This window comes from Petromyzon marinus, unplaced genomic scaffold, assembly GCF_048934315.1.
Source record: "Petromyzon marinus isolate PM22_M1 ecotype Great Lakes invasive population unplaced genomic scaffold, UKy_Petmar_22M1.pri1.0 PM_G_Scaffold_2, whole genome shotgun sequence".
Taxonomy (NCBI): Eukaryota; Metazoa; Chordata; class Hyperoartia; order Petromyzontiformes; family Petromyzontidae; genus Petromyzon; species Petromyzon marinus.
This window is the reverse complement of record NW_027422761.1, coordinates 5,720,230-5,792,318: the sequence shown is the minus strand read 5'-3', so window position 1 is coordinate 5,792,318 and position 72,089 is coordinate 5,720,230. Positions and strand designations below refer to the sequence as shown.

Below are 72,089 nucleotides of genomic sequence, written 5' to 3'. Positions count from 1 at the left end.
GTGGCACGCTCCAGTCTCAGCAGCAGCGTCTCCAACTCCTCCTCTGACTGAGCAGCTATTATCAAGTCATCAGCATACATAACGTGGTTGAGCAATAGGGAGCCATCCCTTGACCGCACCCGGGCATCGATTAGCCTCCCATTATATCTGTACCATATGGAGATTCCCCCGGTACAGCTATTGAAGGCTTCACGAACTACGTGGTCAAAATAGGTGTTAAATAATGTGGGAGCCAGAGGACATCCCTGTCGCACCCCAAGGTGTACAGGGAATGGCTCTGACTCCCGGCCACGTAGTTTTACCCGGGCCCGCTCACCATCATGAAGGTCCTTAATGATCGTGAGCAGAGGGTCAGGTACTCCAAAAGCACGAAGAACGACCCAGAGCCCAGGCCTACTGATGGTATCATAGGCCTTGACCAGGTCAATAAAGCAGAGATGTAGGTCTTGTTGGAATTCCCTACACCTCTGCTGTAGCAGACGGACAGAAAATATGGCATCTGTGCAGGACCGCCCTTTCCTGAAACCGCATTGGGGCTCCGAAAGCCTCTCCTCAGCGTGCCTGGCAAGGCGATGCTGAATAATCCTTGCCAGGACCTTTCCCGGCACACTGAGGAGTGAGATGCCCCTGTAGTTGTTACAGTCTGTGCGGTCCCCCTTCTTAAAAAGGGGGACCACCAGGGCATCCTTCCAATCCTGCGGAACCCGTCCAGTGGTCCAGACTGTTGTTATGATGTCATATAGGGCAGTCTGTGCACAAACGCCACCCTCCCTCAGCATTTCGCCTGAGAGATCATCTCTGCCCGCTGCCTTTCCTGGTCTCAGACTCCAGATCGCCTTCAATACTTCCTCAGCAGATGGCACCTCAGCCAGCCACTCACAGGGGGTGACTTCATCCAATATTTGAGGCACCGCAGCCTCAGCAGGGTCATCCTCACTTTGTGCCACGATGTTTTCCTGGCTGAGGGATTTTCCCTCCCCCAGGACCTCACAGAAATGCTCAGCAAATCTGCGAACCTGTTCCTGGGGGTCGGAAATTGGATCACCGTTTTTTCCCCTAATGATGGTAATAGGTGTGGCACTGCAGGTTACTTTTTTGATGGAGTTAAATAGAGATTTGTGATCACGGGCCACTGAGGCAGACTCCATCTCATCAGCAACCCGCGACCACCACCCATCCTTGCAGCGCCTCACGGCTCTCCGAACCTCCGAGCGAAGGCTGCGGTAAGCCTCCTCATTCTCTGACGTGGGATTCTGTAGCCGATGACAGTGGGCCTGTCGCTTTTTCTCAACCATCCTGAACAACTCCTCTGTCATCCAGGGTGTCTGGGGAGGTCTGGACCGCGTACTCAAAGCAGCCATTGCAGCTGCATGAGTCACAGTCCTAAACCTCGCCCATTTACCCTCGACATCAGGAGGAGTCGGGGACGATGCCAATCCCAGCCGCAAGCGATGATGAAATTCTCGCTTGCAACTTTCATCAGATAACTGAGACCAGGCCACTTTAGGTTGGAATGGGGTCCTGGGTGTACACCCACCACCGGAGTGGAAGAATGGCAGGCGCATCTTACAGATGACTAGTCGATGGTCAGAGGGCAGATCAGCTCCACGGTAGGTCCTGGTGTCAAGGACATGGGCTCGCATTCGCTGGTCCGTCACTATGTAGTCCAGCAGATGTTCTTGCTTGGACCCGGCATGCATCCATGATGTTGTGTGGATGCGCCGATGCCGGAACAGCGTGTTGGTAATTACAAGCCCATGGGCTGCACAAAAATCTAGCAGCCTCCTACCGTTGTTATTGAGCTGATCTGGCCCATGCCCTCCAATCACTCCAGACCAGGTGCCAGTATCATGACCAACTCGGGCATTGAAGTCACCCAACATGATGACTCTATCCCGAGGGGCCACTTTAGCCAGCACCTATGACAGGAGGTCATAGAAGGCATCTGACTCATCGGCTTTGCCTGCATCCCTCCATGGATGTTCATCTTCGGTGGGGGCATAAGTAACCACGACCACCATTCCTCGCCTCCGGTTGATGGGAAGGCGAGCCCAAAGTAGCCTGGGGCTTACAGCTTCCCACACCTCACCGCCACGCTCCCACGCCCCCTTCATTCTTTTGTTCAAAAGAAGACCCACACCCTGTTGTTTGGCAGTCTGCTGCCCCGAGTAGAGGACTGTCCACCCCTCATGGTGGCAGGAGCCAGAGCCGGTCCACCGGACCTCCTGAATGCCGCATAGATCCAGGCGGTACCGGTCCAGCTCCCGACAGAGGAGTGGCAGCCTCTCCTCTGCAGTGAGCGTTCGAACATTCCACGTGGCCACCCGTAGTGGCTTTTCGTTGTTTCTGGAGTAGCCCCGAGGGTAGGTATTCAATCTCCTGGCTCCGCCAATTGGGGTTTGGCCAGGAGACGTCATAGACGCCTGGCCCCCCGGGGCCTCCGGCACAAGAGACACACACAGACACACAAACACAACACAAATGTCTCCCCGTGTAGTCTCCCTGACGGGCTGCGTGAGGCTTACACACACAGACACACACACACAGAGACACACACACAGAGACTCACACAGATACACAGACACACACACAGAGACACACACACAGACACACACAGAGACACACACACAGACACACACACAGACACACACACACAGACACAACACAAATGTCTCCCCGTGTAGTCTCCCTGACGGGCTGCGTGAGGCTTACAGAGACACACAGAGAGACACACACAGAGACACACACACAGAGACACACACAGAGACACACACACACAGAGACACACACACACAGAGACTCACACAGAGACTCACACAGATACACACACAGATACACACACAGATACACACACAGAGACACACACAGACACACACACACAGACACACACACACAGAGACAACACAAATGTCTCCCCGTGTTGTCTCCCTGATGGGCTGCGTGAGGCTGACAGAGCCCGCGCGTCTTTGTGGGCCTCAGGCTGTGAGCGAGAGGTCGGCTCCACTCTCTCACTCACCGCCCTCGATGTTGTGTCGCCCGCTCTCGTTCACGTTTTTGTTTTATTATAGTCGTAGTAGTTGTTGTTGTTACAGTATTAGTTATTATAGCAGTTCATGTTTTTATTACTAGTGTAATTGTTTATATTATTGCTGTTGTAAGTCGTTGATGTTATTATTGTTTATATTATTGTTGTTGTAAGTTGTTGATGTTATTATTAGTGTTATAGTTACGATTGTAGATGTTGTTATTTTAGTAGTAGTTATACTTATGATTATAGATGTTGTGGTGGTGGTTGCTGGTCTCCTCAGAACACACAGCCGCCTTCTCCCGCCAAAACGCGACACTTTGGTGGTGGAGGGAGAGGGTCGTGTGGGCAAAACCAACACGGGCAGCGGGCGAGGGAGGGGTGAATGTAACCGGCGAACTTAAATTGTTTTAATTTAGGGGGGTACACAGCAAACTCCACCTTTCACTAACGCTAGCGAGCCCCTCTTGCTTCTTGTCGCTATGGATGAAATAATTAAACATCAAACAAATTCGCTACATTTATTCAGCGCGTCTTGAGTTTTTATGCTTTTCATCCCCCTCCCCCTCTTCCGGGCTATGCTTGGTATAGTCTGAAACGCAGCAGCGCCTTATCTAGTCTATGCTATTTACCATGGGCCTTAATCGGGCTATGAAATAAAGTTCAATGTCACGTGCAATGGAGCTGACCAATTAAAAAAAACACCCACAAAATATCAACACCACGTGACTCGTGGTGGGAGGGGGGTTGCCATCTTGGTAAGGGAGAAGCCACCACACACCCCCCTACCCAAGATGACCGCCCAAACGTTGTTTGACTGGTTGTTGGGGAGAACCTCTGATAGCCAATAGCGACTATTAGGCGACTATTCACACTCGACTATTGCGGAGCTGTAGAAGCTTTTACCCCGTCGTGGTCTTTGCGCAGGCAAAGTGAGTTCTCAGGCCCGTACGGGCGTACAGCCGTTTCAATACGGGCAAACAACAATACAAATCCGTGTCGATTTGTTTGTGTTTCTTCCTTGTGATGGGACTTTGTAGGATTAACGTTGAGATTTATAAGGGGCACGGGGTGATCAGTAAGGTCTGAATTGGTCTGTAATAAGGTAGGGCACTGATAAGGGGTTGACAGCTGTGTAGTGTATAGTGTAGTATAATGTATAGGATGAACGTTGAGATTTATAAGGGGCACGGGGTGATCGACAAGGTCTGAATTGGTCTGTAATAAGGCAGAGCGCCGATAAGGGGTTGACAGCTGTGTAGTGTATAGTGTAGTATAATGTATAGGATGAACGTTGAGATTTATAAGGGCCACGGGGTGATCAGTAAGGTCTGAGTTGGTCTGTAATAAGGTAGGGCACTGATAAGTGGTTGAGAGTTATGCTACTGACACTAACGGTGTGACTATGCATACGTAGTCGTTCAGAGTGTTCAACGTCGGCCTGGGTGCTGCGGTCGTCCAGGCGGGCACCGTTCTGGCCCATGTATAGGATGAACGTTGAGATTTATAAGGGCCACGGGGTGATCAGTAAGGTCTGAGTTGGTCTGTAATAAGGTAGGGCACTGATAAGTGGTTGAGAGTTATGCTACTGACACTAACGGTGTGACTATGCATACGTAGTCGTTCAGAGTGTTCAACGTCGGCCTGGGTGCTGCGGTCGTCCAGGCGGGCACCGTTCTGGCCCACGCAGTGGCCGCGTGTCGCGGGAAGGCCGGCGAGGCGACCACAGATGTCTCGTGGCCACGGTGAAGCGGAGGAGCGAGCCGGGCGAATCATGGATGGACGCGCTGCGTTGCAAGAATTCCGATTTTATCCGGCGAGCGGCGGGGCGAATTTTCAAAACATTTTCAGTCAGGGTAAATATGACACTTTGGCCGCACGTCCCTGATGGCAGCACCGCATTGACACGGGCAACGCCGCTTCCGTACGCCAGAATTCACACGGGCTCAGTCGTCAGGAGGAGGACCACGTTCGCCACTGCGGTCGACGAGGGGAGCTCACGTTGTTCCCGTTAAGAAACACGATGGGAGTCTGCGGCTTCGCGCGGATTTCTGCCAATTGAACAAGGTCTCCGTGGCAGATGCACACCCGCTCCCACGGTTGGACGATTCATTGGATGCCCTGTCGGCTGTGTGGGTTTTCTACCACACTTGACTTGTCGTCGGGGTGTTGGCAGTTGCCTCTTGATGAGAGCTCTAAACCAAATCCTGTGTTCTGAACACCTCGGGCTCTAAATTTTGATTTAAAGCTTTCGTGACTGCAGTGATTCATATTCTTAGCTCTTTCGGTAAAGTCACGTTGAAGGGAAACAATAAAATAATAAAATATATATAAAAAATAAAAATTCTCACGACGTTTCGACCATAACGCAAACGGTCATCATCAGTTTGTGTTATGGTCGAAACGTCGTGAGAATTTTTATTGTTTTATATATTTTATTATTTTATTGTTTCCCTTCAACGTGGTGACTTTACCGAAAGAGCTAAGAACACCTCGGGCTCTGTTCCAGTTTAATTGTCTCCCGATGGGACTCCACTCGGCTCCTGTCACGTTCCAGCGACTCACGCAGCTGGACCTAGCAGGCCTCCAATGGGACTCGCGCCTCGTTTATTTGGACGACGTGATCGTCTTCGGACGCACGTTCCAGGAGCAGCTGCAGCGGCCGCGATCGGTGTTTGTTCAAAGTTCGGGCGGCCAATCTTACGTTTAAACCACAGTCAAGTGTCACCTCCTGCAGACATCGGTTCGCTACTTGGGACGCGTCGTCAGCGAGTCCGGGGATAGCCACGGACCCCAACAAAACTGCGTGCGTGCGCAACATGGCCAACCCCCACGTCGGTGGGTGACGTTTGCAGATTTGTCGTATTACCGCCGCTTTGTGCCCAAATTTTGCAAAAATTGCAAACCGCTCCACGCTCTCACCGCGAAAAGGCCAAAGATTTCGGTGGGGGGGGGGGGGGGTGGAGGAGGAGGAAACCTCGTTTGTCGCGCCGGGGGACGGCCTCGTGACTGCTTTGTGATGTCATACACCAACGTGCATTGAGGCGCTTGTAAGGACTGCTTTGATACGTCATACACCAACGTGCATTGAGGCCCTTGTAAGGACTGCTTTGTGACGTCATACACCAACGTGCATTGAGGCCCTTGTAAGGACTGCTTTGTGACGTCATACACCAACGTGCATTGAGGCCCTTGTAAGGACTGCTTTGTGACGTCATACACCAACGTGCATTGAGGCCCTTGTAAGGACTGCTTTGTGACGTCATACACCAACGTGCATTGAGGCCCTTGTAAGGACTGCTTTGTGACGTCATACACCAATGTGCATTGAGGCCCTTGTAAGGACTGCTTTGTGACGTCATACACCAACGTGCATTGAGGCCCTTGTAAGGACTGCTTTGTGACGTCATACACCAACGTGCACTGAGGCCCTTATAAGGACTGCTTTGTGACATCATACACAAACACACCACATCCGGGGGCTCGCTCTAATGAGTTGAAAAACATTCCAAGGGGCAATTCAGTGGCCCTGTATCTACACAAGTTTTTTGGGACGACCTCCGGAGGGAGAATACTAGCGGGGGGGGGGGGGGTGATGACATTAAACGCCAGGAGGTCCGTGGAGCCAGAAGCAAAGATGACCCAAGGCTGGCCCCATGAATCCTCAGGAGGCGTGAAAGTGGCAGGAGCTTTGAGCTTTTGATGCGTCTAAGAGAATTAATGAAGCAAGGTAGAAATTCCTACATAACAGGTACCGTGTACAAACTTCACATTCGTCAGTCCTGCACAGATTCCGAGTAGTACTCGCAATCAGCCTTAAGTTGAGATTTGCAGAAGCAAAAGCTCTGATCAATTAAGAGTTCAGTTATTGCTCAAGCAGATGAAGTATCACTGAAAGTTTTATTTTATTTTTTTTCTTAATATTTCGAGTCACTTGCAGAGTCAAGGACCTCAAGAAGGTGTACTGCACTAAGCTAAGAGTTTGTGATAAAGTTAAGACTCGTGACAAATGGAGACTTGAGTCGCACACCGATAACAAGTGCGCATTAACTTATTGTCCAAGGGATAGGCTGACCGGGTGTTCAACTCCCCCCACTCGCCTCGGCACTCTCGCAGGCCAATGGCAATTTCTGGTTCGGACTGCAGAAGGTTGGAATCGCACCACCAGGAGCAGGCAACAAGCAGCAGTGGTAGTGGTGGATGGATGAATTTTTATTATGAACGGGTGTTGATTTACCTTGCATCAACACCATCCTCAACATCACTAACAACATTCAAAACATCATCAACATCAAAATCATTAACACCATCTTCAACATCATCAACATCGTCTCTCTCTCTCTCTGTCTCTTTGTGTCTCTCTGTGCATATCTCCCCGTCTCTTTCCCCATGCCTCTCCCTATCCATCTCTCTGTGTGGCCATGTATCTCTCTGTCTCTCTGTGTCTCCGCTGTCTCTGTGTCTCTGTATTTCTCCCCGTCTCTTTCCCCATGCCTCTCCCTATCCGTCTCTCTGTGTGGCCATGTATCTCTCTGTCTCTCTGTGTCTCCGCTGTCTCTGTGTCTCTCTCTCTATTTCTCCCCATCTCTTTCCCCATGTCTCTCCGTCTCCAACTCTCTCTCTCTGTCTCTCCATGTCTCTCTCTGTCTCCCTGTCTGTGTCTATCTCGCTTTCGGTTTGAGCGGTCGATGTCCCGCAGAGGGCGGTGGAAATGATAAAACATTTTTTTTTTTACAATGAACATTAAGTAAATACAATTAAACATCCCGGCATCGAGTTGCAGTTTGTAAAATTAACTCTCAAATTACAATTCTCGCTACGCATCATCACACGGCGGATATACGCACAATCGTCGTGTTCGGCAAAGGAATGACAAATCCTCTTCAAGTCAAAATATTAAAATATGATCGCCCGTGAAGAACCAACGGTGAACGAGCAGTTAACAATGAACACCGGCAAAGTGGCTCAGTGGAAAAGGGGGCCAGATTCAATCCCTGGTTGACGCAGCCCATCATCATCACAACTAAAGTGAGCACCACTCTGCAGGGAAGTGAACCTGCAGTGTGCCACAGCTACCGCGCTCCTTTCCTCTCGCACATCCAGCCCTCTCACTCTCTCCTTCATTTCTACCCCACACCTCTCCCTCCCTCCCCCCCGCTCACCCTCTCCTTACAGCACCCCGTGTCCCTCTCACTCTCTCCCTCCCTCCCTCTCCTGGCCTCCCTCAGGGCTCCTAATCGGAACGAATCTCCCCAACAATCTCAACAGACCCCTCTGCCTCTCTCCCTCTCCACCTCCTCTCCCGCCCTCCCTCTCTCCACCTCCTCTCCCACCCTCCCTCTCTCCACCTCCTCTCCCGCCCTCCCTCTCTCCACCTCCTCTCCCACCCTCCCTCTCTCCACCTCCTCTCCCGCCCTCCCTCTCTCCACCTCCTCTCCCGCCCTCCCTCCCGCTCTCTCCCTGTCGGTTCCTAATCGGCACGACCCTTCCCGGCAGCCCCACGGCGCCCACGGCCGCGGCGATCTGCCGCAGCGTCCGTCTCTGCTCCGCCGCCGCCCCCGTCTGCGGCCGCCCCCCCTCCACGTCCCGGCGGCCTCCCTCTCTCGCTCTCCCCACCTCTCGCCTCGTCGCCTCCACCGCCCTCTCCACCAGTCTGTCGACCGTCCTCTCGTTCTCCCTCGCGGCAATATCAAACCGAGCTTGCTGCGCCTCGGTCCTTGGCCGCGAGTCGCCGACCCTCTGATCCACTCGCCTCCTCGCGTCTGCCTGTCTGTCCCACGCAGCCCTCTCCGCCTCCAGCCTCTCTCTCCCCGCCTCCTCCCTGTTGAGCGTCCTCTCTTCGCCAATGGCTCGTCTCACCCACGCCGTCAGCAGCCTGGCTCTCTCCGCGTTGGGCATCGCCATCTCCACGTCCTCCCCGCGGGGCACCGACCGGTTCACCAGCCTCCTCACGGGCATCTCTCTCCGCCACTGGTCCCTGTCTGCGATGAGCCCCTGTCGGGCCCGCACGCCCGCAGCAGCCGGCTCTCTCCTCGGCTCCCTCTCGACCCCCCTCTCTCCCCTTCGCCTCGCTTCCTCCTCCCTGCCGCATCCTCTCCTCGCTCCCCCTCCCCTCTCCATGGCGCTCCTCTGGATGCCGCTTCGGCCCACACACGCTTCCCGTACCGTCACAAACATCGCCATCATCGTCAAAACACACGTACACACACAGATACACACGCAGATACATACACACACACACAGACACACACAGATACACACGCAGACAAACACATATAACAATAACCGCCATTCACCACTAAGTGGCGGTGATGTCACCACGACGCTTGTGCCAGGCAATGTGCACCCTGAGGCCACGTGAAGTGTCGAACGCCCGCTGGCAGGAGGTCACGGGGCAGACCCAGGTGCCACGGGTCGACTGACTGAGATGACTGGCTGATGCACCACCTGTGCCCCCTACTGTGTCAACCCGCTGTGCTTTAGCCACCCGGCGCTCAGCTCGTTGTTGTGAGCGTCGCTCCTCCGCCCTCCGTTGTTGTTGGAGGGCGACTGCCTCCAACTGCCCAGTAGCGTCCTTCACGAGCCTCCTCCACAGAGGCCGATCTTGACACCGCTGGTACCGGTCATCGGCAAGTCCACTCAGCTGTACCACATCACTCCATCTCTTCTCTAGCCCGTGCCGCGCCCGCTTAGCCCCCTCAATCCGGCCGAACAGAAGCTGTTTCGGCATGCAGTGGCTGGGCATGCGGGCTACATGACCCAGCCATCGCAGCCTTGCCCGCCGGAGGAGCTCACCGATGGGACCTTGCCCAGATCTTTCAAGGATTTGTGAGCTCCTCACACAATCCAGTCTGGTTAAACCCAGGATGGATCGCAGGCAGGCCAGCCTAAATGTTTCTAACCGGCGAAGGTGTTCCATTAGGGGGGTCCACGTTTCGCAAGCGTAGAGAAGGGAGGGAATGACCGTGGCCGAGAAGACCTGAAGCTTAGTGCGGAGCGACAGACCAGGTAGCTTCCACACAGTGTTACGCAACCGATGAAAAGATATTGCCGCTCGACTGATTCGGAGTGAGACCTCTGCTGTTAAACTGGAGCCAGTCATAAGCACACTGCCCAGGTATGGGAAACTCTCCACTCTCTCCACAACTGCCCCATCACCGATTGGGAGTTGTGGGGGTGATAGTGTCCGATGGTACAAAATACCCAGGCAGGTGCTTAGTTTTGGTGGGGCTGATGGTAAGGCCCCACCTCTTAGTGGCACGCTCCAGTCCCAGCAGCAGCGTCTCCAACTCCTCCTCTGACTGAGCAGCTATTACCAAATCATCAGCATACATAACGTGGTTGAGCAATAGGGAGCCATCCCTTGACCGCACCCGGGCATCGATCAGCCTTCCATTATATCTGTACCATATGGAGATTCCCCCGGTACAGCTATTGAAGGCTTCACGAACTACGTGGTCAAAATAGATGTTAAATAATGTGGGAGCCAGAGGACACCCCTGTCGCACCCCAAGGTGTACAAAGAATGGCTCTGACTCCCGGCCACGTAGTTTTACCCGGGCCCGCTCACCATCATGAAGGTCCTTAATGATCGTGAGCAGAGGGTCAGGTACTCCAAAAGCACGAAGCACAACCCAGAGCCCAGGCCTACTGATGGTATCATAGGCCTTGACCAGGTCAATAAAGCAGAGATGTCGGTCTTGTTGGAATTCTCTACACCTCTGCTGTAGCAGACGGACAGAAAATATGGCATCTGTGCAGGACCGCCCTATCCTGAAACCGCATTGGGGCTCCGCAAGCCTCTCCTCAGCGTGCCTGGCAAGGCGATGCTGAATAATCCTTGCCAGGACCTTTCCCGGCACACACACACACAAAGACACACACACAGACACACACTCACAGACACACACACAGACACACACAGACAACGCTAACCGCTACGCTGCAATGCGTTACGCTTCCACGTGCGAAGATCACGTGACAGATTTGACGTCACAGCACCAACTTACCCGCTTGAGGCTGAGTCGACCTAGGGGAGGGCCCAGGAGTGCTGCTGCTGCTGGTGGTGGTGGCCGTGAGCGGGAATCGAACTCGGCTCGCGCGCTCAACGACTGCGCGTGTTGGGGGAGGGGCGCACCTCTGGTTGGCTGTCCCGGTCACGTGACGCACTTTAACCAATCCGTGCAACGTACATATTTGGGGAGGGGCGCACCGTCTGGTTGGCTGTCCCGATCACGTGACGCACTTTAACCAATCCGTGCAACGTACATTTGTGGGGTGCGCACCTCTGGTTGGCTGTCCCGGTCACGTGACGCACGTTAACCAATCCGTGCAACTTACATTTTTTGTGAGGGGCGCACCCTCTGGTTGGCTGTCCCGGTCACGTGACGCGCTTTAACCAATCCGTGCAACGTACACGTTTGGTGAGGGGCGCACGCTCTGGGTTGGCTGCTTGGTCCCGGTCACGTGACGCACTTCAACCAATCCGTGCAGCGTTAGCAGCAGTAACGACAGAGCTGGGTGTTTGTATTATGGCTGTTACACATTTCACTTTTGTAGAGTGGCAATGTCGTTAGTGCAAGGCAGAGTTGGTAGTTAATTGTAGTGTAATTATTTTTTACAATTTTGTACAAGTAACATGATAAAGCGTTATCTTTCAGCTAACCAGAGTTTTGATGAGTGTTAAGAGATTCACATTTGTATGCAGCCTCTGGCAAAGAGGCATCTGTGGGGGGCTAATGCCCCCCTCCCCACTATGTGGGGGGGGCTGATCTCCCCCTCTCCCCTCCCCATTACTTGAGGGGGGGCTGATCTCCCCCTCCCCACTACGTGTGGGGGGGGGGGCTGATCTCCCCCCTCCCCACTACGAGGAGGGGGGGGGCTGATCTCCCCCTCCCCACTACGTGTGGGGGGGGGGCTGATCTCCCCCTCCCCGCGAGCGGGTGGGGTGTGACGTCAGTGCCCCCCACTCACGGCTGTTTAAGAGTTAATGATTTATACTAAGCCGTCGTGTCAACAAGGCTGTGCCACAACACGTATTGAGTACAATTCTTAAAGATTGTGTGTCTTGTGTGTGTGCGTTGTTCCTCAAGGCTGGGATTTAGAATGAAACCGTGCGAATTTTCACCGTGTTCATAGTGTCATCTTCATTGGAAGCTTCCTTCATTAACAGAACTTCCCAGCTTGTTGAGAGAAACATCAAATAGTCCACTCAACACAAATACAGTTGTGTAACTTTAATAACGCACGTTGATATTTAGCGCCTGCTAATGATGCCAGGGCTGGGCACACAGGAAGGAGTTTGTGCAACAGCGTTGTGTAACAGTCTGAATGTGTACATCATAGCCTGTCAAAGACTTGGTGGTGGTGATGGTGGTGAGGGTGGTGGTGGTGAGGGTGGTGAGGGTGGTGGTGGTGATGGTGGTGTAGGTGATGATGGTGGTGGTGATGATGATGGTGGTGAGGGTGGTGGTGGTGGTGAGGGTGGTGGTGATGGTGGTGAGGGTGGTGGTGGTGAGGGTGGTGGTGGTGAGGGTGGTGGTGGTGGTGATGGTGGTGAGGGTGATGGTGAGGGTGGTGGTGATGGTGGTGGTGATGGTGGTGAGGGTGGTGAGGGTGGTGGTGGTGAGGGTGGTGGTGGTGATGGTGGTGATGGTGGTGATGGTGGTGAGGGTGATGGTGGTGGTGATGGTGGTGGTGGTGAGGGTGGTGGTGATGGTGGTGAGGGTGGTGGTGATGGTGGTGGTGAGGGTGGTGGTGATGGTGGTGGTGATGGTGGTGGTGGTGAGGGTGGTGGTAGTGATGGTGGTGATGGTGGTGAGGGTGGTGGTGATGGTGATGGTGGTGATGGTGGTGGTGAGGGTGATGGTGAGGGTGATGGTGGTGATGGTGGTGGTGGTGATGGTGGTGGTGGTGATGGTGGTGGTGAGGGTGGTGGTGATGGTGGTGGTGGTGATGGTGGTGGTGAGGGTGGTAGTAGTGATGATGGTGGTGGTGGTGATGGTGGTGGTGATGGTGGTGGTGAGGGTGGTGGTGGTGATGGTGGTGAGGGTGGTGAGGATGGTGGTGATGGTGGTGGTGGTGAGGGTGGTGGTGATGGTGATGATGATGGTGGTGGTGGTGGTGAGGGTGGTGGTGATGGTGGTGATGGTGATGATGATGGTGGTGGTGGTGATGGTGGTGAGGGTGATGGTGGTGGTGATGATGGTGGTGGTGATGATGATGGTGATGGTGGTGATGATGATGGTGATGATGATGGTGGTGGTGGTGATGGTGGTGATGGTGGTGCTGGCAAGGGGGTTGACAGGCCTCATCAACATCTGGGTCTATGCAGGAGGACCATAAACCCCTCACGCAGACTCTGGGTCATCCTCGCCGCGGCTACAGTCAAAACCACCCAACACAAAGGTGATCACTGCATCATCATCATCATAATTACAACAATAATAATAACAATAATAATAACAATAATAGGGGTGGGGGGGTTCCCTTTTTTTTCTGGCAACAAAACTGAAACCTTTTTACAAGGATTCATGTCGCTACATTAACCACAATACCTGCAGTCAAAATGTAAACAAAACACAAACACTATGATAATATTTACGTGGCATTGTCCTTCAAACTGATTGGTCCACACCTGATGATGATTGCTTCTTGTGTTGCAGTCGAAACGTCGTGAGAATTTTATTGTTTTATATTTTTATTATTTTATTGTTTCCCTTCTACGTGGTGTACACAAACAGTGTGATTAACATGGTGTACACACACAGTGTGATTAACATGGTGTACACACACAGTGTGATTAACATAGGTGTACACACACAGTGTGATTAACATGGTGTACACACAGTGTGATTAACATAGGTGTACACACACACAGTGTGATTAACATAGGGGTACACACACAGTGTGATTAACATAGTGTATACACACAGTGTGATTAACATAGGTGTACACACACAGTGTTGTATACGGCCCTTTTTCCACAATTAATATCCATAAGAATATTTACGGATGCATACACCTAGATTTCTTTTTCCTTTCTTTCGTGACAAACAATATATATATTTTTTTAATGAATCAAACCAGTAAGCCAGAAACACGAAAAACCAGATGTCGGTCATAAACAGACCATTAAAGAATAAAGAAATAATAAAACTCTCAAGGCGAGGATGTAACAGCTATCGGCGAAAATCTCCAGATGAACAAGAGTTTGATGGGCCCCTTAGGAAAGGTCCCTCCGAGGTCAGAACACCAAGAGAGCAGACACCAGACGCCAACAGGGTAAATCGTATACATATTCTTTTCCTTATTTTCCAGTAAAACAACAAAAAAATTAAAAGGCAACAACAAGAATAAGATAAAATTAGCGATCCTAACGCTCACTCCAATTAAGAACAGGCCACCAGACACAACAGTGAATTATTATCCAATGATTAATTCGCTATCAAATGATTTTCACCTTTAATACTTTTACTGTTAAAACAAAGCTTGGAGCAAGAATACCGAGTCACATCAAAGGTTATCGAGAAGGAATGAGACAACGGGCAAACTTGCGAAAGAGTTTAAACAATATTCCAAGCAACCCCGACCACATTTGTCTCTCTCACAGCGGGGAGAAGCAGGAATTGCACCTTATCACAAGGGGCCATCTGGAAAAGCCAGCCGGGTTTGATGAGGAGACACACCCACCCCACACACGGCAACCAGGCAAAGAAAGTTTTAAAGAAAATTGCAAAATAATATTAATAATAACAACGTGTTAACCTTACACGATATTCCATTATAGAACCTTACAGAACCAAGGGATATGGATTCCAACAATCAAGAAACGGACCTCTTAAACTCAGGATGATAATTATTTTTCTTTTTAATAATTCCATCATAACAATTCGAACCTCGGTAAAACCGAGAGGTGTCGGGAGGACGCAGTTACAAACACGAGTCTTGGCGAACATGGGACCAAATGGTATTTGAGCAATATAAGTCAAAAGTATAAAGAGGTGCTCCCGGCCACCTTTGTCTTTCCCTGCAGAACGTGATAAAATGCATACGCTCGGAAGAGCATCTTCACTTGGAAATAAATCAAATACTATGAATCACAAGCAGGATCATAACTGTGTATGATAAGATACCAACTGTGATGTGAAATGTTAAACTTAAAAAAAATCTTAACCATTTCTTTGTGCGTCGGAACGCGTACGGAAAAGGGGGGGGGAACCCGCCCCTCTCTCTGGGTGGAGGGATCAGACAACCAGACGCCACCAAGATGAATCGAGGTGTCTGTTGTCTTGATGTTTATGGCTTGAGGAAAGACCCGAACAGGACCGTGTCATAAATGACACACACACAAACATACACACTGACACACGAACCCCCCCCACCACCGACACACGAACCCCCCCACCGACATACGATCAGATCAAAGATAGCTCCACCTCGTGAGGGGGAGCCGAGAAGGGGAGAGATTTTTGGCATAAAAAGGAGCCGTTTCAGCATTGAAACCAGCTCGTCAGCCCTCGGGGCCAACTCATCAGCCCTCGGGGGCAGCTCAACAGAAGAAGACTCATCTCAACTCAGCTCAACAGAAGAAGACTCATCTCAACTCAGCTCAACAGAAGAAGACTCATCTCAACTCAACTCAGCAGAAGAAAAACTTGACCTGTCGCTCGCGAGCGCAGCGTCAGCTACTACAGCAGCGGAAAGAGCGCGCGCCGGCGTAGCTCATCCAGCAGTGGAGGAAACTGCTGTCAGCGAATCAGCACGGGCGCGTTCGCGCATCTTCAAGGAGAAAGAGCGCGGCCAGCAACGCCAAGCAAGAGCGTGCAGCAGCTCAGCCAGCAGTGGAGAGAAACTGCTATCAGCGAACCAGCACGGGCGCGTTCGCGCGTCTTCAAGGAGAGGAAGCGCGCGCCACCAGCGTGCCATCAGCACCAGCCATCAGCACCAGCGCGCCGCTGCGGGCGTGCTTCTAACGCCGTCTACCAGACGGTCATCTCAGCTACAACAACGCATCTACTCGTTCACCAACGTCCGTCGAGTCCGAACCAACTACTGAAAGAAGAATCAACTGATACGTATGATACACTGCCCCCCACTACACACAAACCAGACGTCTGCTTGACGCAAAGAATCGATTCCGAACATTGGCCTACTCTTTCACCACTCACACCATTCAACACACACACACACGGGTCATTAACAAAGCCTAAAAACCTCAAGCCATTGAACCATCCGTGATTGTGGAAACATCGCAACGACCGAGTGAATAATCTATCGTTTTTAAGAGTGTTCATAATTTTCTCTGTAATGTTGTGCTGGGGCTGTACTTCTAACCGCATAAATTACCAACTGACCCATTAACAAGGATTCATTCTTGGTACCTCACCACGGAGCGCCGCTCGCGGGGTTGAAGAGCGGGTTCAACCGGTTCCCTGTCAGGGGTCTGGCCACAATCAATTAAAAGATTGGCCCGAGATAAGGATCTCAAAAGGAAACATCGCCACCCATTGAGTCGCGTTGAGAAGTTGATTAGGAATACTTGAGTCGTTCGTTAATATTTGTCTTTCTGCATAATCTTGCCGGTATCCACGAATGAAATAACGAATTCAGACGCATATTTGTGCCTCCAAGAATAATACTGGTTGGAGTGCCCTGTCAACGAGTAGCATTGCATAATAATCAGTCATCCTATTGTTAACAACGTGACAATAATTGCATTAAGGGCCGCGCATGATCAGTGACCGAATGCTGTTTTGTGTGACAATTCAAGTAACGAAGCATTGCGGCCATCGAGTGGTGTCGATAAGGCAATTAGAAGTATTCCAGTCGAACGCTTTAAATTCATAATCGTTATGAATCAATGAACGAACATCAACGTGGTACTGTGCTGACGATTTCAAGCATAATAACTTCGCATATCAGAATGTATTAAGGATTGGGTACGAATCAAAGACCAAGTGCCGTGTTGTGTAACAATTCAAGCATACGAGTTTGCATATTATAAAGTTAAGGTTTGATAGAATAGTTCGCATGTTTTTAATCTCTCTCCCTCAACAACCGATCGATTGCGTTACGCGTCGGGAATTAACCACAGGTGCCGCTATCGAGGTGAAACAACGCAATCGTGATGGTATCGTGTTAACGCTGTGTTGAAATTCCAAAATCCCGAGATTGAGTTTTTCATATTATCCAAAAATTAAAGTTAGCTAGAAATAAAATTGATTAAAGCAGAAGGTTTGTGTGTGATTCTTCCTGAAATTCTGCATAATATTGTTCTGCGTATGAGATCTGAATCCTGGGGACCTATCATAAGCACACAATCACCACACATAATCCATAACACACATAATTCGTAATGTTCAATCGAGAGTAATCGTATCCTTATCGATAATACGGAATTAAAGAGCAGAGTCGAATCGACTCTCTCTCATTCACGCTCACAACGCCTGCGTCACTGCATACGATTAATTGCGTCATTCCAATTCATAACACAATCCTCGTCACCGAGGCTCGACCTGATAATCCATAACGACCGGCATTATCCTAACCACGCCCACTCGCATAAATTAATACGATTATCTCTCGAATCAGCATAATTTATGCGCATAATTACACCAATTAACATAATTTCGGATAAATTATGCAAATCTCAAATTTCATTTAATTTTCATTATTTTCATCAATTTTCATAACACCTATATATACAACATATTGGGGGCGTCGTCCGGGATCTCTCGCAGACAGTTTATGCTTGAATTAAGGAACAAATCACTGTTGTATTAACCAAGGTTTTATGATCTAACGTTGCCCTGTGACTGTAACGGGTGTAAAGCAAACAAAAAAACGCACTCTGAAGGGAAATTCCAGAGTAGCAGGGTATAACAAAGACAATTGAAGTAAGATTATTTGCTCGAGTCAAACTGACCATATCCTGTGATACAATTGTTTATACGTACTCTGAAGGGAATACCAGAGTCACAGGAGTCGAACTGATGCATTCTGGATACAACTGTTTTGATATGCACTCTGAAGTGAAATTCCAGAGATGCTCGTATTAAGAGTAATTTTTGAGTGGATTGCGGGATATTGGGAACTTGTACCAAAACGGTCAGGCCGATCTGCTACAGAGCAAACAAATCAGGGAGACACATGGAAGGGGAGCTGTATTGATGACATTGGGACACTGCTTATGAACTGGATAAAATGGGAGAAAAGCGAACACGATGTAAAAACATCAGGAATAGCTACGCTGAACTCAGACCCTCTCGCACAGACAGACAAACAGAGATTATGGGATGAGGAAAATTTCGGAAAAGAAACAGGTGGGACTGATAACCCCGAAGTCAGAGTGAGACAGAATATCAAAACTAAATCACCAGGAGATTATGTACTAATAACGCGAGAAAGGGCGGAGCCGAAGCTCCGAGGCAACTCTCCAGGAAAACGCACACCACGCACAGACGGCCGACACAAACATCGCGACAGGCACGACGCACCAGACAAATATAAATCAAACACCCCACAAAAACCACCTAAGTATGAGCCATGGGGAAAACAGGAGTCACCGAGCAAAGTTGACCCACGTTACAGGCGCAAAATACACTACAAAAATCATGTTAAGCAACGCCACCGTGATGTTAATGACTCATCCGAATCTGACTCGGATGACGATGATCAACTTTCCGAATACTCGTTCAGTAGTAACACTCTGAACTTGATGGACAAAGCTCTCGTCAGAATTCCCTATTTTGATCCACACAATAAGAACAGGGACATTCACACTCACATCGCAACGGTAGAAGCAGAAGCAATGATCAGGGGTCTGAGGAAAACGGATGAAAAAGCGAGTTTGCTGAAACGCAGCTTGCATGGACAGTCCATATCATGGGTAAAGTCGCTACCATACGAGGTTCGGAACGATTTTAAAAAGCTGAGCCTGGCAGTGATTCGGAAGTTTGGAGAATATTTAACACTGTCTGAGGGATTTAACTCTGCAAAATCTATGACCCAGTGTGCAGACGAGGATCCTCGGGATTACCTCATGCGATTTAAAAGAGCGTACTATGCGGGCGATGTGGATCAGTATCACGAAGGTGACAAAAGGTTCAAAATTATGTTTTTTGGATCTTTGAGTCCGGAGATTACAGAAATTGTGGGAATGGTCTTGAATCCAGAGACAGCCTCCTTAGACCACATAGTGGATCGGGCACACATGGCTTGGCTGTACCGGGCTAAAAACAATGATTTCACAGCACACAGTGAACGGGACAAGGCAACCAGCCTATCAGACGAAAATAAAAAACATGTGAGGCATTTGATGCACGCAGGCCCACAGTGCAGAAAACAAAAAGCACCCACGGATTACCAACATAATTACATACACGGGTGGTCAAATAACAATTACACGAGACAATGGCACGCAGACCAGGAGCGATCGCAGCATGCAGGGACGCGTATTTGCGAGAATCGCAACGTGTGGAGACCACGAGCAAAGTCAGACCAGTGCTCAATTCCACGGCACACAGACCGAGAGCGTTCGCAGCGTGCAGAGACGCGTATTTGCGACAATCGCCACGGGTGGAAGCAAAGAGCAGGACCATATCTTCACCCAATGCAGCGGCACACAGCCGGCCAAAATTACCCACACAGATGGCGAGATAACAATTACGGTCGACAGTGGCACATAGAGAATGGGCGGCCACGACACACAAAGACACATAATCGCGAGAATCACGGCGTGTATAGGCCAAGAGCAGAATCACCCCGATTCCCCATTCCACGATACACAAGGGGCACACATGGCTTGGCTGTAACAAAGAGGGTGACATGGGCACGTGACAAATCGCTCACACTGGTTGAGAGGAAAATGACAGGGAAAGAGGTGTCCGCTGATCTGAAAAAAAAATCACAGCCCTTGGAAAAAATCAAGCAGGCTGGAGGTTACAAACAGAACCAAGAGGGGAACCATGATTGTGGAAAACTAAATGCGCCATGCACACGCTTTGATGTGGTGGGGAACGCGAGAGTTGCTCCCGTGGTGAACACACCTATTGAACAAGGAAAATTAACCATGAAGCGTGATCTAACAGGAAATGATAACCAACAGGATCGGGAGGAGAAACATGCTTGTTTGGTAAATGGAAACGCGATCAATTGTGTCGCAAAATTGCGTGAGAATACTGTAAAAGTGCCAGGGAAACGCGTTACGGAGACAAAAATCCATGACGGATCGGGGAATGTGTGGAAATCCAGCACACGCAAAAACATGGAATCGAATCGAGGCATGGAATCGAATCGTGGTACGGAGTCAGCAAATCTGCACATGGCTGCGGAGAAGGCAAATGACCCCAACAGTCGAGCACGGAAACTCGTGTTGTGTACTAATCCTGGTGGCGCTCGACATGGCTTCACGCCACATAAACCCACAGGGAAGGCGAGGGATAAAAAAAATTACCGATACGAACCAAGGAACCGTGCTCATTTGGCTAAAGCCATACCGACGATGAACCAAAACGACGATGTGATGATGTTGCATGGAAAGGTCACAGGTTACTCGAAAATACCTGGTCATGAGAAAAATTATTCTGTACTTTTGACCAAACGTGGCAGTAAGGTTGCCAATAACTTGGTAAACATTAAACAAAGAGATGCCAGGAGGGAAACGGTGTACCACCGGGCTCGAAACCGCTATCCAGTGTTTCCCAGGAACTGAAACAAAAATCAAAGCAATAATTGATAAGACCCGATGTAACATGTTGCCTTAATTTTTCTCTTTTTCCTGTTCTTTTATTTTCTTATTTCAAATGTAATCATGCTAAGTTGTGACACGTACGCGCGCGTTGTAAGGAAAAATCACAAACTTGAAGACAATCGATAGTTCATGGTGGAAAAAGGCATTTTTCTTTAATATTAAAAATAACCGGTGGCAGACCACCGATCATTTTTAAAAGGGCGGAATGTTGTATACGGCCCTTTTTCCACAATTAATATCCATAAGAATATTTACGGATGCATACACCTAAATTTCTTTTTCCTTTCTTTCGTGACAAACAATATATATATTTTTTTAATGAATCAAACCAGTAAGCCAGAAACACGAAAAACCAGATGTCGGTCATAAACAGACCATTAAAGAATAAAGAAATAATAAAACTCTCAAGGCGAGGATGTAACAGCTATCGGCGAAAATCTCCAGATGAACAAGAGTTTGATGGGCCCCTTAGGAAAGGTCCCTCCGAGGTCAGAACACCAAGAGAGCAGACACCAGACGCCAACAGGGTAAATCGTATACATATTCTTTTCCTTATTTTCCAGTAAAACAACAAAAAAATTAAAAGGCAACAACAAGAATAAGATAAAATTAGCGATCCTAACGCTCACTCCAATTAAGAACAGGCCACCAGACACAACAGTGAATTATTATCCAATGATTAATTCGCTATCAAATGATTTTCACCTTTAATACTTTTACTGTTAAAACAAAGCTTGGAGCAAGAATACCGAGTCACATCAAAGGTTATCGAGAAGGAATGAGACAACGGGCAAACTTGCGAAAGAGTTTAAACAATATTCCAAGCAACCCCGACCACATTTGTCTCTCTCACAGCGGGGAGAAGCAGGAATTGCACCTTATCACAAGGGGCCATCTGGAAAAGCCAGCCGGGTTTGATGAGGAGACACACTCACCCCACACACGGCAACCAGGCAAAGAAAGTTTTAAAGAAAATTGCAAAATAATATTAATAATAACAACGTGTTAACCTTACACGATATTCCATTATAGAACCTTACAGAACCAAGGGATATGGATTCCAACAATCAAGAAACGGACCTCTTAAACTCAGGATGATAATTATTTTTCTTTTTAATAATTCCATCATAACAATTCGAACCTCGGTAAAACCGAGAGGTGTCGGGAGGACGCAGTTACAAACACGAGTCTTGGCGAACATGGGACCAAATGGTATTTGAGCAATATAAGTCAAAAGTATAAAGAGGTGCTCCCGGCCACCTTTGTCTTTCCCTGCAGAACGTGATAAAATGCATACGCTCGGAAGAGCATCTTCACTTGGAAATAAATCAAATACTATGAATCACAAGCAGGATCATAACTGTGTATGATAAGATACCAACTGTGATGTGAAATGTTAAACTTAAAAAAAATCTTAACCATTTCTTTGTGCGTCGGAACGCGTACGGAAAAGGGGGGGGGAACCCGCCCCTCTCTCTGGGTGGAGGGATCAGACAACCAGACGCCACCAAGATGAATCGAGGTGTCTGTTGTCTTGATGTTTATGGCTTGAGGAAAGACCCGAACAGGACCGTGTCATAAATGACACACACACAAACATACACACTGACACACGAACCCCCCCCACCACCGACACACGAACCCCCCCACCGACATACGATCAGATCAAAGATAGCTCCACCTCGTGAGGGGGAGCCGAGAAGGGGAGAGATTTTTGGCATAAAAAGGAGCCGTTTCAGCATTGAAACCAGCTCGTCAGCCCTCGGGGCCAACTCATCAGCCCTCGGGGGCAGCTCAACAGAAGAAGACTCATCTCAACTCAGCTCAACAGAAGAAGACTCATCTCAACTCAGCTCAACAGAAGAAGACTCATCTCAACTCAACTCAGCAGAAGAAAAACTTGACCTGTCGCTCGCGAGCGCAGCGTCAGCTACTACAGCAGCGGAAAGAGCGCGCGCCGGCGTAGCTCATCCAGCAGTGGAGGAAACTGCTGTCAGCGAATCAGCACGGGCGCGTTCGCGCATCTTCAAGGAGAAAGAGCGCGGCCAGCAACGCCAAGCAAGAGCGTGCAGCAGCTCAGCCAGCAGTGGAGAGAAACTGCTATCAGCGAACCAGCACGGGCGCGTTCGCGCGTCTTCAAGGAGAGGAAGCGCGCGCCACCAGCGTGCCATCAGCACCAGCCATCAGCACCAGCGCGCCGCTGCGGGCGTGCTTCTAACGCCGTCTACCAGACGGTCATCTCAGCTACAACAACGCATCTACTCGTTCACCAACGTCCGTCGAGTCCGAACCAACTACTGAAAGAAGAATCAACTGATACGTATGATACACTGCCCCCCACTACACACAAACCAGACGTCTGCTTGACGCAAAGAATCGATTCCGAACATTGGCCTACTCTTTCACCACTCACACCATTCAACACACACACACACGGGTCATTAACAAAGCCTAAAAACCTCAAGCCATTGAACCATCCGTGATTGTGGAAACATCGCAACGACCGAGTGAATAATCTATCGTTTTTAAGAGTGTTCATAATTTTCTCTGTAATGTTGTGCTGGGGCTGTACTTCTAACCGCATAAATTACCAACTGACCCATTAACAAGGATTCATTCTTGGTACCTCACCACGGAGCGCCGCTCGCGGGGTTGAAGAGCGGGTTCAACCGGTTCCCTGTCAGGGGTCTGGCCACAATCAATTAAAAGATTGGCCCGAGATAAGGATCTCAAAAGGAAACATCGCCACCCATTGAGTCGCGTTGAGAAGTTGATTAGGAATACTTGAGTCGTTCGTTAATATTTGTCTTTCTGCATAATCTTGCCGGTATCCACGAATGAAATAACGAATTCAGACGCATATTTGTGCCTCCAAGAATAATACTGGTTGGAGTGCCCTGTCAACGAGTAGCATTGCATAATAATCAGTCATCCTATTGTTAACAACGTGACAATAATTGCATTAAGGGCCGCGCATGATCAGTGACCGAATGCTGTTTTGTGTGACAATTCAAGTAACGAAGCATTGCGGCCATCGAGTGGTGTCGATAAGGCAATTAGAAGTATTCCAGTCGAACGCTTTAAATTCATAATCGTTATGAATCAATGAACGAACATCAACGTGGTACTGTGCTGACGATTTCAAGCATAATAACTTCGCATATCAGAATGTATTAAGGATTGGGTACGAATCAAAGACCAAGTGCCGTGTTGTGTAACAATTCAAGCATACGAGTTTGCATATTATAAAGTTAAGGTTTGATAGAATAGTTCGCATGTTTTTAATCTCTCTCTCTCAACAACCGATCGATTGCGTTACGCGTCGGGAATTAACCACAGGTGCCGCTATCGAGGTGAAACAACGCAATCGTGATGGTATCGTGTTAACGCTGTGTTGAAATTCCAAAATCCCGAGATTGAGTTTTTCATATTATCCAAAAATTAAAGTTAGCTAGAAATAAAATTGATTAAAGCAGAAGGTTTGTGTGTGATTCTTCCTGAAATTCTGCATAATATTGTTCTGCGTATGAGATCTGAATCCTGGGGACCTATCATAAGCACACAATCACCACACATAATCCATAACACACATAATTCGTAATGTTCAATCGAGAGTAATCGTATCCTTATCGATAATACGGAATTAAAGAGCAGAGTCGAATCGACTCTCTCTCATTCACGCTCACAACGCCTGCGTCACTGCATACGATTAATTGCGTCATTCCAATTCATAACACAATCCTCGTCACCGAGGCTCGACCTGATAATCCATAACGACCGGCATTATCCTAACCACGCCCACTCGCATAAATTAATACGATTATCTCTCGAATCAGCATAATTTATGCGCATAATTACACCAATTAACATAATTTCGGATAAATTATGCAAATCTCAAATTTCATTTAATTTTCATTATTTTCATCAATTTTCATAACACCTATATATACAACATATTGGGGGCGTCGTCCGGGATCTCTCGCAGACAGTTTATGCTTGAATTAAGGAACAAATCACTGTTGTATTAACCAAGGTTTTATGATCTAACGTTGCCCTGTGACTGTAACGGGTGTAAAGCAAACAAAAAAACGCACTCTGAAGGGAAATTCCAGAGTAGCAGGGTATAACAAAGACAATTGAAGTAAGATTATTTGCTCGAGTCAAACTGACCATATCCTGTGATACAATTGTTTATACGTACTCTGAAGGGAATACCAGAGTCACAGGAGTCGAACTGATGCATTCTGGATACAACTGTTTTGATATGCACTCTGAAGTGAAATTCCAGAGATGCTCGTATTAAGAGTAATTTTTGAGTGGATTGCGGGATATTGGGAACTTGTACCAAAACGGTCAGGCCGATCTGCTACAGAGCAAACAAATCAGGGAGACACATGGAAGGGGAGCTGTATTGATGACATTGGGACACTGCTTATGAACTGGATAAAATGGGAGAAAAGCGAACACGATGTAAAAACATCAGGAATAGCTACGCTGAACTCAGACCCTCTCGCACAGACAGACAAACAGAGATTATGGGATGAGGAAAATTTCGGAAAAGAAACAGGTGGGACTGATAACCCCGAAGTCAGAGTGAGACAGAATATCAAAACTAAATCACCAGGAGATTATGTACTAATAACGCGAGAAAGGGCGGAGCCGAAGCTCCGAGGCAACTCTCCAGGAAAACGCACACCACGCACAGACGGCCGACACAAACATCGCGACAGGCACGACGCACCAGACAAATATAAATCAAACACCCCACAAAAACCACCTAAGTATGAGCCATGGGGAAAACAGGAGTCACCGAGCAAAGTTGACCCACGTTACAGGCGCAAAATACACTACAAAAATCATGTTAAGCAACGCCACCGTGATGTTAATGACTCATCCGAATCTGACTCGGATGACGATGATCAACTTTCCGAATACTCGTTCAGTAGTAACACTCTGAACTTGATGGACAAAGCTCTCGTCAGAATTCCCTATTTTGATCCACACAATAAGAACAGGGACATTCACACTCACATCGCAACGGTAGAAGCAGAAGCAATGATCAGGGGTCTGAGGAAAACGGATGAAAAAGCGAGTTTGCTGAAACGCAGCTTGCATGGACAGTCCATATCATGGGTAAAGTCGCTACCATACGAGGTTCGGAACGATTTTAAAAAGCTGAGCCTGGCAGTGATTCGGAAGTTTGGAGAATATTTAACACTGTCTGAGGGATTTAACTCTGCAAAATCTATGACCCAGTGTGCAGACGAGGATCCTCGGGATTACCTCATGCGATTTAAAAGAGCGTACTATGCGGGCGATGTGGATCAGTATCACGAAGGTGACAAAAGGTTCAAAATTATGTTTTTTGGATCTTTGAGTCCGGAGATTACAGAAATTGTGGGAATGGTCTTGAATCCAGAGACAGCCTCCTTAGACCACATAGTGGATCGGGCACACATGGCTTGGCTGTACCGGGCTAAAAACAATGATTTCACAGCACACAGTGAACGGGACAAGGCAACCAGCCTATCAGACGAAAATAAAAAAACATGTGAGGCATTTGATGCACGCAGGCCCACAGTGCAGAAAACAAAAAGCACCCACGGATTACCAACATAATTACATACACGGGTGGTCAAATAACAATTACACGAGACAATGGCACGCAGACCAGGAGCGATCGCAGCATGCAGGGACGCGTATTTGCGAGAATCGCAACGTGTGGAGACCACGAGCAAAGTCAGACCAGTGCTCAATTCCACGGCACACAGACCGAGAGCGTTCGCAGCGTGCAGAGACGCGTATTTGCGACAATCGCCACGGGTGGAAGCAAAGAGCAGGACCATATCTTCACCCAATGCAGCGGCACACAGCCGGCCAAAATTACCCACACAGATGGCGAGATAACAATTACGGTCGACAGTGGCACATAGAGAATGGGCGGCCACGACACACAAAGACACATAATCGCGAGAATCACGGCGTGTATAGGCCAAGAGCAGAATCACGCCGATTCCCCATTCCACGATACACAAGGGGCACACATGGCTTGGCTGTAACAAAGAGGGTGACATGGGCACGTGACAAATCGCTCACACTGGTTGAGAGGAAAATGACAGGGAAAGAGGTGTCCGCTGATCTGAAAAAAAAATCACAGCCCTTGGAAAAAATCAAGCAGGCTGGAGGTTACAAACAGAACCAAGAGGGGAACCATGATTGTGGAAAACTAAATGCGCCATGCACACGCTTTGATGTGGTGGGGAACGCGAGAGTCGCTCCCGTGGTGAACACACCTATTGAACAAGGAAAATTAACCATGAAGCGTGATCTAACAGGAAATGATAACCAACAGGATCGGGAGGAGAAACATGCTTGTTTGGTAAATGGAAACGCGATCAATTGTGTCGCAAAATTGCGTGAGAATACTGTAAAAGTGCCAGGGAAACGCGTTACGGAGACAAAAATCCATGACGGATCGGGGAATGTGTGGAAATCCAGCACACGCAAAAACATGGAATCGAATCGAGGCATGGAATCGAATCGTGGTACGGAGTCAGCAAATCTGCACATGGCTGCGGAGAAGGCAAATGACCCCAACAGTCGAGCACGGAAACTCGTGTTGTGTACTAATCCTGGTGGCGCTCGACATGGCTTCACGCCACATAAACCCACAGGGAAGGCGAGGGATAAAAAAAATTACCGATACGAACCAAGGAACCGTGCTCATTTGGCTAAAGCCATACCGACGATGAACCAAAACGACGATGTGATGATGTTGCATGGAAAGGTCACAGGTTACTCGAAAATACCTGGTCATGAGAAAAATTATTCTGTACTTTTGACCAAACGTGGCAGTAAGGTTGCCAATAACTTGGTAAACATTAAACAAAGAGATGCCAGGAGGGAAACGGTGTACCACCGGGCTCGAAACCGCTATCCAGTGTTTCCCAGGAACTGAAACAAAAATCAAAGCAATAATTGATAAGACCCGATGTAACATGTTGCCTTAATTTTTCTCTTTTTCCTGTTCTTTTATTTTCTTATTTCAAATGTAATCATGCTAAGTTGTGACACGTACGCGCGCGTTGTAAGGAAAAATCACAAACTTGAAGACAATCGATAGTTCATGGTGGAAAAAGGCATTTTTCTTTAATATTAAAAATAACCGGTGGCAGACCACCGATCATTTTTAAAAGGGCGGAATGTTGTATACGGCCCTTTTTCCACAATTAATATCCATAAGAATATTTACGGATGCATACACCTAAATTTCTTTTTCCTTTCTTTCGTGACAAACAATATATTTTTTTTTTTAATGAATCAAACCAGTAAGCCAGAAACACGAAAAACCAGATGTCGGTCATAAACAGACCATTAAAGAATAAAGAAATAATAAAACTCTCAAGGCGAGGATGTAACAGCTATCGGCGAAAATCTCCAGATGAACAAGAGTTTGATGGGCCCCTTAGGAAAGGTCCCTCCGAGGTCAGAACACCAAGAGAGCAGACGCCAACAGGGTAAATCGTATACATATTCTTTTCCTTATTTTCCAGTAAAACAACAAAAAAATTAAAAGGCAACAACAAGAATAAGATAAAATTAGCGATCCTAACGCTCACTCCAATTAAGAACAGGCCACCAGACACAACAGTGAATTATTATCCAATGATTAATTCGCTATCAAATGATTTTCACCTTTAATACTTTTACTGTTAAAACAAAGCTTGGAGCAAGAATACCGAGTCACATCAAAGGTTATCGAGAAGGAATGAGACAACGGGCAAACTTGCGAAAGAGTTTAAACAATATTCCAAGCAACCCCGACCACATTTGTCTCTCTCACAGCGGGGAGAAGCAGGAATTGCACCTTATCACAAGGGGCCATCTGGAAAAGCCAGCCGGGTTTGATGAGGAGACACACCCACCCCACACACGGCAACCAGGCAAAGAAAGTTTTAAAGAAAATTGCAAAATAATATTAATAATAACAACGTGTTAACCTTACACGATATTCCATTATAGAACCTTACAGAACCAAGGGATATGGATTCCAACAATCAAGAAACGGACCTCTTAAACTCAGGATGATAATTATTTTTCTTTTTAATAATTCCATCATAACAATTCGAACCTCGGTAAAACCGAGAGGTGTCGGGAGGACGCAGTTACAAACACGAGTCTTGGCGAACATGGGACCAAATGGTATTTGAGCAATATAAGTCAAAAGTATAAAGAGGTGCTCCCGGCCACCTTTGTCTTTCCCTGCAGAACGTGATAAAATGCATACGCTCGGAAGAGCATCTTCACTTGGAAATAAATCAAATACTATGAATCACAAGCAGGATCATAACTGTGTATGATAAGATACCAACTGTGATGTGAAATGTTAAACTTAAAAAAAATCTTAACCATTTCTTTGTGCGTCGGAACGCGTACGGAAAAGGGGGGGGGAACCCGCCCCTCTCTCTGGGTGGAGGGATCAGACAACCAGACGCCACCAAGATGAATCGAGGTGTCTGTTGTCTTGATGTTTATGGCTTGAGGAAAGACCCGAACAGGACCGTGTCATAAATGACACACACACAAACATACACACTGACACACGAACCCCCCCCACCACCGACACACGAACCCCCCCACCGACATACGATCAGATCAAAGATAGCTCCACCTCGTGAGGGGTAGCCGAGAAGGGGAGAGATTTTTGGCATAAAAAGGAGCCGTTTCAGCATTGAAACCAGCTCGTCAGCCCTCGGGGCCAACTCATCAGCCCTCGGGGGCAGCTCAACAGAAGAAGACTCATCTCAACTCAGCTCAACAGAAGAAGACTCATCTCAACTCAGCTCAACAGAAGAAGACTCATCTCAACTCAACTCAGCAGAAGAAAAACTTGACCTGTCGCTCGCGAGCGCAGCGTCAGCTACTACAGCAGTGGAAAGAGCGCGCGCCGGCGTAGCTCATCCAGCAGTGGAGGAAACTGCTGTCAGCGAATCAGCACGGGCGCGTTCGCGCATCTTCAAGGAGAAAGAGCGCGGCCAGCAACGCCAAGCAAGAGCGTGCAGCAGCTCAGCCAGCAGTGGAGAGAAACTGCTATCAGCGAACCAGCACGGGCGCGTTCGCGCGTCTTCAAGGAGAGGAAGCGCGCGCCACCAGCGTGCCATCAGCACCAGCCATCAGCACCAGCGCGCCGCTGCGGGCGTGCTTCTAACGCCGTCTACCAGACGGTCATCTCAGCTACAACAACGCATCTACTCGTTCACCAACGTCCATCGAGTCCGAACCAACTACTGAAAGAAGAATCAACTGATACGTATGATACACTGCCCCCCACTACACACAAACCAGACGTCTGCTTGACGCAAAGAATCGATTCCGAACATTGGCCTACTCTTTCACCACTCACACCATTCAACACACACACACACGGGTCATTAACAAAGCCTAAAAACCTCAAGCCATTGAACCATCCGTGATTGTGGAAACATCGCAACGACCGAGTGAATAATCTATCGTTTTTAAGAGTGTTCATAATTTTCTCTGTAATGTTGTGCTGGGGCTGTACTTCTAACCGCATAAATTACCAACTGACCCATTAACAAGGATTCATTCTTGGTACCTCACCACGGAGCGCCGCTCGCGGGGTTGAAGAGCGGGTTCAACCGGTTCCCTGTCAGGGGTCTGGCCACAATCAATTAAAAGATTGGCCCGAGATAAGGATCTCAAAAGGAAACATCGCCACCCATTGAGTCGCGTTGAGAAGTTGATTAGGAATACTTGAGTCGTTCGTTAATATTTGTCTTTCTGCATAATCTTGCCGGTATCCACGAATGAAATAACGAATTCAGACGCATATTTGTGCCTCCAAGAATAATACTGGTTGGAGTGCCCTGTCAACGAGTAGCATTGCATAATAATCAGTCATCCTATTGTTAACAACGTGACAATAATTGCATTAAGGGCCGCGCATGATCAGTGACCGAATGCTGTTTTGTGTGACAATTCAAGTAACGAAGCATTGCGGCCATCGAGTGGTGTCGATAAGGCAATTAGAAGTATTCCAGTCGAACGCTTTAAATTCATAATCGTTATGAATCAATGAACGAACATCAACGTGGTACTGTGCTGACGATTTCAAGCATAATAACTTCGCATATCAGAATGTATTAAGGATTGGATACGAATCAAAGACCAAGTGCCGTGTTGTGTAACAATTCAAGCATACGAGTTTGCATATTATAAAGTTAAGGTTTGATAGAATAGTTCGCATGTTTTTAATCTCTCTCTCTCAACAACCGATCGATTGCGTTACGCGTCGGGAATTAACCACAGGTGCCGCTATCGAGGTGAAACAACGCAATCGTGATGGTATCATGTTAACGCTGTGTTGAAATTCCAAAATCCCGAGATTGAGTTTTTCATATTATCCAAAAATTAAAGTTAGCTAGAAATAAAATTGATTAAAGCAGAAGGTTTGTGTGTGATTCTTCCTGAAATTCTGCATAATATTGTTCTGCGTATGAGATCTGAATCCTGGGGACCTATCATAAGCACACAATCACCACACATAATCCATAACACACATAATTCGTAATGTTCAATCGAGAGTAATCGTATCCTTATCGATAATACGGAATTAAAGAGCAGAGTCGAATCGACTCTCTCTCATTCACGCTCACAACGCCTGCGTCACTGCATACGATTAATTGCGTCATTCCAATTCATAACACAATCCTCGTCACCGAGGCTCGACCTGATAATCCATAACGACCGGCATTATCCTAACCACGCCCACTCGCATAAATTAATACGATTATCTCTCGAATCAGCATAATTTATGCGCATAATTACACCAATTAACATAATTTCGGATAAATTATGCAAATCTCAAATTTCATTTAATTTTCATTATTTTCATCAATTTTCATAACACCTATATATACAACAACAGTGTGATTAACATAGGTGTACACAGACACACAGTGTTACTATTATGATAGGCTCATCTTGCCTTAGCAGTAGCGTGACATCAGACGCTGAGTTTGTATTGTATTTTTCTCAAGCAGCTTTGATTTAGCCCAGCTAATTGACCCCGCGGTGTGAAAGTGGTAACTCTACATGTGTGGCTTGCCAGAGGCAGTCTTCACTGCAGTGAGCATTGGTGATGATACCACACTGATGAGTCTGATCAATGACTAAATGGGCCTAGAGTTACCCATCTCTGTATTGGTGATGATACCACACTGATGAGTCTGATCAATGACTACATGGGCCTAGTTACCCATCTCTGTATTGGTGATGATACCACACTGATGAGTCTGATCAATCACTAAATGGGCTTAGAGTTAACCATCTCTGTATTGGTGATAATACCACACTGATGAGTCTGATCAATGACTACATGGGCCTAGAGTTACCCATCTCTGTATTGGTGATGATACCACACTGATGAGTCTGATCAATGACTAAATGGGCCTAGAGTTACCCATCTCTGTATTGGTGATAATACCACACTGATGAGTCTGATCAATGACTACATGGGCCTAGTTACCCATCTCTGTATTGGTGATGATACCACACTGATGAGTCTGATCAATGACTAAATGGGCCTAGAGTTACCCATCTCTGTATTGGTGATGATACCACACTGATGAGTCTGATCAATGACTAAATGGACCTAGAGTTACCCATCTCTGTATTGGTGATGATACCACACTGATGAGTCTGATCAATGACTACATGGGCCTAGAGTTACCCATCTCTGTATTGGTGATGATACCACACTGATGAGTCTGATCAATGACTAAATGGGCCTAGTTACCCATCTCTGTATTGGTGATGATACCACACTGATGAGTCTGATCAATCACTAAATGGGCTTAGAGTTACCCATCTCTGTATTGGTGATAATACCACACTGATGAGTCTGATCAATGACTACATGGGCCTAGAGTTACCCATCTCTGTATTGGTGATGATACCACACTGATGAATCTGATCAATCACTAAATGGGCTTAGAGTTACCCATCTCTGTATTGGTGATGATACCATACTGATGAGTCTGATCAATGACTACATGGGCCTAGAGTTACCCATCTCTGTATTGGTGATGATACCACACTGATGAGTCTGATCAATGACTACATGGGCCTAGTTACCCATCTCTGTATTGGTGATGATACCACACTGATGAGTCTGATCAATCACTAAATGGGCTTAGAGTTAACCATCTCTGTATTGGTGATAATACCACACTGATGAGTCTGATCAATGACTACATGGGCCTAGAGTTACCCATCTCTGTATTGGTGATGATACCACACTGATGAGTCTGATCAATGACTAAATGGGCCTAGAGTTACCCATCTCTGTATTGGTGATGATACCACACTGATGAGTCTGATCAATGACTACATGGGCCTAGAGTTACCCATCTCTGTATTGGTGATGATACCACACTGATGAGTCTGATCAATGACTACATGGGCCTAGTTACCCATCTCTGTATTGGTGATGATACCACACTGATGAGTCTGATCAATCACTTAATGGGCTTAGAGTTACCCATCTCTGTATTGGTGATAATACCACACTGATGAGTCTGATCAATGACTACATGGGCCTAGAGTTACCCATCTCTGTATTGGTGATGATACCACACTGATGAGTCTGATCAATGACTAAATGGGCCTAGAGTTACCCATCTCTGTATTGGTGCTACCTGACAGTCGGTCAGATTTGCTCAGATTTATTTTGACAGTGACCAAAGGTAAGAGAACCACAATGCACTGCTTAAGAAGAAACCGTTGATGTTTATTCGCAAGTAAAACATGATTTTACAACCTGCGCTGTTATGATCGGATTTTTTCGTCAATTGCAGGTTTAACTAGTCTTTGATGGTGATATTAAAGGAATTACCAACACTGGATCAGGACCACAAATACGAATATCATGCCATGATCGTTTGAGCAGGAAGACAGTTTTATCAGTAACACAATTTTCTCTAGATTAATAGTCTAAAACAATGAATGATTCCCTTGTCTCACATGCAAGAGATAATTCTGAATCTAAATGCTGTCACCCAGTCACACACAGGATTAAATGTGCCCATTTAAAGTGTACATAATTATCCACAATGAAATTACAGCATTACACCTGTCCGTAGCAGCATCTTTCACATGTCGATGTAGAAAACTGCGAACCTGACTTTGCCATCCCTACAATTTCACGTAATTTCATTAATACACATTCTTTCTGAGAGATGCATAAGTGACAAGGTCGCAATATATAAAAACAAGTAGCAGAGAGTTCGCACTGTTTAATGGAAGTGTCTGGGTGGCTTTGGGCTAACACTATGCCCCGCAACAGAGACATGAGATTGGTACAAATTCCACGCATGGTTATTTTTTTCTCCTCAATTCTTTTAACGGCTAAACAGATGGCACATTATGTTCAGTGTATTTGGTAATGTTGTTCAGTGTAGCGCAGTGATAAAAGTGTCCAACCTATAACCAGATAGTCGCCAGTTCAATTCGCACACAGAGGTGGATTCTACAATTATTCCAGTTTAACACGTAGGCTTTCGCGACCAATTATTCCTCCGGGATTGACGCAGTAAGTACCGCTTTGTGGAACGGCAACGATCGCTTCACAGACATGTCCTTAAAAAATACCTTCATTGGCTGAGAAACTCCCGTGAAAATAAGCATCAACCAATGCTCACTTAGGCTTGAAGACAATTCTTACTATGTCTCTTTGGCCATTTGAATTCATGGCCAAACATAAAATGGCCAGAGCGGAGCCGGGCCCCAACAGCGTGGCTTTTAACTGCAGGCCGACCCACTATTTGTCGGCGTTCGGCTGGCCTCTTGACCAGCGGAAGTCGGTTTGCGATATTCGTGGGATTGCGTGCAGCACGACACCTCATTAATTGAAATTTGCAACCGTCACGAAGATTCTGCGACGCTTTCGTTGCCGGTAATCTACAGCCCCCTTGAACACCCCCCACCCCCCCAGCTTGCCGACCAAAGCTCTGACGAGCTGAGCTTTGACCGACAACTCGCTCCGCGTTCTGCATTCCTGAAATCAGTGCCCTGCCGAAAACGCAACATCAAGCGCCGCACAGCCCGCCGATATATCTGTTGTGCGGCTCGATGGCCAGGTTCCTGCTGACACGCGGCTTGCGCGGCCAAATCGTGGTCATCCCAAATGTTGCCAAGGGTCTCTTTGCTGAACGGCGGCGGCAGCGGCGGCGACGACGACTCCATCTCCTGACCCACCTCCACAGGTGGCGTCTGCACCGACTTGGGCACCAGATGCTTGGCCGGCACGAGGCAGCGTGGGGGGGGGGGGGCACGGCGTGGGGGGCACGGCGTGGGGGGCACGGCGTGGGGGGCATGGCGTGGGCACTCAGTGCTTCTGCTCCTCCTGCTGCTGCTGTGGCTGCTGCTGCTGCATCATTTGTTGCTGCTGTTGCTGCTGCTGTGACTGCTGCTGCTGCTGTGGCTGCTGCTGCTATTGCTGTTGTTGCTGTTGCTGTTGTTGCTGTTGCTGTTGTTGCTGTTGTTGCTACTGTTGCTGCTGCTGCTGTTGCTGCTGTTGCTGCTGTTGCTGCTGCTGTGGCTGCTGCTGTTGCTGCTGCTGTTGCTGCTGTTGCTGTGGCTGCTGTAGTGGCTGTGGGTGCTGCTGCTGCTGTTGAGTTGACTGGTGACGAGGCACACGTGGTATGGCTGAGGCTGAGTGGGAGGGCTGCTCAGAGTGGACAGCAGGATTTTCCTGAAGCTCCATGACCTGCTTCCTGTTGAAGTTGTATTTACTGAAGAGTTCGAACACAGGGGGAGGACGTAGAGTTAGAACAGACACACAGGTCCATGCCTGTGGGTCTCATCATGTTAGGTTCAAGCCCATCTTGACACACACAGGTCCATGCCTGTGTGTCTAATCATGTTAGGTTCAAGCCCATCTTGACACACACAGGTCCATGCCTGTGTGTCTAATCATGTTAGGTTTAAGCCCATCTTGACACACACAGGTCCATGCCTGTGGGTCTAATCATGTTAGGTTCAAGCCCATCTTGACACACACAGGTCCATGCCTGTGGGTCTAATCATGTTAGGTTCAAGCCCATCTTGACACACACAGGTCCATGCCTGTGTGTCTAATCATGTTAGGTTCAAGCCCATCTTGACACACACAGGTCCATGCCTGTGGGTCTAATCATGTTAGGTTCAAGCCCATCTTGACACACACAGGTCCATGCCTGTGTGTCTAATCATGTTAGGTTCAAGCCCATCTTGACACACACAGGTCCATGCCTGTGGGTCTAATCATGTTAGGTTCAAGCCCATCTTGACACACACAGGTCCATGCCTGTGTGTCTAATCATGTTAGGTTCAAGCCCATCTTGACACACACAGGTCCATGCCTGTGTGTCTAATCATGTTAGGTTCAAGCCCATCTTGACGCACACAGGTCCATGCCTGTGGGTCTAATCATGTTAGGTTCAAGCCCATCTTGACACACACAGGTCCATGCCTGTGTGTCTAATCATATTAGGTTCAAGCCCATCTTGACACACACAGGTCCATGCCTGTGTGTCTAATCATGTTAGGTTCAAGCCATCTTGTAATCCTTGAACCCAATATCACACCGTACCCTTGACAGCAATATAATAATTTGACATCAATAAAAACACATGGGATGTACTGCAGTAATTAACACCACTGCATAGTACTGTCGTTTGTAGTAGTTTGTCCTCAATATAGCATAAGTAGAAAAAACCCTGGGGCAAAATCTGAAAAGCATACTTCCCAATCTCTAAAAATTAAGAGTGTGCAACTTAATGTTGTTAAGTTTAAATAACGGTTGCTAAGCACAGGCCCAAAATGCTAAGAAGCCAGCAACAGCACCGTAAGAATGTCTACTCGTTTAGCGTTCATCTGCTTATTTAATTCAGCAAGGTGATGAGAAACCTCAACCATAAGGGCCCATCTACCAATGAGTCACAAGGCACCATGGGTAATGCTGGGGCCCCTCACCGAGTCTCAGGGCATCCGTGATGGACTAGGACGTGAAATTCGCACGCACAGGAATCCACATATCAGCTTCATTTAGTCGTCATGGATATTGTTTAAAATATTTGCCATCTGTTGCACAATGGCATACTCGTTGGTTTTTTTAGTAGTCTCTCGTCATGCCAACTTGACAACAGTATTTGTCCTCTGGAGATACTGGCCTCCACCGTGTGAATGTTGAATCGACATGACTACCTTGGTCCCACCGACATTGCTCAGTTGATCTGGGAGACACTTTCACCTTCCTGTGACTAACAGTTAATCTTAAAGCAGTGATGGTTTGGGCAGCAGTGATGGTTTGGGCAGCGATGCATAACCTGTATTCAATTTCCCTTGGGTAAATTCGGCTTTAACGGGTAACCGGTATGGTTTGTAAACATAAATTGTGGAGAGAAAAGAGCACGTTGCTGCCTCGTGAGCCACAACTCAGCCTTAATAGGTCTCTTAAACGGTCACTTAGGAGAGCTTTGTGTTGTTTGTCGTGCAAATCACCAAATCAGCTGCTCCGCGCATGGCAGGATCATCTCCCAGGCAAGGCCAGTGAAGTGTTGCATGTACAGAGTCCACGCAGAGGGCAGCTTCACTTCTATACGGGCCAATGCTATGCTTGCAGCCGCCACCACGGATGGACGGAAACTCAGGAATACGTGGTCTGCATACACACAAACAAAGACAATAACCCTCCGTTTAGCCTTAACAGACTGTTGGGGGCAAGTGCTGCTAGCGAGTAGCAGCACCTATGAAGGTCGGCACGACACACGAGGGGGTGGGCGGTCAGCACCACGCCCGGCCGCCTTTGTCTCCCCAGTGCTGGTGATGTTTACACACCGCATTGAGTTACTCATTTGAGGCCGAGTCGACCTAGGGGAGGCCCAGGACCGGTTCAGATAATCGTCACCGGTGATAGCCGTGAGCGGGCGTTGGACCAGGGTGTCCAGGGTCGTAGCTGCAGCGTAGCGCTAACCGCTACGCCACCTCTACCCTGCACACAGGAATGACAGGCAGGCACACAGACGCTTAAACGCACAAGCACCCAGTGAATGAGGAACGTTGGGCTAACGGCACCCTGAACATTTGAACAAACATTCCGACGTTGGACAAAAATATATATATTCGGTGACGTTTCAGGCACTGCCCCTTCTGTCGCCGGTCACCTTAGCGCTGCAAGGCCGGTGCCTACGAAGCGCTCCTCTACAGCTCTGCGAGCACCTTGCAGGGCGAGCTGAAGGAAGTGGGCCGTGTACTTGATGGTGTACGCGTGCCGGTAGGACGAGCCTCCAGCCGGGGCGTCCTCACGCCGCGACAGCCACAGGAAGTGGTCCACGAAGTGCGCCGCTGTGGGCGTGCACAGGTTCCAGTCGAGTGTACGCAGCAGCAGGAACTGTGCAGGGGGGAGGCAGATGGGAGAGTGGGCTGGCACGGCACAGCTGCCACCACTCCGTGAAGCATTCAGTCCGCCACGCTGCTGCGTGTTGCCTGGAGGGTTTATTTGGTGCATGGCTCGCAAAACAGTTCAAATGTCTGGTCAAGGAGTCAACTCGGCCCTTCGTCTGCACGGGTAAATGCAATGACCATCATATTAAATTTCGATTTGAAGCTTTCGTGACTTGCAAGGATTCATCTTCTTTGGTTCTTTTGGTAAAGTCACGTAGAATGAGAATAAAATAATAAATTGATAAAATAACACAATAATATTCTCATTATTGTGTTATTTTATTTTATCAAGTTATTATTTTATTCTCATTCTACGTGACTTTACCGAAAGAACCAAAGAAGACCATCATATTCTTTTGGGTCTGTCGGTAAAGCCACGTAGATTTGAAAAATTAATAAAAAATATCACGACGTTTCCATCGCATCGCAAGCAAATCGTCACGGGGTGATTGTTTTATGGAGAGACTGAGCCCCACCATAGGATGGGAGAATTTCCTGCACTTGTTCCAGTGCCATACAAATAAATGAGCACCACTCCACGTTCATTCGTCAGGTCTGCTGTGGTAATGTTATTCTGCAGCTTTTGCCTTCCTGTTATCTAGTAAAAAGACACGCTTCTATATTCAAATTCGGGCTGTACATTCAAATTGTCTACAGAATAATTAGTTGGCATGAAACAGAGATGATGTGTTCATATTCTTTGGGTCTTTGACGTTTCGATCACAACAAAAGCAATCACCTGAGGACGACTGCTTGTGTTGCCATCGAAACGTCGAGATTTTTAAAATTATTTTTCTATCTACGTTACTTTACCGACAGACCCAAAGAGTAAGATTGTAAAGTAACAAGACAAAACAATTGGTTTCTTGAATCAAATCGCGACCTTGAATCATGACAATGCACGGAACGGTTCTGGGGTGAAACATTGCATGCCAAATTAATATGGGCATGCAGCTACCTCCGTCTGCTGCAATTCCTCCTTGGACAGACTCAGCCCTTGCTTGGTCATCACCTCCAGCCGGTTCACCCAGTCCAGTCGCGGCACCTGCTCACCCATCTCCTCGAACTTGGCTGCGCAGGGTGTCAGGGACACGCATGCCGACGGTGAACAAGCGACCAAGCGTGCGAGCGAGAGATGAGCGAGTGATCGGGTGGGTGGGTGGGTCACGTGAGCGATTGACCGACCTGCTATAATGAGGTAGCAGATTGAGCAGGTGTAGAGGCAGCGGACGGTGATGTTGTGGCGGTCCATGAACACGTCTAACATCGGGATGGCCAGGTGGTGCGTGGCCACACCCAGCTGCAGCTGCTCGCTCAGAGTTGCCAGGAGGTCGACGAAGTGGCGACGGAGGTGCAGCTGGGGCGAGCGTGCGCAAAACCGAGGCAGTGACAGCTCCTGCGAGGGGGAAAAAACAGAGGACACGGGGTTGGGAGAGCAGTTGGGACGCTGTAGAGTTGGGTCAAGAGGTCAAGAGGTGTTTTTAAACGATAATAGATTATTCTGGGGGTCTAAGGAGGCGACGTGCCCGGTTACGGTGGGCCACAGCAGTTAATTTTCGCCGTCACGCAAACCAAGAGTGACAAAAGCCACGGGCCAAATTGTCTCCCTGTTCAAGCGAGTGAAAGATGGCGAAGAACTCATTCGGTAGTCCTCAGCCTATGATGAAAAAAAACCATAAGGTGTGGAGATCCGTACCTCCAAAGCACAGCCACTTTTATTCTTCCACAAGGTACCATATCGCTCGTGTTATAGTCCCCGGAGAGATAGGGGGCCGGGTCGACCCGCTGGCCAGGATTAAACTTGCAACTTTCCCACTGCGAGTCGAGCACTCAAACGTACGTGCCGTGTAAATCAGTTCGTGGGATTTGCGTCTGCGTGTAGGAGGCCTATTAATGAGAGAGGCGGATACCTTCTCTCGAAGGACGCGGTAGACGTCGTCTGCCAACTCGCCTTGCCACCACTCGCTTCTGTCCATGTCTTGGTTAGTCGCTCGCGCCTCGTGCTCAGGAGTTTATTACTTGGGCAGGCACGTGCTGGGTACACACAAGTGTTCACGTGTGGAGTTTATTACTTGGACAGGCACGTGCTGGGTACACACAAGTGGAGTTTATTACTCGGACAGGCACGTGCTGGGTACACACAAGTGTTCACGAGTGGAGTGTATTACTTGGACAGGCACGTGCTGGGTACACACAAGTGGAGTTTATTACTCGGACAGGCACGTGCTGGGTACACACAAGTGTTCACGAGTGGAGTTTATTACTCGGACAGGCACGTGCTGGGTACACACAAGTGTTCACGAGTGGAGTTTATTACTCAGACAGGCACGTGCTGGGTTCACACAAGTGTTCACGAGTGGAGTTTATTACTCGGACAGGCACGTGCTGGGTACACACAAGTGTTAACGAGTGTAGTTTATTACTCGGACAGGCACGTGCTGGGTTCACACAAGTGTTCACGAGTGGAGTTTATTACTTGGACAGGCACGTGCTGGGCGCACACAAGTGTTAACGAGTGGAGTTTATTACTTGGACAGGCACGTGCTGGGTACACACAAGTGTTAACGAGTGGAGTTTATTACTTGGACAGGCACGTGCTGGGTACACACACAAGTGTTAACGAGTGGAGTTTATTACTCGGACAGGCACGTGCTGGGTTCACACAAGTGTTCACGAGTGGAGTTTATTACTCGGACAGGCACGTGCTGGGTTCACACAAGTGTTCACGAGTGGAGTTTATTACTCGGACAGGCACGTGCTGGGTACACACAAGTGGAGTTTATTACTTGGGCAGGCACGTGCTGGGTACACACAAGTGTTCACAAGTGGAGTTTATTACTCGGACAGGCACGTGCTGGGTGCACACAAGTGGTCACGTGACAGATTTGACGTCACAGCTCACTTGCCGTGCAAAAAATAAATACATTATTGAGCCCCCCCCCCTAAAAAAATATACAAAAGTGTATTTTCATAATTTGTGCATGGTGTACAGTCTGGAAAGTACCCACATGGCAAATTTCCAGTTTGTTGCATGTGGAGAAGTACAGACAACACACACAATTACAACTTTGCCTTTCATATATATGGAGATTACCACAGGTTACGCCACGGGCACTTCGTGCTCAACAGAGCATTAAGAATAAAGGCAGAATTTTCACAACACTTGGAAAAGAAACTACATTTGCAATTTTCTGCAAAAAAAAATGAACACATTTTCCCATGTGTAAAAAATAAATGCAATTTGTTATTGACACGTGTGCAAACTTCATAATGCATTTGCTTGAGCAACACCGATTACATTATTGACGAAATCTTAAAAGTGCTCATGCTAAACCGGCTTCCAAACGTCTCAAGCTCACACCCTACCCCCCGCTATGCATGTGGAATAATGTAAAAAATGTGTCCCGTTATGATGAAAAATAAAACAAAGTCTTACCAAACACTGTCCATTATTACACGGCGGGAAGGGAAATCGTTCAAGTAACAAACCGTGATTGTTTAAACGCCTCAATATGTCACGATATAGTCTAAATACAGCAAGTCTCAAGTCTTTCACGGTAACTACGGACGGAGCGGGCAGCACGCAGCCACGTGGGAGTCGTCACGTGACGCAGCCGCCGACTCCCAGGACTCTCCACGCCCCCGGAAGTGCTGCTGAGCGCCGGAAGCCGGAGGTGACGCGTCATCCGTGAGCCAGAGACTCCTGATTGGATGAGGTGTGGGCGTGGCCGCACCCGAGGGGGAGGCGACGGCCAGGGGATAAAGGGGGGGAGGGAAAGACCCACACAGACCCATAGAGACCCACAGAGACCCATACTCACAGAGACCCATACTCATAGAGACCCACACAGACCCATAGAGACTCATAGAGACCCACAGAGACCCACAGAGACCCACACAGACTCATAGAGACCCATACTCACAGAGACCCACAGAGACTCATAGAGACCCATACTCATAGAGACCCATACTCATAGAGACCCACACAGACTCACAGAGACCCACACAGACCAACAGAGACACCCACAGAGACTCATAGAGACCCACAGAGACACCCACAGAGACTCATAGAGACCCACAGAGACACCCACAGAGACTCATAGAGACGCACAGACACCCAAAGAGACTCATAGAGACCCACATAGACTCACAGAGACCCACAGACACCCACACTCACATAGACCCACAGACCCATACTCATAGAGACCCACACAGACCCACAGAGACACCCACAGAGACCCATACTCATAGAGACCCACACAGACACCCACAGAGACCCATACTCATAGAGACCCACATAGACCCACAGAGACCCATAGAGACCCACACACACTCACAGAGACCCATACTCATAGAGACCCACACAGACTCACAGAGACCCACATAGACTCACAGAGACCCACACTCATAGAGACCCACACAGGCCCACAGAGACCCATACTCATAGAGACCCACACAGACCCACAGAGACCCATACCCACAGAGACCCACAGAGACCCATACTCATAGAGACCCACAGAGACCCATAGAGACCCACACAGATACCCACAGAGACCCACACTAACAGAGACCCTAAGTAAAACTAAACTAAGTGTATTGCCACCAGGGTGTAAGGGGGCCCCCCACTGAGCTGCTGTGCCAATCTTGGTCCACGCGAGCGGCCTGCCCTGCACCAAGTGAAAGCAGCTCCGTCAGGTCGCTCGTCACGTGGGAACGGCGTTAGAGCGGCCAGGAGAATAATCCTCGCACTCTTAAGACGCACCGCTCGGATCGCTAGGGATGGGTTAGCGCGTCTCCCACGTGCGTGTGAATATTCACAGAGGGTGGACGTGGATGTAAGATAATTTTGTCGTGACGGTGGTCGCAGCTGCTGCGAGCTGCTAAGAGACACTTGCCCCTACAGTCTGTTAGATGCCACACGGGGGGCCTTCACTGGAGGGGTTTGCTTTGCCGCACCAACGCTCCCCACACACACGCACACACGGTGAACTCGTAAAGTGATAACAGGAAACGATGAGGTTAAATGTGCAAAAGTTTAATATATTAAACGGCAATAAACGCATTCAAGAGTGTGAGTGAGGTAAAAGAATAGAATTTCTACATTGAGGTAAACAATTTTTTTATATTGTGAGGTAAAAACAAATCTTTTTTACATTCTGAGGTAAAAAAAATAACAGTATTTTTTATAAATATTCTGAGGTAAACAAAAAATATTTTGAACCTTGAGGAACATTTTTTTTACATTCTGAGGTAAAGATATGAACATTAAATTGTCCTTAATGAGACATACATTAACAAACGCTCTCTGTGTATCTATCTGTCTCTCTGTGTCTCTGTGTGTCTCTCTCTGTCTGTATCTGTCTCTCTGTGTGTGTATCTGTGTCTGTGTGTGTCTGTGTGTGTCTGTGTGTATCTGTGTCTGTGTGTATCTGTCTGTGTGTCTCTGTGTGTGTATATCATCTCAGTCAGTCGACCCGTGGCACCTGGGTCTGCCCCGTGACCTCCTGCCAGCGGTCGGTCAACACTTCACGTGGCCTCAAGGTGCACATAGCCTGGCACAAGCGTCGTGGTGACATTACTGCCACTGAGTGGTGAATGGCGGTTGTTGTTATTGTTGTGCGTGTCTGTGTGTCTGTGTGTGTGTCTGTGTCTGTTTACTATTACCATCATTAGGGGAAAAAACGGTGATCCAATCTCCGACCCCCAGGAACAGGTTTGCAGATTTGCTGAGCATTTCTGTGAGGTCCTGGGGGAGGGAAAATCCCTCAGCCAGGAAAACATCGTGGCACAAAGTGAGGATGACCCTGCTGTGGCTGCGGTGCCTCAAATATTGGAAGAAGTCACCCCCTGTGAGTGGCTGGCTGAGGTGCCATCTGTTGAGGAAGTACTGAAGGCGATCCGGAGTCTGAGACCAGGAAAGGCAGCGGGCAGAGATGATCTCCCAAGCGAAATGCTGAGGGTGGCGTTTGTGCACAGACTGCCCTATATGACATCATAACGGTCTGGACCACTGGACGGGTTCTGCAGGATTGGAAGGATGCCCTGGTGGTCCCCCTTTTTAAGAAGGGGGACCGCACAGACTGTAACAACTACAGGGGCATCTCACTCCTCAGTGTGCCGGGAAAGGTCCTGGCAAGGATTATTCAGCATCACGGCAATATCTTTTCATCGGTTGCGTAACACTGTGTGGAAGCTACCTGGTCTGTCGCTCCGCACTAAGCTTCAGGTCTTCTCGGCCACGGTCATTCCCTCCCTTCTCTACGCTTGCGAAACGTGGACCCCCCCTAATGGAACATCTTCGCCGGTTAGAAACATTTAGGCTGGCCTGCCTACAATCCATCCTGGGTTTAACCAGACTGGATTGTGTGAGGAGCTCACAAATCCTTGAAAGATCTGGGCAAGGTCCCGTCGGTGAGCTCCTCCGGCGGGCAAGGCTGCGATGGCTGGGTCATGTAGCCCGCATGCCCAGCCACCGCATGCCGAAACAGCTTTTGTTCGGCCGGATCGAGGGGGCTAAGCGGGCGCGGCACGGGCTAGAGAAGAGATGGAGTGATGTGGTACAGGAGGACGTGGAGCTGAGTGGACTTGCCGATGACTGGTAACAGCGGTGTCAAGATCGGCTTCTGTGGAGGCTCGTGAAGGATGCTACTGGGCAGTTGGAGGTAGTTGCCCTCCAACAACAACGGAGGGCGGAGGAGCGACGCTCAGAACAACGAGCGGAGCGCCGGGTGGCTAAAGCACAGCAGGTTGGCACAGTAGGGGGCACAGGTGGTGCATCAGCCAGTGATCTCAGTCAGTCGACCCCTGGCACCTGGGTCTGCCCCGTGACCTCCTGCCAGCGGGCGTTCGACACTTCACGTGGCCTCAGGGTGCACATAGCTTGGCACAAGCGTCGTGGTGACGTCACCGCCACTTAGTGGCGAATGGCGGTTGTTGTTGTTGTGTGTCTGTCTGTGTGTGTGTGTCGTGTCAGGACAGGAACGTGTGCACCACAGAGTGGATCTCCCTGCGGCAGAGTGGGCAGGCCATGCCACGCTGCTGCAGCTCCAAGGCGCAGCGGCGGCACGTGGCAAGGTGGCCGCTGTCGCCGTGAACTAACGTGCAGCTATGCGGCTCACTCCGGCACACCACGCACTCACCTACGACAACACCATCAGCACCACCCACACCACCAACACCACCCACACCAACACCACCATCACCCACACCACCAGCACCACCACCCACACCAACACCACCAACCACACCACCACCACCCACACCACCAGCACCACCCACACCAACACCACCACCACCCACACCAACACCACCACCTACACCACCACTATCACCACCACCACCCACACCACCACCTACACCACCACCATCACAACCACCACCAGCCACACCACCACCCACACCAACACCACCACCCACACCACCACCATCACCACCACCACCACCACCACCCACACCACCACCACCACCCACACCAACACCACCGGCTGGAGCGCAAGATGGAGAGGAAGTGGTGGAGGTGGTGGTGACGTTGACACCGGCTGAAGGGGAAGAAAAAGAAGAGATTATGTGAGTGAGTGAATGTGTGAGTGTGTGTGAGTGTGTGAGTGTGTGTGTGTGTGAGTGTGTGAGTGAATGAATGTGTGAGTGTGTGTGAGTGTGTGAGTGTGTGTGAGTGTGTGAGTGAGTGTGTGTGTGAGTGAGTGTGTGAGTGTGTGTGAGTGTGTGTGAGTGTGTGAGTGAGTGAATATGTGAGTGTGAGTGAGTGAATGTGTGAGTGTGTGTATGTGAGTGAATGTGTGAGTGTGTGTGAGTGTGTGAGTGAGTGTATGACTGTATATGGGTAGCGGTATTGTAGTTAGCGCTACATCGCGCTATGAACCCGGGGAGGGAGTGAGAAGGAGGGAGTGAGGAGGAGGGAGGGGAACTTCACCTCGCCTGCTGTCGGCCGTCACTATGGAGAATGACTTCACGAACAGCGCTACCACCGAGTGTCTGGAAGAGAGAGACAGGGAGATCCAGGCTGGGTTTGGATGCAGGCTCTATCTACCGCCCCTCTCTCTCTCTCTCCACCCCTCTCTCTCGTTTGTTTCTTTTTATTTCACTTTTTAAATTATAATTTTTCTATCTACGTGACTTTAGTGAAAGAACCAAAGAATATTCACCCACTCAATCACTCACCCACTCACTAAACAGCTCACCCACCCACTCAATAATTCACTCCCCCACTCGCCCTCCCTCCCACTCACTCACTAAATAACTCATCCGCTCACCCACACTCACTCACCCACCCACCAAATCTCTCTCCACCCTCTTTCTATCTCCCTCACCTGGGATCTCTGAGTGAGAATCCCTCCACACCAAACACCTCCCCCAGGGGGTCCCCGCCACACCTCACCAGGTACGGCCTCTCTACATCGTAAAGTTGTCTCCGCTTGATGTATTGTCCCACGTAGTGGTACGCCTACGTGGGACGTACACACACACATGCACACACACACGCATGCATGCACACACACGAGTGGGTGACTGAGTGGGTGAGTAGGTGGGTGGGTGAGTGAGTGGGTGAGTGAGTGGATGAGTTAGTGAGTGGGTGGTTGAGTGATTGAGTGGGTGAGTGGGTGGGTAGGTGAGTGAGTGGGTGGTTGAGTGATTGAGTGGGTGAGTGGGTGGGTAGGTGAGTGAGTAGGTGAGTGAGTGGGTGTGTGGATCAGTGAGAGAATCAGTGAGTGAGTGGGTGGATCAGTGATTTAGTGGCATGGGCGGAAGAGATGGACTAGTCAGTGAGTGGATGGGTTAGAGGGTGAGTGGATGGGTTAGAGGGTGAGTAGAGTGAGTGGTTGGGTGAGTGAGTGGATGAGTGAGTGGTTGGATGAGTGAGTGTTAGTGTGTGGGTAAATGGAGTGGGTGAGTGGTTGGGTGAGTGGGTGGCTGAGTAGGTCAATGAATGAGTGGGTGGACGAGTGGTTGGGTGAGTGGGTGGGTGAGTGTAACGTCTGTACTATGTTGAACTTCTTTCGCACCGCACGTAGCCATCTGTGATAATCCTGCAAATCCAAATTATACAGCAGGTGTCTGGGTCGCGATAGAATCCACGACCTCCTGTACACCAGACGAGGTAGTCAACATCTCCTAGCCACCCTGATAATGATGATGGTGGGTCCCACGACCTCCTGTACACCAGGCGAGGTAGTCAACATCTCCTAGCCACGCAGATGATGATGGTGTTGGTGGCCGTGATGGGACCCACCTGCTCCCACGTGAATGTGTCGCCCTCGACACCGACCGACTGCAGCAGACGAAGCATTGCAGGCACCGGCTTCAGCTGCGTCCCAGCGGACAGAGGCATCACGGAGCCACATGTCATCACTCACACAGACACAAAGGTCCCCCGTGTAGCCTCGGCAGGCTATAGGGGCAAGTGCTGTTAGCGAAGAGAAGCACCTATCAAGGCTGCCGGCACTGTGGCACATGAGGGGGTGGGTGGCCAGCACCACGCCGAACCGCCTTTGTCTCCCCAGTGGCTTTGTTTACTACGACACACCGCTACACCAGCTACTCTTTTGAGTCAACCTAGGGGAGGCCCAGGACCGATTGTAGTGTATAGTAGTGTATATTACATTGTAGTGTATAGTAGTGCATTGTGTATAGTAGCGTATAGTACTGTAGTTTATAGTAGTGTAGGGTATAGTGTAGTGTATAGTAATGTAGTGCATAGTAGTGTAGTGTATAGTAATTGTAGTGTATAGTTGTGTATAGTGTACAGTGTATAGTTGTGTAGTGTATAGTAATGTAGTGTATAGTTGTGTATAGTGTACAGTGTATAGTTGTGAAGTGTATAGTAATGTAGTGTATAGTTGTGTATAGTATAGTGTACAGTGTATAGTGTACAGTGTATAGTAGTGTATAGTATAGCGTACAGTGTATAGTATAGTGTACAGTGTATAGTATAGTGTACAGTGTATAGTGTGCAGTGTATAGTGTACAGTGTATTCATAATAAAGGTTTTTGGGTTAGATCGCGTTTATTTATAAATGTGTCGTAACCCTCCACCACCCGACACGGCCAATCAGCAAAAAAAGTGTCACGTTGACAAAAGACAAATAATTCACTACTTCAGCCCACCGGTGTGTTGAAGAGTTAATCCACATTTACAGTTTGAGTACGACGTTTCGCTGGTAAATACATCCAGCATCATCAAGCAATTCGCCAGAATGGTAAAGCCCTCGCTTGCTCCCGGTTTTTATATAGAGCAGCAGGGTGACGTCATCACTTAACTCATATCAGGTGCAGCGATTAGAGGCGGAGGGGGGGGTATTGTAATTATATAATCGATTAGTAATCAGTCATTGTTTATGATTAGTAATGAGTTGTAGATTAGTAATTATTTAAATGTAATGTGTATTATTTAATAATACGCTTCCAGGCCACACTATATAAAAAACCGGGAGCAAGCGAGGGCTTTACCATTCTGGCGAATTGCTTGATGATGCTGGATGTATTTACCAGCGAAACGTCGTACTCAAACTGTAAATGTGGATTAACTCTTCAACACACCGGTGGGCTGAAGTAGTGAATTATTTGTCTTTTGTCAACGTGACACTTTTTTTGCTGATTGGCCGTGTCGGGAGGTGGAGGGTTACGACAAATTTATAAATAAACGTGATCTAACCCAAAAAACTTTATTATGAATAATATTGGTCGCGAAAGCCTACGTGTTAAACTGTACAGTGTATAGTATAGCGTACAGTGTATAGTAGTGTACAGTGTATAGTAGTACACAGAGCACCGGTGAGCCCCCCTAAAAGCGACTCACCAGAATGTTCCTGTGAGCTCCAGCAGCGGCCAGAGACAACCTGGAGTCACCGGCACTCATCACGGCAGCGGCCAGAGACAACCTGGAGTCACCGGCACTCATCACGGCAGCTGTGAGACAGCAGGAAGACAGCGACACTCGTCACGGCAGCTGTGGAGACAGCAGGAAAACAGCGACACTCGTCACGGCAGCTGTGGAGACAGCAGGAAGACAGCGACACTCGTCACGGCAGCTGTAGAGACAGCAGGAAGACAGCGACACTCGTCACGGCAGCTGTGAGACAGCAGGAAGACAGCGACACTCGTCACGGCAGCTGTGAGACGGCAGGAAGACTGCGACACTCGTCACGGCAGCTGCGGAAACAGCAGGAAGACAGCGACACTCGTCACGGCAGCTGTAGAGACAGCAGGAAGACAGCGACACTCGTCACGGCAGCTGTGGAGACAGCAGGAAGACAGCGACACTCGTCACCGCAGCTGTAGAGACAGCAGGAAGGCAGCGACACTCGTCACGGCAGCTGTAGAGACAGCATGAAGACAGCGACACTCGTCACGGCAGCTGTGAGACAGCAGGAAGACAGTGACACTCGTCACGGTAGCTGTGGAGACAGCAGGAAGACAGCGACACTCGTCACCGCAGCTGTGAGACAGCAGGAAGACAGCGACACTCGTCACGGCAGCTGTGAGACAGCAGAAAGACAGCGACACTCGTCACGGCAGCTGTGAGACAGCAGGAAGACAGCGACACTCGTCACGGCAGCTGTGGAGACAGCAGGAAGACAGCGACACTCGTCACTGTGTGTGTACACTATGTGTGTACATTGTGTGTGTAAACTGTGTGTACACTGTGTGTGTCTACACTGTGTATGTGTACACTGTGTGTGTGTACATTGTGTGTGTACACTGTATACACTGTGTGTGTGTAGTGTGTGAACACTGTGTATGTACAGTGTGTACACTGTGTGTGTGTACACTGTGTGTACACTGTATGTGTACATTGTGTGTGTACACTGTGTGTGTACACTGTATGTGTAAACTGTGTGTGTGTACATTGTGTGTGTGTGTGTACACTGTGTATACACTGTGTGTGTGTGTAGTGTGTTAACACTGTGTATGTACACTGTGTGTGTGTACACTGTGTGTGTGTACACTGTTTGTGTCCGCATTAAACCGAACCCCCGGCAAGGCCATCTACTTAATGACGAGAGAAAATTCACACGAAATGTCCTTTTCAATGAAGTCTTCCAGATGTAAATTGATACAAGCTTTTAATGAAGAAATAAAATCATCTAACTCAAAACACAACACAATTCAAAGATGTTTCATTTTAAAACTTCAAAACGGAGCATGGGGTACTTGCGTGAATGCGTCCTTCGTGTGCAAATGTTGTGACTTTCCTGGCCTGAAGGCCGTCAATGTGTTGGGCCATTATTGGTGCACAGCGTCTCAACAGCAGCAGTGGGGTTTGCTTCAACCGATGGTTACGAACATCCAGACGTGAATCAGCAAGGAGCATTTCTAGTCCTAGTTAGACAAAATCTACGTCAACACGTAAGACAAAACTACAATTCGTGTTGTAGAGAATGTATCTCCTCCTATACGTTTAACTTTCAAGTGGTATGCCTTGTAACTGATGAATGATCCGAGTGTGCTCCCTATTTCAAAGTCAATGAGTTGCTCCAGAGGCAGACGCTTCGTGAAACACAAAAGTACCCTTTGACCTGTATCACAAGAACAACGGGTCTCACCTGAGTTCTCTGTACAGGTTACTTCCAAAACACACACACACTTTGTCCTAACATCACTTAATCAATGTGTGACCCTCAGACAAAATGTTACATGTACGCGCACAATCAGACAAGTATTCATTCTAAATTATTGACGGGCATATTAACATTGATTACTGCAGCGATATTGACTGCATCACGTTACATCGTATTAACAAGAAGTTATTTTACAAATACGCACCGTCTGCTTAACAGTGTATGTACAACGTACTATTGTTGCATCATTCAAAACGAGTAGGCCGTTGCATGCTGGGGTCTGGGTCAAAATGTAGCAAATTCTAAACATTACGCTACAAATAATAGATCACGGCACTTCGATGGCAACACAAGCAATCGTCATCAGGTGGGACAAGCACAGCAGCAAGAAGAAGAAACTGCTGGAGTAGGCGCCTACTACTTCAGCAATTTCTCTTGCTGTGGTTGTCCCACCTGATGACGATTGCTTGTGTTGTGATCTAAACGCCGTGATCTGTTATGTTTCTACCCACGTGGTGACTTTACCGAAATAACTCAAGAGTGTGGATTCCTGCAGTCACGAAAGCTTCGAAATCAAGATTGCCTACAAACTACACAACTGAGATGACGCATCAATCATCGCCCCCTACTGACAGTCTCTTGCCCACATGCAGGCCGGTGCAGGGCCACCACTCCGTGCCACACAGGGGCAGCTGCTACTTGGGGATGCTCTTCGAGCGTCTCAGACGAGATACAAAACTCCGAGTTGCCGAGGCGATTAAGCGAGCAAAGCGTAAACGCAATTATCATGAGAACATCGTGAATGCTTGGGAGCTTATTGTCTCTCGCTCCTGGTGAGAGATTGACCCAACCCACAGGTCCACAAAGACTGGCCGCTCTTACTCTGCAGGTTGAACCTAGGAAATGAGTGTTCAACTTCATATTCTTGTCATTAAAGGCCTGTGACAAAGGTGCATCTATTGTAGCGACATCGTCTCTGGCTTACACATCTACCGGGTCTCCACTTGACTTTGTATTGTCTCGGAGGAAGTCCACCCACACCTCCACTTCCACAAACTGCTGGGAGTTGCCTCGCTCTGCCTCACAGTCAGAATTCTCCTCTTGCTTCACGTTACCTCCATCAATGTGAAGGTCCCATTTTGGAGTTGAATCTTCATCTTCACATTTCACCATCACTTCTTCCCTCTTCACCATCACTTCTTCCCTCTTCACCATTACCTCTTCATATTTCACCTCGATAACTTTAAAAGTGTCCAAGCTGGGATTTTCTTCCGGTTCATGTTTCATGAGGGATGGGCTCATGGTGGCACTTTGACTTTCACAAGCCGATTTCAGACTCCACTCCTTGTGGATCTTCTGATGCTTCTGTGTTCTCTGGTGTACTTGAAGATGTGGTTGCTGTGCAAACGTTATCCCGCACGGAGTGCACCTGAAGGGTTTCTCTCCCGTGTGTGTTCTCTGGTGTACTTGAAGATTTGATGAATCTGCAAATGCCTTCCCACTGTTGTATATATAGGTGTTATGAAAATTGATGAAAATAATGAAAATTAAATGAAATTTGAGATTTGCATAATTTATCCGAAATTATGTTAATTAGTGTAATTATGTGCATAAATTATGCTGATTCGAGAGATAATCGTATTAATTTATGCGAGTGGGCGTGGTTATGATAATGCAGGTCGTTATGGATTATCAGGTCGAGCCTCGGTGACGAGGATTGTGTTATGAATTGGAATAACGCAATTAATCGTATGCAGTGACGCAGGCGTTGTGAGCGTGAATGAGAGAGAGACGATTCGACTCTGCTCTTCAATTCCGTATTATCGATAAGGATACGATTACTCTCGATTGAACATTACGGATTATGTGTGTTATGGATCATGTGGTGATAGTGTGCTTATGATAGGTCCCCAGGATTCAGATCTCATACGCAGAACAATATTATGCAGAATTTCAGGAAGAATCACACACAAACCTTCTGCTTTAATCAATTTTATTTCTAGCTAACTTATATATGAAAAACTCAATCTCGGGATTTGGAATTTCAACACAGCGTTAACACGATACCATCACGATTGCGTTGTTTCACCTCGATAGCGGCACCTGTGGTTAATTCCCGACGCGTAACGCAATCGATCGGTTGTTGAGAGAGAGATTAAAAACATGCGAACTATTCTATCAAACCTTAACTTTATAATATGCAAACTCGTATGCTTGAATTGTTACACAACACGGCACTTGGTCTTTGATTCGTATCCAATCCTTAATACATTCTGATATGCGAAGTTATTATGCTTGAAATCGTCAGCACAGTACCACGTTGATGTTCGTTCATTGATTCATAACGATTATGAATTTAAAGCGTTCGACTGTAATACTTCTAATTGCCTTATCAACACCACTCGATGGCCACAATGCTTCGTTACTTGAATTGTCACACAAAACAGCATTCGGTCACTGATCATGCGCGGCCCTTAATGCAATTATTGTCACGTTGTTAACAATAGGATGACTGATTATTATGCAACGCTACTCGTTGACAGGGCACTCCAACCAGTATTATTCTTGGAGGCACAAATATGCGTTTGAATTCGTTATTTCATTCGTGGATACCGGCAAGATTATGCAGACAGACAAATATTAACGAACGACTCAAGTATTCCTAATCAACTTCTCAACGCGACTCAATGGGTGGCGATGTTTCCTTTTGAGATCCTTATCTCGGGCCAATCTTTTAATTGATTGTGGCCAGACCCCTGACAGGGAACCGGTTGAACCCGCTCTTCAACCCCGCGAGCGGCGCTCCGTGGTGAGGAGCCAAGAATTAATCCTTGTTAATGGGTCAGTTGGTAATTTATGCGGTTAGAAGTACAGCCCCAGCACAATATTACAGAGAAAAATTATGAACACTCTTAAAAACGATGGATTATTCACTCGGTCGTTGCGATGTTTCCACAATCACGGATGGTTCAATGGCTTGAGGTTTTTAGGCTTTGTTAATGACCCGTGTGTGTGTGTGTTGAATGGTGTGAGTGGTGAAAGAGTAGGCCAATGTTCGGAATCGATTCTTTGCGTCAAGCAGACGTCTGGTTTGTGTGTAGTGGGGGGCAGTGTATCATACGTATCAGTTGATTCTTCTTTCAGTAGTTGGTTCGGACTCGACGGACGTTGGTGAACGAGTAGATGCGTTGTTGTAGCTGAGATGACCGTCTGGTAGACGGCGTTAGAAGCACGCCCGCAGCGGCGCGCTGGTGCTGATGGCTGGTGCTGATGGCACGCTGGTGGCGCGCGCTTCCTCTCCTTGAAGACGCGCGAACGCGCCCGTGCTGGTTCGCTGATAGCAGTTTCTCTCCACTGCTGGCTGAGCTGCTGCACGCTCTTGCTTGGCGTTGCTGGCCGCGCTCTTTCTCCTTGAAGATGCGCGAACGCGCCCGTGCTGATTCGCTGACAGCAGTTTCCTCCACTGCTGGATGAGCTACGCCGGCGCGCGCTCTTTCCGCTGCTGTAGTAGCTGACGCTGCGCTCGCGAGCGACAGGTCAAGTTTTTCTTCTGCTGAGTTGAGTTGAGATGAGTCTTCTTCTGTTGAGCTGAGTTGAGATGAGTCTTCTTCTGTTGAGCTGAGTTGAGATGAGTCTTCTTCTGTTGAGCTGCCCCCGAGGGCTGATGAGTTGGCCCCGAGGGCTGATGAGCTGGTTTCAATGCTGAAACGGCTCCTTTTTATGCCAAAAATCTCTCCCCTTCTCGGCTCCCCCTCACGAGGTGGAGCTATCTTTGATCTGATCGTATGTCGGTGGGGGGGGTTCGTGTGTCGGTGGTGGGGGGGGTTCGTGTGTCAGTGTGTATGTTTGTGTGTGTGTCATTTATGACACGGTCCTGTTCGGGTCTTTCCTCAAGCCATAAACATCAAGACAACAGACACCTCGATTCATCTCGGTGGCGTCTGGTTGTCTGATCCCTCCACCCAAAGAGAGGGGCGGGTTCCCCCCCCCCTTTTCCGTTCACGTTCCGACGCACAAAGAAATGGTTAAGATTTTTTTTAAGTTTAACATTTCACATCACAGTTGGTATCTTATCATACACAGTTATGATCCTGCTTGTGATTGATAGTATTTGATTTATTTCCAAGTGAAGATGCTCTTCCGAGCGTATGCATTTTATCACGTGCTGCAGGGAAAGACAAAGGTGGCCGGGATCTTCCCATCTCTCTATACTTTGCAAATATCATTTCGACTCCATGTTCGCCACGACTCGTGTTTGTAACTACGTCCTCCCGACACCTCTCGGTTTACCGAGGTTCGAATTGTTATGATGGAATTATTAAAAAGAAAAATAATTTTCATCCTGAGTTTAAGAGGTCTGTTTCCAGATTGTTGGAATCCATATCCCTTGGTTCTGTAAGGTTCTATAATGGAATATCGTTTAAGGTTAACACATTATTATTAATGTTATTTTGCAATTTCTTTAAAACTTGTTTGTCTGGTTGCCGTGTGTGGGGTGGGGTGTGTCTCCTCATCAAACCCGGCTGGCTTTTCCAGATGGCCCCTTGTGATAAGGTGTAATTCCTGCTTCTCCGCGCTGTGAGAGAGACAAAGATGGTCGGGGTTGCTTGGGATATTGTTTAAACTCTTTCGTAAGTTTGCCCGTTCGCCTCATTCCTTCTCGATAACCTTTGATGTGACTCGGTATTTTGTCTCCAAGCTTTGCTTTAACAGTAAAAGTATTAAAGGTGAAAATCATTTGATAGCGAATTAATTATTGGATAATAATTCACTGATGTGTCTGGTGGCCTGTTCTTAATTGGAGTGAGCGTTAGGATCGCTACTTTTATCTTATTCTTGTTGTTGCCTTTTAATTTTTGTTGTTGTTGTTTTACTGGAAAATAAGGAAAAGAATATGTATACGATTTACCCTGTTGGCGTCTGGTGTCTGCTCTCTTGGTGTTCTGACCTCGGAGGGACCTTTCCTAAGGGGCCCATCAAACTCTTGTTCATCTGGAGATTTTCGCCGATAGCTGTTACATCCTCGCCTTGAGAGTTTTATTATTTCTTTATTCTTTAATGGTCTGTTTATGACCGACATCTGGTTTTTCGTGTTTCTGGCTTACTGGTTTGATTCATTAAAAAAAATATATATATTGTTTGTCACGAAAGAAAGGAAAAAGAAATCTAGGTGTATGCATCCGTAAATATTCTTATGGATATTAATTGTGGAAAAAGGGCCGTATACAACACCACACACACTGCACTTGAAGGGTTTCTCTCCTGTGTGAGTTCTCTGGTGTTCTACAAGATTAGACTGTGCAAACGCCGTCCCACACACAGTGCACTTGAAGGGTTTGTCTCCCGTGTGTGTTCTCTGGTGTATTACAAGAGCAGATGAATGTGCAAACGCCTTCCCACACACACTGCACTTGAAGGGTTTCTCTCCCGTGTGTGTTCTCTGGTGTATTACAAGAGTAGATGAATGTGCAAACGGATACCCACACACACTGCACTTGAAGGGTTTCTCTCCCGTGTGTGTTCTCTGGTGTTCTACAAGATTAGATGACTGTGCAAACGCCTTCCCACACACACTGCACTTGAAGGGTTTCTCTCCCGTGTGTGTTCTCTGGTGTATTACAAGAGCAGATGAACGTGGAAACGCCTTCCCACACAGACTGCACCTGAAGGGTTTCTCTCCCGTGTGTTCTCTGGTGTTCTACTAGAGTAGATGAATGTGCAAACGCCATCCCACACACACTGCACTTGAAGGGTTTCTCTCCTGTGTGAGTTCTCTTGTGCCGTGTGAAATTTCCAGTACGATCCGTGCTGTATGCACACCGGTCGCATTGTTGCCTTGTCCTACCGAGCTGCGCTGAGTGCATTTGCTCCATCAGACCAATTCTGCAGAGGAAGCGTCAGAAGAAGCGTCAGCTGCAGACAGAAAAAAATAATATCCACACCATCTACACGTCAGTATCGAGGCACAGAGGAAAGCATATATACACAGTAACACGTGACTTACACGTCTATACTTATTCATATAATCATGATATAGTGGAAAAGTGTCCCAAATTCATCACACGGGCTGTTATGGCACACAATGAGAGGGCAAATGGTTATAAACATGCCTGGAAGCCCTCGTATCTTCAAAATGAATGTTCACCAAAAACTCCGAGCACACAATTTCAGCTGTCTGGCAACAAAAGGAATATTTATGAAAGCTAAATTCAGCTGACATAGCAAAGGGTGTTTAAATAATACTGTTTGTGTTATGAAGAAATGCATAAATTAATGTTCAATCACAACTTAGAGGTGTGAAGCCAGGCACAGATGTCCTTGAATGCTGGGATGAACAGATCCGACTTCAGCTGCACGTGTGTGCTGTGTTAACTTCCTGACTCCATTCTTATAAAGAGTTGCAGAGGAAAACAAAAAGAAACTATTGTTTTGATATAACCTCCGTGCTCAATAGAGTTAATAGACTTTACTGCAAACACAAACTTGACACTGTCACACACTCAGAGGCGGAGCCAGGATTTTCAGGTAAGGGGGGAAACCCCTCCAGCAATGAAAAATGATAGGAGTTGTTAGTAAGTAAGGAGTTGTTGGTAAGGAGTTGTTAGTAAGTAAGGAGTTGTTAGTAAGGAGTTGTTAGTGAGGAGTTGTTAGTAAGGAGTTGTCAGTAAGGAGTTGTTAGTAAGGAGTTGTTAGTAAGTAAGGAGTTGTTAGTAAGGAGTTGTTAGTAAGTAATGACTTGTCCCTTACTTTTTATTCGACGCGTGTGATCGGCATTGCACTCGCTGAAGGTGTTTGCCTTCAGGGAAGTCGTGTACTGTATACGCAACTGCGCAAAATTCTGTGAGCCACTTATAACTGCTTTGCCGTTACTTATTGCCAATTATGGACTCGGACTGTTGTACTCTCATAGAGTCCCTGGCACGTAATAATATGCCACACGGTGGCAGTGGGGGTCGCAAAATGCTGATTTATCTATATATATGAAAGGGAAATGTGTGGATACATGTGTCTGTTCGAAATGTTTAGCATACTTCCCAACGTGCCACACACTTGAAATTTGGCATGTGGGTATGTTCCATACTGTACACAATGTAAAAAATGTAAAAAGTATTTTGTATTTTTTTTTTGGGGGGGGGGGGGGAAATGACCATGAAGTGTCTGCCGTCAACCCGCAACACCTCTGAGTCAAGCGCTCTGCAATGCTTAGAGCTGTTAACAGCGTGCCGGGAGATTTTAGTTGGCGCTTCGCTCCTGGCCGATGAAGCCATTGGCTTCTCGGAGTTCAACACACATCCTCCGTGCGAAGAACGGGTAGAACTGCTATCTAAAATATGAAGCAGAACATTCCATCTGTTTGTTTGTGCGAAGCAGCAAAAACCTCTCCAACGCTGAGCTCTGGCGTCGTGAAAATTTGCACGGCTGACGCTGTCTGTAATTTCTAAGTGAACGTGACTATTTTCAGCTCGCCACGTCATTATTCCCTTCCCCGAGTGGCCAAAATCGACCTTACGTAGAAGTGCGTTAGGGTTGAATTTCCTTGAGTGAAAACATCCGATTTAGGTAAATTTATTTGTTTCGGCTTTTTTCTTTCTTGCAAGCATCAATTTTTTCCAGGGTTTTTCAGTGAAATAGAAGGGAATGTGAAGTTAATCCAAGACAAGAATCCAAGTCCCGGGCGAAGCTGGGTAGTGAAGCTCGTTACTAATAAACCTCAATGATCCTATCAAAATGAGGGATTTCTATCGGATCGTTGGGGAAGCACGTGCCACCCTACCCCCCACTGGCTCCACCACTGTCACACACTGGCATGGTTCACAGGTGGTGGTGTGTCCAGACCCACGCCTGGCCACCTTCACCTGCTCAGTAGTAATGCTTCCTCACTCCACCAAGTAGTTGAGGATCAATCAACACAGCCGAGGCTGCGTGTCTCTCTCCCCGTGGTCGTGTGGATTTCCTTCCCGATCCCCCGGTTTCCCCTCTACATGTAGAGAATGAACACCGCCAAGCGTCTAGAGTGAACACCGCCACGCGTCTAGAGTGAACACCGCCACGCGTCTAGAGTGAACACCACCAAACGTCTAGAGTGAACACCACCAAGTGTCTAGAGTGAACACCACCAAGCGTCTAGAGCAGTGGTTCTTAACCTGGGTTCGATCGAACCCCAGGGGTTCGGTGAGTCGATCTCAGGGGTTCGGCAGAGCCCCCGCCACGGAGGTCCGGACACACTTGAATTATTGTGTAAATTTGTGATGACACACACGGCCCGCTTGGCCATCACTGGCTGCAGATGATCATGCTACACTGCTTGGCCAATCAGCGCTGCGGGGAATTTAGTGCGTACTCAGTAGTCAACGTGTGACTGTTGTTGTCGTACGTCGTGTGATTTCTTTAATATTTTATCCATACTATGTTGGGCAAAAGAAGAAAGTGGTCGGACGAATATGTACAACATGGATTCTCATGTATCACGGAACGTGATGGGAGTGAGCGTCCTATCTGCATGATTTGCAACGCCAAGTTGAGCAACTCTAGTCTTGCACCGGCAAAACTAAAGGAACACTTCTTGAAGCTGCATGGAGACGGGGAATACAAGAACACAACACTTGCTGAATTCAGGGTGAAGAGAGCCAGATTCGATGAAAGGGCCACTCTGCCTGCTCTTGGATTTGTACCTGTTAACAAACCGATCCTGACAGCATCGTACGAAGTTGCTTACCTGATCGCAAAGCAGGGCAAGCCACACACCATTGGTGAAACACTTGTGAAACCAGCTGCATTAAAGATGGCGAATCTGATACTCGGAACAGCGGCCGAAGGTAAATTATCCCAAATTCCCCTTTCAAATGACACCGTCAGTGACAGAATAGAAGACATGAGTAAAGACATCTTGGCTCAAGTAGTCGCGGATCTGATTTCAAGCCCGGCAAAATTCAGCCTTCAACTCGACGAAACCACAGACGTTTCTGATCTAAGCCAGCTTGCTGTTTTTGTACGCTATGTGAAAGACGACATGATAAAAGAAGAGTTTTTATTTTGTAAGCCTCTTACAACAACAACAACGAAGGCAGCCGATGTGAAGAAGCTTGTGGATGACTTCTTCAGAGACAACAATCTTTCATGGGATATGGTTTCTGCAGTTTGTACGGACGGAGCTCCAGTCATGCTGGGAAGAAAGTCTGGTTTTGGTGCGCTAGTAAAGGCCGATGCACCACACATCATTGTGACGCATTGTATTCTGCACAGGCATGCGTTGGCAACAAAAACCTTACCTCCAAAAATGGCAGAAGTATTAAAAACTGTGGTGGAATGTGTGAACTATGTGCGAAAAAGTGCTCTGAGGCACCGCATCTTCAGTGAGCTGTGTAAAGAAATGGGCTCTGAATTTGAGGTACTTCTGCTCCATTCTAATATTCGGTGGTTATCCCGGGGACAGGTGCTGAATCGTGTTTTTGCCATGCGTGTGGAATTAGCCCTGTTTTTGCAAGAGCACCAACACTGCCATGCAGATTGCTTCAAAAATCCTGAGTTCATTCTCATTTTAGCGTACATGGCTGATATATTCGCAGCTCTCAATCATCTCAATCAGCAGATGCAGGGTGGTGGAGTCAATATCATGGAAGCGGAAGAACACCTGAAGGCTTTTTAAAAAAAGCTACCGTTATGGAAACGACGAACAGAGAACAATAACTTCGCAAACTTCCCGCTTCTGGACGACTGTGCAAGTAAGATCGAAGATGTGTCTGGAATCGGAGATATTTCTGTATCCACGGAACTGAAGCAAACAATTGCCACGCACTTAGATGAGCTTGCAAAGTCTCTCGACGGATATTTCCCTACAAGAGAGTCATATCCAGCATGGGTGAGACAGCCGTTCACGTTTGCTGTTGAAACAGCAGATGTCAATGATGAATTCCTCGACGAAATCATTGAAATTCAGCAGAGCCAGGTTCAACAGCAACTCTTCAGAACAACAACGCTCTCAACGTTTTGGTGTCGACAAATGAACAAGTATCCAGTTATTGCTAAGAAAGCCCTGGATTTTTTTACACCATTTGTTACAACATATCTTTGTGAGCAATCCTTTTCGAGGATGCTGGACATAAAAACGAAGAAAAGGAACAGACTTTGCTGTGAAAATGACATGAGAGTGGCACTTGCCAAGGTGAAGCCACGCATATCTGAACTGATCTCTCAAAGGCAACAGCAGAAGTCACATTGATTTCCAGGTATGTAATTTGTTGTGAGTTTATGCATTGTGTTGGTTTTATTCTTTGAACAAGGTAATGTTCATGCACGGCTCATTTTGTGTACCAGTAAAAAACATATCTACGTCTTGAATTTGAAAAAAAATCACATTTTATTTTTCACTAAAGAGGGGTTCGGTGAATGCGCATATGAAACTGGTGGGGTTCGGTACCTCCAACAAGGTTAAGAACCACTGGTCTAGAGTGAACACCACCACGTGTCTAGAGTGAACACCACTAAGCGTCTAGAGTGAACACCACTACGTGTCTAGAGTGAACACCACCACGTGTCTAGAGTGAACACCGCCACGCATCTAGAGAATGAACACCGCCACGCGTCTAGAGTGAACACCGCCACGCGTCTAGAGTGAACACCACTACGCGTCTAGAGTGAACACCGCCACGCATCTAGAGTGAACACCGCCACGTGTCTAGAGTGAACACCACCACGTGTCTAGAGTGAACACCGCCACGTGTCTAGAGTGAACACCACCACGCTGTTGACAAGCCCCACCTTGTTGATATTGTTGTTGTTGTGGGCAGGTTGCTTCTGTAAACAAGGGCGGTACAGCAGCTCAACGTGGGCGTGGCCTGGTACAAAATAAAAAAAAACTGTGAATATTTAAAACAAAACAAAGTTACAAAGTAGCGAGCCAGGTGAAGAGAAATGAAAACTTAAGATGCTCTTTGGTTCTTTCGGTAAAGTCACGTAGGGAAATTTAATTAATTAATAGTTTCAGTTTCATTTATTTGGTATAGACCTGTGAGCCATTCGGCTCTTGAATTGGGTGCAACCACAACAAACAAAAAACATGAACAAGAAAACATCTTGAAGTGACTATGTGTGACTGTGCAAACATAAAATCCAGGGAAAAACAGCAAAATATTCCACAAAAAGCACCGTACACCAACGCTGTGTGCACATAGCATGCGACGTTTCAATTGCAACACAAGCAATCATCAGGTACAAATGCAAGAGAAAACAAACCTAGTAAACTTAGAAATGTAATGCAATACAACACAGAGTCGGCCAACATAACAGTCAACACCCCACCTGGTTGATAACGTTCTTCCAAAGGTTGCTCAATTTGAAAGAGAGACAAAAGACAGACACGGAGACACACAGAGAGAGATATAACACAGAGAAACACAGAGAGATACACACATACAGTGAGGGAAAAAAGTATTTGATCCCCTGCTGATTTTGTACGTTTGCCCACTGACAAAGAAATGATCAGTCTAATTTTAATGGTAGGTTTATTTGAACAGTGAGAGACAGAATAACAAAAAAAATCCAGATAAACGCATGTCAAAAACGTTATAAATTGATTTGCATTTTAATGAGGGAAAAAAGTATTTGACCCCTCTGCAAAACATGATTTAGTACTTGGTGGCAAAACCCTTGTTGGCAATAACAGAGGTCAGACGTTTCTTGTAGTTGGCCACCAGGTTTGCACACATCTCAGGAGGGATTTTGTCCCACTCCTCTGTGCAGATCTTCTCCAAGTCATTAAGGTTTCGAGGCTGACGTTTGGAAACTCGAACCTTCAGCTCCCTCCACAGATTTTCTATGGGATTAAGGTCTGGAGACTGGCTAGGCCACTCCAGGACCTTAATGTACTTCTTCTCGAGCCACTCCTTTGTTGCCTTGGCCCTGTGTTTTGGGTCATTGTCATGCTGGAATACCCATCCACGACCCATTTTCAATGCCCTGGCTGAGGGAAGGAGTTTCTCACCCAAAATTTGACGGTACATGGCCCCGTCCATCGTCCCTTTGATGCGGTGAAGTTGTCCTGTCCCCTCAGCAGAAAAACACCCTCAAAGCATAATGTTTCCACCTCCATGTTTGACGGTGGGGATGGTGTTCTTGGGGTCATAGGCAGCATTCCTCCTCCTCCAAACACAGCGAGTTGAGTTGATGCCAAAGAGCTCCATTTTGGTCTCATCCGACCAAAACACTTTCACCCAGTTGTCCTCTGAATCATTCAGATGTTCATTGGCAAACTTCAGACGGGCATGTATATGTGCTTTCTTGAGCAGGGGGACCTTGCGGGTGCTGCAGGATTTCAGTCCTTCACGGTGAAGCGTGTTATCAATTGTTTTCTTGGTGACTATGGTCCCAGCTGCCTTGAGATCTTTGACAAGATCCTCCCGTGTAGTTCTGGGCTGATTCTTCACCGTTCTCATGATCATTGCAACTTCACGAGGTGAGATCTTGCATGGAACCCCAGGCCGAAGGAGATTGACAGTTTTTTTGTGTTTCTTCCATTTGCGAATGATCGCACCAACTGTTGTCACCTTCTCACCAAGCTGCTTGGCAATGGTCTTGTAGCCCATTCCAGCCTTGTGTCGGTCTACAATCTTGTCCCTGACATCCTTGGAGAGCTCTTTGGTCTTGGCCATGGTGGAGAGTTTGGAATCTGATTGATTGATTGCTTCTGTGGACAGGTGTCTTTTAGACAGGTAACAAGCTGAGATTAGGAGCACTCCCTTTAAGAGTGTGCTCCTAATCTCAGCTCGTTACCTGTATAAAAGACACCTGGGAGCCAGAAATCTTTCTGATTGAGAGGGGGTCAAATACTTATTTCCCTCATTAAAATGCGAATCAATTTATAACATTTTTGACATGCGTTTTTCTGGATTTTCTTGTTGTTATTCTGTCTCTCACTGTTCAAATAAACCTAACATTAAAATTATAGACTGATCATTTCCTTGTCAGTGGGCAAACGTACAAAATCAGCAGGGGATCAAATACTTTTTTCCCTCACTGTACGCACAGAGAAACAACGCCTCTGTGTTGAGGCCTTAAATAGAGAGAGAGAGGCAGAGAGAGAGAGAGGGGAGGGGTGTAGAGAAATCCGCGAGTCAATGCAAGGCCGTAGCCATGGAGTCAACATTGGGGGGGAACAAATCTACCAGGGGGTCTGGGGTCCCCCCCCCCCAGAAAAAAATCTAAATTTGAAAACTAATTTCCTGACATTTCCTAAAATATTGAAAAATTTCACTAACACATGGGATGGAATGTTTTTGTTATTTGATACAATCATGTATAATATTGTATTGTATTACATTGCTCTGTTTTTACTTTTTAACTTTTCTTGTTTCATAGTATATAATGGCAGAGATTAGGGATTCATAAAGTACAACACAATCATATAAACACAAATCTACGCATTGTTATATGAAGACAAGTCCACATTTTGTGGCCAAGGTTTAGCAAATTGTTTTTATTAACATAGCATAGCAATTATTATTTAAAAAATATATATTTTTATAGCAATATATTGGGGGGGCATTTTGACCATATTTGATTATTGTGGGGGGATATGTCCCCCACCAATATATATTATAATTATTATAACATATTATAATTATTATAATATATTATAATTACGGCCTTGTGTCAATAAGAGATTTGGAACTTTGGTGACTGCAGTAAATAATAATAACACGAGGACACGCAGAGAGAGAGAAAGCACACTTATATTCTTGATTATTTCGGTAAAGTCACCACCATGTAGAAGGGAAACAATAAAATAAAAAATATATAAAACAATAAAATTATCACGACATTTCGACTGCAACACAATCATCATCAGGTGTGAAAACCACAGCAAGAAAAACCACAGCAAGAACATTTTCTTGCAGTCGAAACGTCGTGACAATTTTATTGTTTCATATTTTTATTATTTTATATTTTTATTATTTTATTGTTTCCCTTCTACGTGGTGACTTTACCGAAAGAACCAAGAATATGAATCCCTGCAGTCACGAAAGCTTTAAATCAAAAGCACACTTAATCAAACAAACTGAGTAAAACTTGGAAATGTAATGCAATGCAACACAGAGAGTCGGTCAACACACAATAAACGCATAGCCTGGTAGATTACTTTCTTACAAAGATTGCTCAACTAAGCGAGATAATTGAAGCAAACGCGATCAGGCGAGGGCAGGAGGCAAGGCCCCGCGTGGCTAGGCCCCGCGTTGTAAAGTTCCAACCTGGACATCGATTCCCATGCTCGCTGCTACTCAACTGACATCCCTACGAGAGAGAGCGAGGCTCTACCTTGGTAAACAACAACCACCACCACAACCACCACGACCACCACCACAACCGCGATGAGAATTTCTCACCTCGGATTTCAGTTCATGCGCGGAGCGGCAGATTTCTGTTACCTCGTGACGTCACGCAGCAGCAGGAGGTGACGTCACTTGCGTGGTACAAGAACACTCCCCTCCCGCAATGAGCGGGTCTTAATTTAAATAAATTATGTTAATGAGCCGGCCCATACGTGGAGGGATGTGGCGTGGGTGCTGAACCCGTCGCAATAAACTCGCGACGGTCGACACGAACACATTATGTTAATGAGCCGCCAGTCACCGGGCGTAGCTTTGCCCAAATAAGGATTGTACTTGAACAGATAACGGAAGTGACCCAGGCAGAGGTGACGTCACGCTCAAGGGCGCGGTAGACGGGGTGGGGTGAATACCTTGGTGACATGACGTCACTAGCGAGGGACACCTCCCCCTGGCGTTTCACGCCGATGAGGTGATGCTGAGTAGTGACGTCACAGAGCGGGATTGGAGTTTAAGTTGATTTAGATTAATTTTCCATTGCTCCCTCCCTTGAACTCAGCAACAACAACAACGTGGACATTGCATCCCACTGGGATTTTTAGCACACAGCGTTGGTGTACAGTGCTTTTGTCAGGAATATTTTGCTGTTTTTTCATGGATTTTCTGTTTGCAGAGTCACACAAAGTAGTCACTTTAAGATGTTTCTTGTTCGTGTTTGTTGTGGTTGGACTTGATTCAAGAGCCGAATGGCTCACAGGGGTATACCAAAATATATAAACTGAAATTATTGTGTACACACTGTGTGTACGTACACTGTGTGTGTGTACACTGTATGTGTGTATACTGTGTGTGTGTACACTGTGTGTACACTGTGGGGGGCACAGTCATCTCAGTCGACCAATGGGCATCTTTTCATCAATTTATTATTTTCCAATTTTCTTGTTTTTGTTATTTTCTATTTACGTGACTTTATCGAAAGAACCAAGAATGTGGTAGCACATTCTCTATTTATTGCAGACGTTCAAGGTTAAAATCCGACAGGCACACCTGGCTACCCCAGTAACATTCACCACAATATGCGCAGTCTGCTAAACGGCAGATGTAAAACATAACGTTGCATCATTCACAACGCACAGGTCATTGCATGTTGGTGTCACGGTCAAAATTGTGGCAATTCCAAACATTATCCAGAAACTCCACAAGGGAGACACGCACCCCCTGTTACCAACGACGGAGGCGCAGGGTCAGACGTTCGATTACGTTGGAATCGATCTGCAGACGGTCAGCCGCTCCGTGTCGCCTTGTCTCGATCCGGCGATCCCAACCAGGTGAAAGTCCGCATCGAACCGAACCCCCGGCAAGGCCATCGTCTATTTAATGACGAGAGAAATTTCACACGAAATATCGTTTTCAATGAATAAGCTTTTAATGAAGAAATACAATTATACAATTCAAGACATAATACAATTAAAAGTTGTTTCATTTTCAGACTTCAAGACGGAGCATCGGGAGCTTGCGTGGAGGCGTTGTTCGTGTGCAATTTTTTTCATGACTTTCCTGGCCCAAGGCCGCAAATGGTTGTGAGGGGCGGGGCAGGCGGTCAGGCTTGCTTCAACCATTGGTTGTGAACATCCAGACGTGAATCAGCAAGGAGCATTTCTAGTCCTAGTTCGACAAAATCTACGTCAACACGTAAAACAAAATTATAATTCGTGTTGTAGAGAATGTACCTCCTCCTATACGTGTAACTTTTAAGCGGTATGCCTTGTAACTGATGAATGATCCGAGTGTGCTTCCTATGTCAAAGACAATGAGTTGCTCCAGATGCTTCATGACCTGTATCACAAGAACGGGTCTCACCTGAGTTCTCTGTACAGGTTACTTCCAAAACACACACACACACTTTGTCCTAACGTAACTTATTCAATGTTTGACCCTTATAAATGAAATGATGCATGTACACACAAAATAAGACAAGCGTTCATTCTGAATAATTGACAGGCATTTTAACAAAATTTAATTACTGCAGTGAAATGTCCTGCATCAGATAACATCTGATTAAGAAGCTATTTAAACAAAAAATATGCAGCGTCTGCTTAACAGTGGATGTAAAACATACTGTTGTGTCATTCAAAACGAGTAGGCCATTGCATGCTGGCGAATTCTAAACATTAGCAACAAATTACATAACTGAGATGAAACATCAATCATCGCCCCCTACTGACAGCCTCTTGTTCACATACTCTTTGGTTCTTTCAGTAAAGTCACATAGGTAGACAAAATAATAATAGATCAGAACGTTTCGATCGTAACACAAGCGGTCGTCCTCAGGCGGAAAAAAATAATAAATGCAGGCCGGTGCAGGGCCCCACCCTGTGCCACACAGGGGCAGCTGCTACTTGGGGATGCTCTTCGAGTGTTTCAGACGAGATACAAAACTCCGAGTTGCCGAGGCGATTAAGCAAGCACCGTGTAAAAGCAATTATTATAACATAGTGAATGCTTTGGAGCTTATTGGCTCTCGCTCCTGGTCAGAGATCTCCCCAACCCACAGGTCCACAAAGACTATCCGCTCGCTCTTACTCTGCAGGATGAACCTAGGACCTGAGTGTTCAACGTCGCATTCTTTTCGTTAAAGGCCTGTGACAAAGGTGCATCTATTGTAACGACATCGTCTCTGGCTTACACATCTACCGGGTCTCCATTTAACTTTGTATTGTCTAGGAAGTCCACCCACACCTCCACAAACTGCTGGGAGTTGCCTCGCTCTGTCTCAGTCAGAATTCTCCTCCTGCTTCACGTTGCCTCCATCGATGTGAAGGTCTCATTTTGGTGAATCTTCATCTTCACATTTTACCTTCACTTCTTCGCTCTTCACCATCACCTCTTCACCATCACCTCTTCACATTTCACCTCGATACCTTTAAGTGTCAAAGCTGGGATTTTCCACCGGTTCTTGTTTCATGAGGGATGGGCTCATTGCGGCACTTTGACTTTCACAAGCTGATTTAAGACTCCACTCCTTGTGGATCTTCTGATGCTTCTGTGTTCTCTGGTGTACTTGAAGGTTTGATGAATGTGCAAACATTTGCCTGCACAGAGTACACTTGAAGGGTTTCTCTCCCGTGTGTGTTCTCTGGTGTACTATAAGAGCAGCTGACTGTGCAAATGCCTTCCCACACACACTGCACTTGAAGGGTTTCTCTCCCATGTGAGTTCTCTGGTGTGCTACAAGAGCAGATGACTGCGCAAATGCCTTCCCACACACACTGCACTTGAAGGGTTTCTCTCCCGTGTGTGTTCTCTGGTGTACTATAAGAGCAGCTGACTGTGCAAATGCCATCCCACACACACTGCACTTGAAGGGTTTCTCTCCCGTGTGAGTTCTCTGGTGTGCTACAAGAGCAGATGACTGCACAAATGCCTTCCCACACACACTGCACTTGAAGGGTTTCTCTCCCGTGTGAGTTCTCTGGTGTGCTACAAGAGCAGATGACTGCACAAATGCCTTCCCACACACACTGCACTTGAAGGGTTTCTCTCCCGTGTGAGTTCTCTGGTGTGCTACAAGAGCAGATGACTGCACAAATGCCTTCCCACACACACTGCACTTGAAGGGTTTCTATCCCGTGTGTGTTCTCTGGTGTATTTTAAGAACAGATGACTGTGCAAATGCCTTGTCACACACACTGCACTTGAAGGGTTTCTCTTCTGTGCGAGTTCTCTGGTGCTGTGTCAAATTTCCAGTCCGATCCGTGCTGTATGCACGCTGGTCGCATTGTTGACTTGTCATACCGAGCTGCGCTGAGTGCATTTGCTCCATCAGACCAATTCTGCGGAGGAAGCGTCAGAGGAAGCGTCAGCTGCAGACAGAAAAAAATAATATCCACACCATCTACACGTCAGTATCGAGGCACAGAGGAATGCATATATAGTCACATGTGACTTACACGTCTATACTTATTCATATATTCATGATGCAGTGAAAAAGTTTCCCGAATTCATCACAGGGCTGTTATGTCACACAATGAGAGGGCAAATGGTCATAAACATGCCTGGAAGCCCTCGTATCTTCAAAATGAATGTTCACCCAAAACTCCGAGCACACAATTTCGGCTGTCTGGCTACAAAAGGAATATTTATGAGAGCTAAATTCAGCTGACATAGCAAAGGGTGTTGAAAACAATACCATTTGTGTTATGCATAAATTAATGTTCAATCGCAACTTAGAGGTGTGAATCCAGGCTCAGATGTCCTTAAATGCTGGGATGAACAATTCCGACTTCAGCTGAATGTGTGTGCTGTGTTCACCTCCAGTTTCCATTCTTATAAAGAGTTCCAGAGGAAAACAAAAGTAAAATATTGTTGTGCTATAACGTCCGTGTTCAACAGAGTTAATAGACGTTACTGCAAACACAAACTGTACACTGTCACTGGGTAAACAGGCGGCGGCGTGTCTAGAATCATGCCTGGCCACCTTCATCTGCTTGGCATGAATGCTTCCTCACTCCACCAAGTAATTAATTGAGGATCAACGAACACAGCCGAGGCTAACTGGAGTTTGCGTGTCTCTCTCCGTGGTGAGATGTTAACTACCTCACCTGGTATACAGGAAGTCGTGGGTTCGATCCCGACCCTGACGCCTGCTGTATATTTGGAGTTTGCGCGTCACTCCGTTTAGCGTCTTTGACCGATAGACATTGACACACGTATTCTTGTTTCTTTCGGTAAAGTTACGTAGATAGAAAATAACAATAACAGATAATACAATTACATTAAATAAAGACCACTTGTGTTGCGATCAAAACGACGTGTTTTTTTTGCTTTATTTACAATTTATTTTTGTTATTTTAATTTTATTTTCTATCTACGTGACTTTACCGAAAGAACCAAGAATATTAATTCCTACAGTCACCAAAGTTTTATGTCAAAACATTCACACACGTTGACAAAGCCTCACCTTGTGTTGTTGTGGGCAGGTCGCTTCTGATAACAAGAGCGGTATAGCAGCTCAAGCGGGCTTGGCCTGCTAACAAAAGAAAATAAAAACTGCGTGAATATTTACAATAAAACAAAGTTACAAAGTGGCGAGCCGGGTGAAGACAAATTAAACTTAAGCGAGATAATTAAAGTGAATGCAATCAGGCGAGGGCAGGAGGCAAGGCCCCGCGTGGCTAGGCCCCGCGTTGTAAAGTTCCAACCTGGACATCGATTCCCATGCTCGCTGGTACTCAACTGACATCCCTACGAGAGAGAGGCTCTACCTTGGTAAACAACAACAACCACGACCACCTTGAGAATTTCTCACCTCGGACTTCAGTGCAAGCGTGGATCGGCAGCCTCCTGTTACTTTGCGACGTCACGCGGGTAAGCAGGTAACATGACGTCACTTCTGGGGTAAGAAACACGCCCCTCCCACAATGAGCAGCTCTGTAACTGAATAAATTATATTCTTAGTTTTTTCGGTAAAGTCACGTTGAAGAGAAACAACAAAATAACAAAATATATATTATTGTTTTATATATATTTTATATATATTTTGTTATTTTGTTGTTTCTCTTCAACGTGACTTTACCGAAAAAACTAAGAATATGAATTACTGCAGTCACGAAAGCTTTAAATCAAAAATTGAATAAATTATGTTAATGAGTCCGGGCCATATGTCGAGGGATGGGGGCGTGGCTGCTGAACCCGTCGCAATAAACACTCGACGGCTTCAACAAATACATTATGTTAATGAACCGCCAGTTACTGGGCGTACCTTTGCCCAAATAAGGATTGCCACTGGATTGATATCGGAAGTGACCCAAGCGGAGGTGACGTCACGCTCAAGAGCGCGGTGGACGGGGTTGGGGGAGTGTGAATACCTTGTGTGTGTGTACACACTGTGTGTGTGTACACAGTGTATGTATGTACGTACACACAGTGTACGTACATACACACACACAGTGTGTAGTGGAGCGCAAAGGCGGTGCATTGGCCAGTCATCTGAGTCAGTCGACCCATGGCATCTTTTAATTATTATTTTTAAATTTATTTTTTTATTTGTTATTTGTATTACATTTTATCATTTTTAAATCTTTTATTTTATTTATTTTTTGTTTTCTATCTACGTGACTTTACCGAAAGAACCAGGAATATGGTAGCGCATTCTCTATTTGTTGCAGAGATTCAAAGTTCAAATCCGACAGGCACACCTGGCCACCCCAGTAACATTCACTACAATATGCGCTGTTCTTCTTCACGGCGGATGTCAAACAGAGTATTGTGTCACTCACAACGCACAGGTCATTGCATGTTGGTGTCACGGTCAAAATTGTGGTAATTCCAAAACATTATCCGGAAACTCCACAACGTAGATGACGCGTCAATGATCGCTCCCTACCGAGAGAATTATACCAGGTGCTGGCCGGTGGAGGGCCACCTTGTGCCACACAGGGGCAGCTGCCACTTAGGGGCGCCCTTCGATTGTTTGAGATGAGATTCGATACGAAACACCGAGTTGCTGAGGCAATTAGGCAAGCGACTTATGAGTGAAAATGTTGTTTATAACGTAGTGAATGCTTGGGAGTTTAATTATCTCTCGCTCCTGCTCACAGATTTACCCAGCCCACAGATCTTACATATGAAAAGCTAATGGTCAGTGAGGTCAGCAGCACTGTAGGTTCTGGTGTCAAGGACATGGGCGTGCATTCGCTGGTCCACTGCTATATAGTCCAGCGGATGTTCTTGCTTGGACCCGGCGTGAATCCATGATGTTGTCTGGATGCACAGATGCCAGAACAGCGTGTTGGCAATGACAAGCCCACAGGCTGCACAGAAGTCTAACAGCCTCCTATCGTTGTTATTGAGTTGTTCCAATCGCTCCAGACCAGGTGCCAGCATCATGACCAACTCGGGCATTGAAGTCA

General features: G+C 47.2%; 2 protein-coding genes across 2 annotated transcripts; both read right to left on the bottom strand.

Moving 5' to 3' along the window:
* Positions 1-33,738: 33,738 nt before the first annotated feature.
* On the bottom strand, positions 33,739-40,019 carry LOC142912372 (cyclin-J-like). The gene is made up of 6 exons (XM_076060536.1): positions 39,990-40,019; positions 39,468-39,678; positions 39,241-39,353; positions 38,058-38,229; positions 37,341-37,500; positions 33,739-35,590 (listed from the first exon to the last, which is right to left on the bottom strand). Exons 1-6 carry the CDS (start codon positions 40,017-40,019, stop codon positions 35,344-35,346), a joined length of 933 nt encoding a protein of 310 aa, XP_075916651.1. The 3' UTR covers positions 33,739-35,343.
* Positions 40,020-46,605: 6,586 nt separating this feature from the next.
* Positions 46,606-65,291, bottom strand: LOC142912371 (E3 ubiquitin-protein ligase Mdm2-like). Its single transcript, XM_076060535.1, has 6 exons — positions 65,236-65,291; positions 61,616-61,692; positions 56,678-56,740; positions 49,096-49,205; positions 47,530-47,604; positions 46,606-46,743 (listed from the first exon to the last, which is right to left on the bottom strand). Exons 4-6 carry the CDS (start codon positions 49,195-49,197, stop codon positions 46,606-46,608), a joined length of 315 nt encoding a protein of 104 aa, XP_075916650.1. The 5' UTR covers positions 49,198-49,205; positions 56,678-56,740; positions 61,616-61,692; positions 65,236-65,291.
* Between the last annotated feature and the right edge of the window lie 6,798 nt (positions 65,292-72,089).

Bases quoted from the DNA above. Each gene is read 5' to 3' on its own strand.
- LOC142912371 (XM_076060535.1), bottom strand. From the start codon at position 49,197: ATGAGTGCCGGTGACTCCAGGTTGTCTCTGGCCGCTGCCGTGATGAGT. The intron at 47,605-49,095 runs GTGAGTCGCTTT...GCTGGGACGCAG, and splicing joins GAGCTCACAGGAACATTCTG to CTGAAGCCGGTGCCTGCAAT. The intron at 46,744-47,529 runs GTGGGTCCCATC...CGTCCCACGTAG, and splicing joins ACACATTCACGTGGGAGCAG to GCGTACCACTACGTGGGACA.
- LOC142912372 (XM_076060536.1), bottom strand. From the start codon at position 40,019: ATGGTACCTTGTGGAAGAATAAAAGTGGCT. The intron at 39,679-39,989 runs GTGCTTTGGAGG...TCCCCCTCGCAG, and splicing joins GTGGAAGAATAAAAGTGGCT to GAGCTGTCACTGCCTCGGTT. The intron at 39,354-39,467 runs GTCGGTCAATCG...CACCCTGCGCAG, and splicing joins CTGCTACCTCATTATAGCAG to CCAAGTTCGAGGAGATGGGT.